General features: G+C 33.7%; 1 protein-coding gene across 4 annotated transcripts; it reads left to right on the top strand.

The window, feature by feature from the left end:
- Positions 1-249: 249 nt before the first annotated feature.
- Positions 250-44,996, top strand: C1H18orf63 (chromosome 1 C18orf63 homolog). 4 transcript variants are annotated; one of them, XM_023496285.2, is made up of 14 exons: positions 250-446; positions 3,446-3,607; positions 6,923-7,001; positions 9,086-9,142; positions 24,916-25,027; positions 26,334-26,375; positions 28,150-28,226; positions 30,605-30,714; positions 32,303-32,399; positions 32,492-32,577; positions 37,680-37,863; positions 41,960-42,952; positions 43,844-43,936; positions 44,221-44,993. In XM_023496285.2, exons 2-13 carry the CDS (start codon positions 3,480-3,482, stop codon positions 43,898-43,900), a joined length of 2,022 nt encoding a protein of 673 aa, XP_023352053.1. In that variant the 5' UTR covers positions 250-446; positions 3,446-3,479; the 3' UTR covers positions 43,901-43,936; positions 44,221-44,993. The 4 variants fall into 4 exon arrangements, with proteins under 4 accessions (XP_023352053.1, XP_031802568.1, XP_031802569.1 ...); XM_031946708.1 differs by lacking the exon at positions 250-446 and adding an exon at positions 717-788 and having other exon boundaries at positions 44,190-44,996; XM_031946709.1 differs by lacking the exon at positions 250-446 and adding an exon at positions 717-788 and having other exon boundaries at positions 30,641-30,714; positions 44,221-44,994.
- Positions 44,997-72,089: the final 27,093 nt, after the last annotated feature.

Consider the following 72,089-nt stretch of genomic DNA (forward strand, 5'->3'; position numbering starts at 1 on the left):
CGACCCCGGGGGACCAAGAAGAACCCCATTCCAACCCAGGGTTATCTCTAAGCGGAGAGATGCTTTCCTTTTCCCAGCCTGTCCACCTTCTCCCCTTCCCCTTGCCTCCCCTCCCCCACAAGCAGCTCCAACGCAAGACAGAGGAAAGAGCACCCCCCGCCCCGCAGCAGCGGGACCAGAGCACAGGGCCCGGTTTTAGAGGCCAGGTGGAATCGAGGCGCGAAGCTGGCACGTGACGGCCTAGTTTGCGGAGCGCGCGTGCGCATACCCTTGGGCGGGCTCTGTCCGCTGAGGGCGGTGGCAAGGCGCTGGTGAAGGCGGCTGCAGCGGCGGCGAGTGGGGGCGTTTTTCCCCCCTCTGCGTCCCAGCCTCCCTGACCCTGGTGGGGATCTAACACCACCAAGCTTCGGGAGAAGGGGTGGAGGAAGCGGTTTCACTATTTCGAGGTGTGATGGAACGGGAGGATCCTAGAACTGGAACCAGGGAACCATGATGAAATAGTGGCTCTATCCCGCCGTGCTGTGTGACGCGGGGCCCGGTCACCTCAGGCCGCTGGCCCCTGGTTTCCCTTCCCTGTGAAATGAAGGGGCTGCCAGCGCTGGATGACGCTCTGGGGTCTCCTTCTGGCTTTTAAATCTGTGCCCATATTAGGCCTAAAAACAGACGGGGGGGGGGGGGGGGGGGGGGGGTGACTTTTCTGGGCCACTAAGGGGCCGGGTCCTTGGAGGACTTAAGTATGCCCCTGACGGTGCTGGCAAGCTGAGCTCAATCCAGATGCATTTTACCTGGTAACAACTAGCTCCCACACGTCGTCGCAGTGAGGTTATTCATAGAAATAGAAACAAAAAACTGACATTTCTGAAATTAAATATTTGAAATGTAGAGCTTTTATATATACTAGAAATGATTTCTTTTGAGGCGAATGGCTGTGTAAGTAGTGAGGAAGATGTTTAAGGAGGTTAAATCAACAAGCGTTTATTAAATACCTCTTATGTGATAAATACTGCGCTGTATGGGAACAGAAAGTCAAAAACGGCCCAGCTCTAAAGAAACTCTACAGTCCAAAAGAAAAGGACAATATTTAAATACGAATGAGACATAAAGGATAAATTGGGAGTAATCTCAGAGGAAAGGCAATAACATTTTTAAAAGACTAGCAAATACTTCTTGTAGAAGATAGAAATTCAGCCCAGACTAGAAAGAAGCTGAGCTCTTGAGGCGTCTCAGGTTCCTATGAAAGTGTCTGAATGTTACCTTTCAAGAAAAACCTGAGATGACCCTGTGTAATGTCCTGTGTTGCTTGCTGTCTGTGGAATAATAATGACAATAATACTAGCTAGCATTTATATAATACCTTAATGTTTACAAATTGATTTATATATGTTAATTGAGATAGGCGCTATTAATATCCCTCCCCCTCTCCCCCCCCCTTTTTTTTTTTTTTACAGATGAGGAAACTGAGATTGAGTAAAATTTAATCTAAACTCTTTAATCTGATACATATAGTATCTGAGACAGGATTTGAAGTCAGGTTTTCCTGACTCCAGATTCAACAGCCTATCTAATGTGCCATCTAGCTGACCATGAATCTCTTGGAAATTCATTATCAATAAGAATTGGCCTATACTTTGAGCTTTGAATAATGGCATATCATGGACCTTAATTAACCTAATTAATCTTATTTGTTAACACCTAACGAATCAGTGATTTCCTCAGCTTACTATTAGAATCTAGTGACTTTTATATAATTAATGAATCTTAAGGCACTGAGTGGTTACACGGATTGCCCAGAGTTACAAAGCTAGAGTCAACAGGACAGTTCTTTCTGACTCTTAAGTCCAGCTATCCACTATAACAAGCCACCTTTTTTCATGTACTTTACTGAAAAGAAAACTTAAGAATGTGCCAATTTTGTCCGTTAAACGTTAACAAAATATTTTTGTAGTAATTGTTAATGATTAATAATAAATACATACATTCCTTTTTTCTAAGACAATTCAAATGTACGCTCACCAATCAATCTGGTAAGACCAGGTAGAAATAATATTCACAAAGGGAAAAGTTCAATTGGAACTCTCTGTTGCTTGAGGGGGTTTAAAATTTAAGATGCTGGATTTGCTGATAGGTATCTGATGAGCATAATGAATTATATTTTTATTAGTCATTTCTCTTGTAAGAGCTCATATTTAATATTAAAATTCAATGATGGTAAATTTTCAACCTTTGCCCCATGATATTACTCTAGAAAGTGTTTTGGATTTTTCCCCCCAGATAAAAACTATGAACTGCTCCAGAAAGAAACCAGGGGTTTTTAAATGTCCTATGACATAGCACATTGTTGATTCTCAGTAAATAGATTTAACAGTAGTAACCTGTAGGTGAGGTAAATTCTGGGCAAAACTGTGAAATATGCTGTCTCTAGTGCTTCTACTGTTTCTTTTTGCCCTTTTACTGACTTTCTACTTGCTTCTGCCTCTATTTATATAGATATCAGGGCATTTGGCCTTAAATGAGTAATTTTTTATTTTTGTGTAAAAACAAAATTCTTAAAATATTTATTTCTGTTAGCTACTAAGTATAAAATGTGCACTAAAATTAAATTTTACATATTTAAATTGTTGAGAACCCAATCTAATAAATAGAGGCAAACTCGGAGATTAGAATAACATTCCCTCTTGTATAAAATGAAAGGAGTATACTGCTTATCCTGAAAGAATCCACAGGAATGATAAAATATTTTGTAGTATTTAGTTTAGGCTTTTATAATAATTATGTGGTAAATTTTGTTTTTCTTAGGAGCTTTTGTAATTTAAGAATAAACTTGAAAGGAGTGAGACAGCTTGGTGGCAGCTAAATGGTACAATGGCTATAGTGCTGGGTCTGGAATCAGTAAGGCTCACCTTCTTGAGTTCAATGTGACCTCAGATACCTACTTGCTGTGTGACCTTGAGCAAGTCATCTAACCCTCTATTTGCCTCAGTTTTTTCATCTGTAAAATGTGCCGCAGAAGGAAATGGCAAACTATTCCAATATCTTTGCCAAGAAAATCCAAAATGGGGTTATGAAGAGTCAGACAGAATTGAAAATAATTATACAACAAACTTAAGAGGGAAATAAAAATTAGAGGAGTAGGAGGTATCATAAAGTTTATCCTGTGTTCAATAATAGTTATTTAGTGCATCTTAAATAGCTATGTTAGGTTCTTAATTTTTTTTTCACATAGATTAAATTTTCTTGTATTGATTCTGAATAACTTTCATAATATTCTGAACTTTTCAGCAAAAAAGCTTAAAGAAAAAAAATTCAGTATCGAACCCTGAATTTTATTAACTTAATAGTTGGCATTATAATAACATGATATTGTAAATAGAAGTAACTATATTTCTAGAATTTGGGTTCCTCCTGTTGCTGATAAGGCAGTTTGTTACTTTTCTCATTTTAAAAGGCCAGGTTGCTCTTTGATACAGTCGGCAGAAAACATGAGTTTTTCTGGGCAACAATCCCTGTTCTTCATCAGCCTTCCAGACCTCCAAAAGCTTTATGCTGTCAAGGTAATACTAAGTAATCAAGTGGCAGAAATTAGAAGTGTACAGATGAAGATGTGCAGGTAAAAAAAATAATAAACACATTTATGGTCTTTGGGGTTTGTGTTGCTTGAGGAGATGGTATCTTATAAATATGAAATTTAAAAAGGAAACATTTGTAACATTTCTATAACATTTCAGCACTTCAGTGGGCCTGTGATCTCACTGTTATAACCCAGAATTGGTGTCCTTTTTGTCTATGCCCTTCCATGATTCTGTCATAGGCTATATGGAAATCTCTAAAGACCTTCCTTTAGGTTCTTAAAGTGTGGTCCAAAGAGCCGTAGGGAACCATAAATACCTTTCAGTGAGTCCATAAGTTCAAAACTACTTTCATAATAGTATTAAAATGTTTTAATTTCTAATACATTAATAATAATAGTTAGCTTTATGTTGAATGCTTTTAAGTTTACAAAGCATTTTACAAATATGTCTCACGACAATTCTGAGAGGTAGATGCTATTATTATCCCTATTTTACAGATGAGGAAACTGAGTGAAACAATGGTAAAGTGACTTTCCCAGGTTTGGACAGTTAAGTGTCTGAGTTCAGATTTGAACTTAGGTTTCCCTAACTTGACTCTGCTGCCTAGTTTCCAGTAAATGTTAATAGATACAATCCATCCACATAAACAAAAGCTCTTTGGGAGTGTTGTGCAGGTCCTCAATAATTTTTAAAAATGTAAAGGTCCTAAGACCAAAATTTTTGAAAATAGCTCTTTTTAACATTTGTAAGTGATACAAGTTGCTGTGATCTCTCATACTCTGTTCTTAAGATATGTAATTCTCTTTTTTGGATATAGACATTTATTTTATGCTGTCTTTTATGCCACTTCTTTCTAGAGACTATTGATGTCCTATGGATGATATTAAAAAAATATTGATTCTTCAGAGATCATGCTATCCCATGATTTTCAGTTATATTATCACCAGGAGAATATTGGTATTTTAAAAAAATATTGTCTTTGCTTTAGGGAACAGTTTATGTTCATTGAAACATATTAGGATTATTTTGATCAGTTGGGTCTTTTCCTCCTGCTTATTTCTAGGCCAAGTTCTTTATCTGTACTGTCAAAGATATATGCACTGATGAATTAATTCAGTAAAGTGCTCATTTAGTCTGTATGTCCATCTAGGCAATCAGCATTCTTCATTTTTTGCATTTTCCTGTGTGGATTATTAGGTTGATATGAGTAACCCTGTAGCTTTTTGAAGTCACAAAAATTATATGTGTTTATTTTAACATGTTTAACATATTACCTGCTATTTAGGGGAGGGGGAAGGAGGGGAAAATTTGGAACACAAGATTTTGCTGCAAGGATCAGTGTTGAAAAAATTATCCATGCATATGTTTTGAAAATAAAAAGCTTTAATAAAAAATTGTATGTGTAATTATGTGATTATAATTTTCTTTTAAAAATTAAGCATTTTGCATATTTACTTAAAACAGGTAAATATCAGTTTTAGTTGCAACCAAGTAGAGCATGTTAAGTTTGGTAAGGAACTCAAAATTACTGAGGTGTAGGAATCCTCCAGAGATAAAAATTTCTATTAGTAAATTTTTTGGAATGTAAACATACTTTTAGGTTAATTAGTCATGTGAACTAAGACAAGTAATTTAGCCTTTTTGAACATCAATTTATGCATGTGTAATTAGAAAGTTTGAAGCTCTAAATTCTTTGATTCTGTACTTGAATGTTTCTCAAAAACAGAGTACTTGAGTAAATTACTGCTACAATTAAGAAACATTTATTATATATCTACCTTTAACAGTACTATTGCTAAGAGGTGCTATTTACTTTTTCTGTTTCTTTTTTTAGTTTAAACTTGTTATTTCATTAGTATAAGGAATTCTCAAAACAGTATAGATTGGTATCTGTTCTTCAAAACACATTCTTAAAGAGTTGCCTGATTAACCAAGTAGTGAATTGTCTAAGGTCCCAAAGAATGTTTTAGAGGCTCTACTTGACTCCAGACCACGTTTATATCCACAACACTGTGTTGCCTCATTTTAGTTTCTTAGGGTATCAGTTCTAAATCCATAATTCCTCTTGCACTCAAATTTCAGGCATTCAGGCTTCTTGAGGACTTCCTCCTGAGATGACTATCTGGCTGTTGGCTGGCTGGCTGGCTATAACACTCCATTTCAATATTACTTCAAATCTGTGGCTAGAATTGCTCATCTAATGGAGAACAAGGGTCTACACCTAAAACTAAGAAAGACACATAAAAGAGAAAACACATAAAAGACACAAACACTTCCCAGCCCATTTCTGGATGATACTGGGTAAAAGAGAGGGAGAGCAGGGAAAGGACGTGTTTCCCTTCTCCCCAGTTCAGTTCCATAAGCATCTACATTGTGAGAAAGAAAACAATACAGAAAAAGAGGAATTAATTCAGTCTGGTCAAATTTTAAATCCTTAATTGATACACAGTCAATCAAAGGAGGCTACATCCACCCACATGGGAGAGGACAAGGAGTTTCTCCAATTTAGATCTGGGAATGACAAGACAGGGCCTCAGGCACCTTCATGTCAATTATCTGGACATGCTCCAAAGGCCTCTGTACCCAAAAATGAGACAATTTTTGCCCTCAAAGATTTTATTTTCTCAAGCAGGAGATGTTCTGTGCCTAGTCTCTTAAAGCCAGCCCAGCAAAAAGTATTAGTGGAATAGAAATTAAAATAGGATTGAAGAGATCTGCATTTTAGGTTCTGCTTTTCATTACTTTGAACAAGTCTTGGAATGGAATGATACCTTGCTACTTGCTACCAGTATGACCCTGAGAACATTTTTTAACTTCCTTAAGAGTTAAAATTTCTTCCTCTATAAAATGAAAAAATTGTATTAAATCTTTAAAGTTCCTTCCAGCTTTAAATATATGACCTAACCTAATGTCCTATTGCTCTTGGACTCATCTCACTTCTTTTCATCCTCTTCATTCTCACATACTTGGAGTACAATTGGGAATCCAAAAAGTTTGGAAAATGTCTGAAATATGGAAGTAGACCCCTATAAATGAAAATTAGGAAGCATAAGGATATGAAGGGAAATTTTATGTGAAAAGGAATTGCATTATCAATAACTAGCCAAGTCAACTAATATTTCAATCATTTAATATAGCATTATATTATTATAAAATTATATTTAATATAGCAGAGGAAGCAAAGCATTGTGCTTGGTGTTGCAACTGATTAAAAAAAACTGTATGATGGTTGCCCTTAAGGAGCTATAAGTAATAATTGAGTAATAAGGGAATTCTATGGATTTTAAATTTGGAAAGTAAAAACAAGAATAAGAATAATTCCATTTTTAAATTAATATATTTCATCTCCACAGGCAATTGCTGCTTATGCATCAAGAGCTTCTTACATCACCTGTTCCTGGAATATTAAATCAGATCTGGGTAGTGATGGCGGTTAGTAACATTTTTTATTCCTTGTTAATCATATTGGATTATTTATTGCCCTTCTCCTCAAATGTATCTATTACAAATCAATTACAAAATGGATCTTAAATTAGAAGCTAGAAATTTCAAGGATTTAACTATTCCAAGAAAGTGAATTGAATCATCACTACTTTAATCTTGTCAAAGAAAAAAAAAATACAAAAATTAGGGATTTTAGCCAGAGTAGGCCAGATAATTTATTAAATATACAAACTTTTCTGCTTGTAAATTTTCCCATCAAAAAGGAATTTTCTTTGACTGAAGCAATTTCCATAATATTCCTAAAGACAAAATTCCACAACAAAGATTTAAACAATTTAAATTTGGGTTTGTTTTTTTTTCATTTACTTTAAAGGAATGCAAGCATACCTCAGAGAAAATAGTATCTTGAAATCAATCACTTCCTCTTTAACTACTACCCTTTTAATCTGGCCAAAGGTTAAAAAAGGAGAGATTTCTTTTAACTAAATTTAAACAAATATATTACCACTGGACAACATTAACATGACTAGGTCTCATTTCTGAGAATGAAGTAATTTCTATTCATGGAAAACTGATTTGTTTTGGACTACTGGGTTCAAAGACTTTACCCTAGGATACTTATGATTTCTTAATATGTTATAAACCATAGCGTTATGTGCTTCTACAAACCACAAAGTAATTCTAGAGAACCCAAACCTTCAGAGTTGTATAAATGATAAATCTTCAAATATATGTGAGCAGGTAAATCCCAATCACATGATTCTGAAAATGTGTCCCAAATGATTAACACATGGTATAGAATTGAGATTTAGGCATAATTCTTTACAGCAGGGACTTTATTGTTTTAGCTTTTTTTTCTGACATGTCTGGAGAAGCCCTATGGGCCCTTCTCAAAATAATATTTTTAAATGCATAAAATAAAATACATATCACAAAAGAAACCAATTATATGGAAATACAGTTGTTGCAAATGTCAAAACAACAAAAATAACAATCAAGTCTATAGCCCTGAGGTTAACAATCTCTTCTTTTACAATAAATCAGATCACACTGTTGAGTTTTTTTCTATATTATTTTTCTTCCAATATCCCAATATAAAAATACACAAAAAATTTTTTCCTGTAAAGTTTACAACTTGATCAGTCATGGAAGACACAAGAGTCATTTACTGCATTGCCAATCATTCTAACTTTTGTCTTGCCACTGGTCTTCAGTTATTCTGAAAGAAAGAGTGGGGCTGAAAACTGTTCAGTTCTGCCTTGTTTAAATTCAATCCACAGTAAGTCAAGACATCACCTTGTGATATCCTCTTTGAAAATGAAGGATGAACAACAATAATTCTAATCAAAAGTTGTATGTCATAAAATGCAGATAGCAGGCTAAGAGGAATAAATTATTATATAATGAAGAAAATTATAATTTATATTTATTAAACATTTTATAAATTCATCTTCGTATAGAAAGTATTTTATCTCTTTGGCATGAAGAAACAAAAATAAAAACTGCCAACTCTTATGCCTGCTTATGCTTTTCATCACATTCCTGAGAGGTATTAATTCTCCTATTTTTTATTTTTAAGATGATACAATAGATACTTAAGGATGAGGAGAATGTTATCAGCTTATTATTATAATAAAATAAACAGCTAAGACATTTAACAGAAAAGTGAAATATTTGTTTAATAAGAACTTCTATATATTTCTTTACTATTGTCTGTGTAATCCAAACAAAAGGATTACCTTTGCTCAAGGACATGTGAATCTGAGCTTTATAGGGGTGGGGGAGATTTGTCCCACTGGGTATATAAGGCCCTTAAAATCATTTGTTAAAGGTACTTGTAGCTGATGATGAGCTGAAAACTAAATACAGCAACCTCCCACTGCTTGAGTTCTAGAAGTTGTTAATTTTGTGTAGCCTGCAAAAGGTAGTATAAATATCCAATTGGTCTTTGACAGAAAAAGGATTCCCCACTCCTGATGTAATATGTTACTTTCAATTTTTATGTGTATTGCATTATTTAATATTATATTCTTCAAGTGCTTTTTTTTTTTTAATAAATTAATCCTTTTTAGATACCATTTTACAAATCAGGAAAACTTCAGGCTTACACAGAAAAACATGGAGCTAAGGTAGGTTTATAAAAACTTTTGCAACTCTCAATCCTTATGTATTAAATTTTGCTACTATTTATAGTAAACAAAAATGTGGGTATCTTTTTATAAGCTATTTCTACAGAACTGAATATAAAAAATCAATAATTTTGGGTCCCAGTAAATTACTTAGTGACCTTTCCATGTTGGTAGATAGTGGATCTACCCAAGCAAAGAAATGGCTACACGAGGCAACCTCCATATTCATAGGCTAACTAGTAAATTCCAGCATATAGTGATGTACAAAGCATTAACATTATGTTGGTAATTGATGTCTCTATGGTTTTTTTTTTTTAGTCAGAAGATTATCTGTTAATTTTTTCATTATTTTAAGATCTTTCAATCTTTGAGATAACTTGAAAATCAATTTCTGAGTATCTTACAAATTTTCATTTCTAGTAGGGATTCTTTTTTTCTTGTGTACATTTGTTTTTTTCACTTCATCTTCCCCACTTTTGCATCATCTTCTAGCACACTCTATATTGAAAACTAAGATGATGGCATCATTATCCTGAGTAATAAGGATAGGTTACTACAGAAACAGCAGCAAATCTGTTTCAGTTCTCATCTATTTGTTGTCCTCTTTTCAGTTCATTTTATATAAGTGCTCTTGGTTTCACTTAGTTTGATCCCATGCTCCTACCTTTATGATAAATAGGTTGAATTTGAGTTGTTAGAATTGCACACAATATTTCATCTTTATCCTTCTAATTTAGTGTTGATTTTTACTTTGGTTCTATTTAATAATCTGATTACTTATAAATAACTAATTCTGAAATAATTGCCATCTCACAAATCGATCATTTCCTGTTTGTAAAAGTATGTTTACACAAAAGTATTATGTTAATGCTTCATCATGGCATAGTGCTTATCTTAGATTTTTCAAGCCTATGCCAGTTATATACTGGCATATACTATACAAGTATACTGTATACTATACTAGTATACTATACAAGTATACTGTATACTATACTAGTATATTATACAAGTTATATTCTGGTATATACTATACAAGCTTTGATAAATTTGATCATGTTAAAAATTCTTCAAGTATTATCTTAGCAAATATTATGTCACCTATCTAAGCACAAAAAGTCAGTAAATTATCCACTAGATATTTTTTGCAAAAGTGAAACAAAGTAAAACATATGAGATCTCCTTTTGATTCTGTGGTTATGGTGGTAAAACAGGTTAAAAAAAAAACACACAGAATCACATAATTTTACATTATCTATGAATAAATGCAGCCAATGTAAAGTCTGAATTATTCTATCCTAACTTTCACCATCACAGTTAATTTGGATTCCCAGGGCTAGATTGGTTATATCTCTCCTTTAAGGTGTAGGAGTATTACAGAGGCTCAGGTATAATCTTGGTATACCTTGTGCTGGAGTTTACATTACTGTATTTCCATCAAGATTATCTGTTGAACTGAGTCTGGATCACAACATAATATTTTCACCTTTTTTGGTGTTGTTTGCTTGCTTTTTGTGCAAATATGTATGTAAGAATCGCTCACGTTTAACATATATTGGATTACTTGTTATCAAAGGGAGGGATAGGGGGAAGAGAGGGAGAAATAAATTGGAACACAAAATTATACAAGGGTGAATGTTGAAAACTATGCATATATTTTGAAAATAAAAAGCTTTTAAAAAGATTTTATGTTGAGAATAAGTTTAGTCAGTCAGATATAAGTTTTGAGAAAGAAGTATTTATTTGCTAAGGTGATATAATAAGAACAGTTGGTACAAAACATCTTCCCCAAATGTTTTCCATACATCCTTCCACAAGTATATAGAGTTGAGAGGAAAATGAGTTCAATCTAAGGAAGCAAAAGTTAACTCATAGGTTCTGGTAACTGAAAGTCCTTTTCTCCTATTCATTGGATGCTGAAAAAGTTTCCCATAAGTATTATATAATCTCTTTTATAGAACTATGATCCTTATTGTCCTTGGCTCCTGAAAATGCAGACACTACTTTTAGTTGCTTTGTAGACATAGTTTAGGACATGAATGGAAAGATAAGAAATCCAATATTTTCTAGACTCTTCAAATGTCCTCTTTTATCAAGGGCTAGGGGAGGAAAGAAACCTTGGTTAAGTGTTCTTTTTCTCCTTCCCCTAAAAAAATTCCTTTTTTAAGGAATGTTTAGTTAGTACACCATGCTTACTCTAATTTCTAGAATCGAAATCTTTCCTTAAAATGCTTTGATAAAGGAACTAGAGGGAATAATTGAATCCCCCAGCCGAGTAAAACAGACCTCTTGGCCTATATATCATTTGAATCCATTAAATGCTTTTCCTAATGCCTTTTTGTACTTAGAGGTTCAAGGCCTGGGATTAGAATTAAAATGTTTTCTCACCTAGTTAAAGCATCCCAGCTAAAAAGGACCCTTACAATATTATAAATGTTAAATACTTTTCCAGTGACCAATGAGTGGAACTATTACTGGAACTGAATCATATCAATCCCAATATTCTCACTATGAACGAAACTATTAGATAAAAGAAATGTAAAGCTAAATGGAAAAGGGTCTATCAGGATCTTTTTGAAGAGGATCTGACAGAAGTTAGTTTTGTATCATGTATCTAAAAGTAACAAGAAGCATCATTCCATGGAATATCTTGTAGTGTTCATGATTAGCATTTACAAAAACACAACTTTGAAGGTAATTGCATTTTTATGTATCCATTTCTGGATCTAGTGGATAAGATGGTAGAGAACTTCTATAAAGAGCTCAGTAAACCCTGCAAATTTGAATACTTTAATATTCAGTGACCTCAATGTAAAGGTGGGATTAGGAGAGGCAACAAAAATATGGTGGAAAAGATGTCTCAAGATTAAGAAATGAAGAGGCTAAGTGTTATACACAAAACACTTGTATACACAAGTGTTACATATCAAGAATAGTGAGTACTTTCTACAAAAGAGTCAAGGCTAGATATGATTAGTCTTAAGTAACATCACCAAAAAAAATGAAATGGCATTAAAGAAAATAGGAAGAATAATTGAACTAGACCACATATACTTAGAGAAAGCTTATGCTGGAAATGATAGAATTTTGAGGGCATTTATGAGTTAATTCTCAATATGTGTGAAAGAAGGAAAGATTTCAAACTCTTGGGGTGGAAATCATGTGAATTTTTACTTACAAGAAAAAAACAAAAATGAATAACTTTTGACCCATAAGGCTATTTTCCCAACTACATAAAATCTTATGGTACTAATCTGCATACATATCTAAGGTATCTTTGATAAAGCTTTGAGAAGGGAATAAGCAGATTTTTGCAAATGATATTCTATAGAAAAACTCATCTTTACAGATACAAAATTGACTGAAAGGTATTAAAAAAATACATGTTTCTACTATTTTTATTACTTTTGACTCCAAAAAGTGATTCAATAGTACAAAATGGAGCCTTAAAGATTTTCTTCCTAAAAGGTATGCATCTTTATATAAGTTAAATTCATACAAGATTCCTTGAAAGAAGTAAAATAAAAATAACATTATCTTGTTATGTGATGTGATGATTATCAAGCAGACATTAAATAGAGAGAATTGTGATTATTAAAAGTCTTTGTCAAGATTCATCTCAACATGGCAGTTAAAAATAGAATATTCCAGTTGTTCCATGAACCAATAAAGATGAAAAAGAGCAGCAAAGCAAATAATCAAGAAATCTAAGAAGAAACCATAACAGAAACATTTTGGTAACCATGTTCTGGACAAAGAGATAGAAAGAAGCCCAGAAACTAAAACGGGGTCTAGAAAGTAAAGAAGAATGCAGAAATACAACTTACAGAATTCTTCTAACTCAGGCGATAGGGATAATAATCCAGTAGCAGCCTGGATCCAGCAGCACTGTTCAGAGAGCAGAGACAAGAACTTAGATCAATATATGAATGTTATGGAATATTATTGTTCTGTAAGAAATGATCAGCAGGATGATGTCAGAGAAGCGAGATTTACATGAACTGATAGTAAGTGAAATGAACAGAATCAGGAGATAATTATATACGGCAACAGCAAGATTATACAATGATCAATTCTGATGGGCATGGCTTTCTTCAACAATAAGATGCTTCAGGCCAGTTCCAATGGTCTTGTGATGAAGAAAACCATCTACACACAGAGAAAGGACTATGAGAACTGAGTATAGATCACAATATGGCATTTTCATTCTTTTTGTTGTTGTTTGCTTGCATTTTGCTTTCTTTCTCATTTTTTTCCTTTTTGATCTGATTTTTGTTGAGCAACATATTTGTAGAAGTATATATATATATATATATATATATATATATATATATTGGATTACTTGCTATCTAGGGGAGTGGAGTGGGGGGAAAAGAGGGAAAAAATTTAGAATATAAGGTTTTGCAAGGGTGAATGTTGAAAATTATGCATATGTTTTCAAAATAAAAAACTTTAATTTAAAAAATAGAAATGTATAGTATCCACACAAAAAAAGAACCTAGATCAATGGCTGTACAAGGATTTCTAAAATTTCCATCTCTGTTGCACTTGTCTCCAAAAACTTGAGTGCCTGTGAGGCTTGCATCTGCAGAGTAAGAATCAGGGTGCTTCTTAGATCAAACTACTTTGGGATAAAGTACTCTGTTAATTGTCCAATGTAGTATATTAGTTGGAACTAGTCCTAAGGTTCTTATAAACAAAACACTCTTAAACCAGGCCAGGGAATTACAGATCAGGACAAAAGAAGACCGCACTATTCCTTCCAGAAGTGTATACAGTGTGATTCTACCACAAATTCCCAGGAAATAAGGTTAGATAAATAATTGAACAGAAGAAAATGTCCATAATATAACAAATTTATGAAGCTTAGAATCAAATAGAAAAGAAGAGAATAAGTCCACATTATCAAAAGCTAAGCCTCAAAGAGTCACAGATTTACTACTTTATGGAATCTGGAAGAAATTAAGCAAGGATTAAAAAATTGAAGTTATTTATAATTTTATATTTTATTTTCCCCAGTTACATGTAAAATAATTTTAAACATTTGTTTTTTAAAATTTTGAGTTTCAGATTTTTCCCTTGCTCTTTCTCCATCCTCCATTAAGAAGGCACATGTGAAGATTTGCAAAACATTTCCATAAAAGTCATGTTGTAGAAGAAAACATAGATTTCCACCCCCCAAAAAATAAAACCTCGAGAAAAATAAGGTTTAAAAAAATATATGCTTTAAACTGTATTCAGATACAATCAGTTGTTTCTCTGGGTATGTATAGCATTTTTCATCATAAGTCCTTCAGAGTAGTGTTGGATCATTGTATTTATGAGAATAGCAAAGTCATTCACAGCTCCATTTCACTTTGCATGAGCTCATGGAAGTTTTTCCAGGTTTTTCTGAGAACATTCTGTTCATCATTTCTCATAGCACAATAGAACTCCATCATCATAATTACATACCACAATTTGTTCAGCCATTTCACAATTGATGTGTATCCCCTCGATTTCCAATTCTTTGCCACCAGAAAAGAGCTGCTATAATTATTTTTTTTATGTAGGTCCTTTTCCTTTTTCTTTTTTAATCTCTTTTCAGATACATGCCTAGGAGTGGTATTGCTAGGTTAAAGGTTATGTATTGTTCTATGGCCCTTTGGTCATAGTTACAAATTGGATGAATTGGTTCACAATTCTACCAAAATTGTATCCAGTGTCTTATTTTCCCCACATTCCTGCCAATATTTGTCATTTTCCTTTTCTGGCCTATCAGACAATTTAATAGATATGAGGTAGCACCTCAGAATTGTTCTAATTTACCTCTCCTATCAGTATTAAATTAGAGGTTTTGTCCTATGGCTACGAATAGTTTTGATTATTTCATATGAAAATTGTTCATATCTTTTGTTTCTTTTTCCAAGCTATTGAATTTCTCATGCATACCTCTCATTTCCTTTCTCATTTTCTTCTGTGTCTCTTATTTGCCTTTAACGTCTTTTATCAGCACTTCTAAGAAGTCTCTTTGGACTTGAGACCAATTCATATCACTCTGAGATTTCTTATGTGGACCTTGTATCCTCATCTGAGTTTGTGTTTTGATCTACCCTGTCACCATAGTAGTTTTTTATGATCAGGGTTCTTTTCTGTTTCTTGCTTATTTTCTTTCCTTTTCTTTTTCTTTCCTCTTTTTTTGCTATTATGATTGAGCTCTACTGCTGAAGTAAAGAGGGCACTGTCCCAAGCTTTCTGTGTACAGCTCTGAGCCTAGGCTTTGAGCACAGGGGTTCCTTGTATTTGTAGGGGGTAGTTTTGCCTGCTTCTTTTTTGGCCTGGTTTCCCAGAGTTTGCCTTCTGAGCTGAGACTGAAAGCAGTCCCTCTGATTTGCTTCTTTACTGAACCAGAATCAAGGATCTTAGTTGCTCATTTGCTGTGATTAAGATCCTCTCACTGGCTTTCTCAGAGTCTTGCTGAGCAGGGTTGAACACCCTTTTCAAACCAGTGAGCTTGACGTTTCTTGAAGTTTTTCCAGTCTGCCTTGATCTGGAGAGTGGTTTTATTCTGTCAGACTCTGTTCCGAGGCTTGGTTTTATGTGCTTTTTGAGGGAAACTGGGAGAACTCAAGCATCTTTCTGACTTTAATTCACCATCTTGGCTCCACTCCTAGAAGTCCTCCTGTTCATATCTTTTGATCATTTATCACTCAGGATATGGCTCCTATTTTTAAAATGAAATAAGAATTCTACAGGGAAAACAAAAAGTAAATGAGAACTATGAAAAAAAGAAGTAGAAAATGGATAAATTCAACATATAAAATTCATAATCCCAAATCTTATTCAATAAAGTTGAGTAACAAAATTCAAAATTCTTTAAAATTGTGTTGGATTAGACAGAATCAAGTTACTCTGTGAAACAAAAAGAAACATTCAGACAAAATTGAAAGAGAAAAAACAACCAGAAAATGTAAGGCATCACCTATAAAAAAAAATTGACTTGGAAAACAGAGAGAATTTAAGAATTGTAGAAATATCTGAAAATCTAGATTATAAAAAAGCTATACTATTTCAAGAAATTATTGATGAAAATTGCATGGTCTTATAACTAGAGGGCAAAGTAAAAAAATTTTTTTTAATCTACTGGTCACATTCTGAAATACCAAAAGAAACTTCTTGGGAGCTTCATATCCAAAATCTAGTGCTTCCACATCAAAGAAAAAATACTTCAAACAGTCAGAATGAAAGAAACCAGAATCAGGATTATACAAGAACTATCAGCTACCACTTTTAAAGAAAAGGAGAGTTTATAATACATTTTTTTTTTCTGGAAGGCAAAAATAAACGCTTACAACTATGAATCATTTACTGATGAAATGTTACTGGGGGGAAATAGATCTTCAAATAGGGGACTTTTAATCATTCTTACTGAAGATATGAATAGATACTTTGAAATACAAACATAGGCATCAAGAAAAGCATTTCTAAGAAAGGATAAAGAAGTATTTCTTTATAACCCTAATGTCACAAGGGTCATAGAGTAAAAGGAAAACAAGCTCCGGAGCAAGTGAGATCAAAGGGATAGAACTTACTATATCATTTAATCCTGGTGCATGGGAACAAGACTCAGAGGGACACAAGAAGCTTGGGACAGTGCTCCCTATTCCCTAGGAACAGAACTGGACCTTAAAAGTCACAAAATGGGTGGGGGGGAAGAAGAAACAAAAAGAAAGTAAGCAAGAAACAAAAAAGAACCCATAACCACAGAAAGCTACTTTGGTGACAAGGAAGAGAAAACATACTCAGAAGACAACATAATGCCTACATGGGGTAAGTTGATCAACAAAATAGATTAAATATACAACATAAAGAAGTAAAAAAATAAATCACATTTGTAGAACCCAAAGACCTAAATGGCTGGGAAAATGAACAGCAATATCAAAGAGATCATTTATTAAATATCATTTAGAGAACATCTCATACCATATGACAAGTTCCTAAAAGATAACATAAAAGGTCATATCATAAACAAATTAGGGGGAAAAGAGATATTAATTTTCAGATCTATGAATAAAGTACATAACTAAACAGGGTGGTAAAGAAGAACACAAGATGAAATGAACATTTTTTTATTATATAAAGTAAAAGGTTTTTGCACAAACACAATGCAGGTAAGAATAGAAACAAAACAGTTAATTGAGAGGAATATCTTTGCAACAAGTTTCTCTGAAAAAGGCTTTCCAAGATATATTAAAGCATTGATTCAGACTTAGAAGAATAAGATCCATTAGCAAATAAATAAATGGTCAAAGTCTCTATGAATAGAACAGTATAAACTCAAGGGAAGAAATACAAGCTGTCTATAACTATATGAAAGTATGCTCCAAATCCAAATATCTGCATTCCTCTGGATTTCTCTCCATCATGCCCCAGGAATATCTTTATCCTGCAAGATCACTTTAGTCCTTCATAATCAGTACTCTCTGTTCATGAGGTCCCTCTCTTCCTCTGATGGGAAAGTGAAGAGCTCTCCTAGAACTTCCATCTAAGGAATGTCCAGATCAGCCATCTCTTTTTTCCCCTACCCAGCTATACTCTTCTGTACTTCTCCATTATGCCCATGTGATAAATATTTTCTTCCCTTTGCCCCCCCACCCCTACCCCCATCTTCCACTCCTGTTTTTCAGTTTCTTTTGTATATTGACTTCATTAAATTGCAAGCTCTTTGAGGACAAAGATAGACTTTTCCCTTCTTATTAAATTCCTACAATTGGCTTTCATTGTCTTCATTGTTGTTTTTTATTATCAAGTGCTTATTTACAAGATAGAAGCTAAGAAGAAGAAAAGGAGGAGGAGGAGGAGGAGGAGAAAAAGGAAGGGGGAAGAAGAAAGAAGAAGAGGGAAAAAGAAAGAAGGAAGAAGGAAGAAAGGAGAAGAAAGAAAAATTAAACAAAACCTTGTAATAAACAAGCATGGTCAAATAATACAAATTCCAAGAGCCTGACACATATTAGACACTTAATATATCTTATTGACTGAATGATTAAATTAAAGAAAGGCAAATTAAAACAACTCTTAGGTTCCATGCCCACCAGATTAAGTACACTGACAAAAAAAAGCAAAATGTCAATTGTAAGAAGAGCTGCTTTAAAACAGACATATTGATGCACTGATGGTGAAGCTGTGATTGGTCCAGCTATATTAAAAAGCAATTTGATACTAAGTATGCCCCAAATGTATCAAAGTTTTCTTATCCTTTTACCTAGTGATATCACTACTAGAAGATCAAAGAAAGAAGAAAAGGTCACATATGTACAAAAATATCTCTAGCAGTTCTTGTTCTAGCAAAAAAAAAGAAACTTAAAGAGTGTTCATCAATTGAGAAAGGACCAGAAAAATTATATGAATGTTATGAAGTATTATTGTGCTATAAGAAATTATTAAAATTTTCATAGAAACATAGACTTGTATGGACTGATACTAAATGAAGGGAGCAAAATTGAGAGAATAATTTATATCATAACATCAATATAGTAAAATGAACAGTTTTGAATGACTTCAGAACTCTGGTCAGTGCAATGACAAATTATGATTCCAGAAGCCTAGTGATGACCAGTGTTACCTACTTTTTGGTAGAAAGTGATGGACTAATATATAGAATGAGACACATTTTTGGACATGGTTAATATGGGAGTTTGTATTATTCGATTATACCAGTTTGTCTTTTCTTTCCTTTTTTTTCATTGAGAGGGAGTTAGTAGGGGAAAAATACTTTATAACTAAGAAAAATCAAAGAATTTAAAAGAACAACAAAAGCCAAACAGGAATTTGCATTTTATCCTGGAAGCAATAGAGAGCCAACAGAACTTTTTAAAGAGGGGACATAGTCAAATTTGTGCTTTAGGAACATTACTTTGGCAACCTTGTAGAGCAGGGGAGGAAACCTGTTAAGTGCCTTTTGGATATTTATAACGATATTTGCATGCCATACAAAATTATAGAACTCAAGCAATGAGAGATTGTTGTATCTACCTTTTAGCTTAGCTTCACCTACAATTGCTTTAGCAAATGATTTTGAGGCCCTTATATGGCCTGTGGGCCGGAAATTTTCCACCCCTGATGTAGAGGATGGATCAGAAAGGGAAAAGAATAGTATGGGGAGAAGGCAAACAATTAGTAGGCTAATGCAAGAATCTGGAAGGAAGGTAGCAAAGGCCTAAACTAGGTGGTGATCATGTGAACAAAGCAAAAGATGTAAGTCATTTACCCTCCAACTTCCTTACATACTTTCTGGTTTCATTTATAAAGGAAATGCTTAATATTTTAAAATTCAGTTTTATTGAACTAAGATCTTCTACTTAGCATATTAAGAAGTTACTAGTCATATAAATATTCTAAAGATTGATTTTTATTACTCTTTGTTCACCTTCTTTTGCTACTCTATCATTTAAGAAGTGCAACGGTACCACACAAGGACTGAGAATCATTTTATATTTTTCTTTATTTAATGAGACACCACAGCTAAAGAATTCATTATTTGATGGCTAACCTGATGTTGATAAGTTCCTCTATATTTATTTAGGCTTGTTCTTGAATAACAGCAGAATCCATTGCTGGGCCCAATAATTCATGGGATCACTGATTAAGAACTGGGACAATCATCTCCTCCAGTCCTCTCATTTCATATATAAGCAGATTGAGACCTAAAGAAATTAATTGATTTCCCTAAAGTCACATAGGGAATAAGTGAAAGAGCCAAGATTCAAACATATTGTTCTATCTCCAATTTTAGCTGCTTTTTCTACTATATTTGACCACCTCCAAAAAATAAAATGCTTAAATGTTTTCCCCATAAATTCAAAAGTAGAATGTATAGATATAGCCTTACTATGGATAAGAGTCAGAATCATACATATACACAACATTGGAACCAATATGTCACAGAGAAGCCAGGGAGTTGCCTGAACTCAGTTTCATTTAGAAACAACTTTAAATCATGCTTCTGAAAAGATCCTGGAGTGACAAAACCTACAAGGAGATGGAATAAAACAATTTGTCAGCTTAAAATATCTTGAAAGAACTTCAGAAAAGATCAGATTCACTTGGGTGAAAGGGGGGCACAGCCCAGCACAGATGGTGTCGACATGCCAAAATTAGGGCCTTAGCCACAATGCAGATACTCATTGGTCCTAGTTCAACAAGACAGTAGCATAGCAGACCAGTGGTGGAGCCTCCAGAGTGCAGAAGGCAAATTGCCAAACCTGGAAATGAGGCAATAACAGGTGACTAGCTATGGCTACCCAGGCCAGTCACCAAACATCAGAGGCTCCAGCACTCAAGACCAGTAACCGTGCACAAAGAACATGGGATAACACCCCTTAAACTCCAGAAGCAGAGCTCAACTTTAAAAGCCATGAAATAAGTGTGCACCTGTGTGTGCGCGCACACACACACACACACACAAAGAGCAAGAAACAGAAAAAAATATCTTGACCACAGAAAGCTATTATGATGACAGAGAAGATCAAAACACCAACTCAGAAGAGGACAAAATGCCTACATGTAAAAGCTCAAAATGGGATATAAATTGCTCTCAAGCCCCAAAAGCCTTCTTCGAAAACCTCAAAAAGAATTTTAAAAGTCAAATAAGAGAGGTAGAAGAAAAAGTGAAGAGAAAATGATAGGTATGAAAGACAGTCAACAGTTTAGAAAAGGAAGAACAAAAATTGAAGAAAATGATTCTTTTTAAATGAAATTGACCAAATGCAGAAAAAAAATCCACTGGAGAAAACAACACCCTTAAAAACAGAATTAAATGGAAAATGAAGTTAAGAAAAAAGGCTAACTGAAGAAAACCATACGTTAAAAACTAGAATTGAGTGAGTAGAAGCTAATGATTCTATAAGACATCAATAGGGAAGCAAGAGACAAAGGGAAAAGAAAAGGTTCTGGTTTGAACAGAAGGGAAGACAGAAGTAGTAGAAAAGGGTGAGACAGCAGCATTATGTGGAAGGTCATCTTTGATAGACTTATTCTTCTCAATAATACAATGGTCTAAAATAGTTCCAAAAGTCTCAAGATGAAAAATGCTATCCACATCTAGAAAAATAACTATGGAGTCTGAATGAAGATGGAAGCATATTATTTTCACTTTTTTGTAGTTTTTTTTCATTATCATGGCTTTTTTCCCTGCGGTTCTGAGTCTTCACAACAAGACTAATGTGGAAATACATTTAATATAATTGTTCATGTATTACCTAAAAAACAAAAAAGACCACCCCAAAAAAGGGAGTTTATATTCTAGTGAGAAAAAGACATGTGGTATATACTAAGTAGATACAAAGAAGACAAAATGTAATATTGGTTAATAACATTTCATAATCTCTCCCATCTATCTCTTTTATGTTGTAATTTCATTAAATGGACTTTTTTTTTCCATTTTCAAGGGTCTGTCTTTGATCACTGCCTCTATTTTTACTTCTACTACATTAGCAAAATTCAAACATTCTTTCTTCAGTTAGTCAATAAGCATTTATTAAGCTGCTACTATGGTACTGTGCTAAGTACTGGAAATTAAAAGAAAGGTAAAAAAGACAGTTTCTTCTTTCAAGAAGCTCACAGTATAATGGGGGAGAGAAAATTCAAAGATATATATATATATACAGGTAATAATGAACAAAAAGAAAACATTAGAATTAAGGTTCATTGGGAAAGACTTCCCTTGAAGGTCAGATTTTAGCTGGGACTTGAAAAAATTCAGGACAACCAGAAGGCAGAGAGGTGATGAAATCATTCCAGTCATGGGAAAAAGTTGATGAAAATGCTCAAAGTTGGGGGATAGAGTGTTTTGTGTATAGTACAGTAAGAGAATACTATTGGATCACAGAGTTCATGTAGAGAGAGAAAAAAGATGGAAAGGTGTGTGTGTGAGAGGAGTCAGAGTAGAGGTTATATAGAGTTCTGGCACTTTTTTGTCATCGAAGTTTTTATCTTTTATTACTCTTCTCCATATAATCTGACTCTAACCAACCTCAAATAGCTATGCTTTGTGCCTCACCATTCCCTCCCCTGTTACTTTTCTTATTCTGTTCTTCATGCCTAAAATACCTTCATGTCAGATTTTGAAGAGTCTAATACTCCTCTTTCAACATATCTGAAAAGGAGCCATCCAGCTCTTTGTTTACCTTTCAATAAAAACAATACTACTTTAAAAAAAAGAATGATATAACCTTTGACTTTTACATTCATAATTGTGCATACTGATCATAAGCTTTTCACAAATTCCACTACATATAATAAAGTATATCTCTGGTCACTTGCCTATTCAGCCACTTGTATAATGGAATAAAAAGAGTAAGATATAAGAAATTTTGGTATCCTATTTTTAAAAAACACACAAAAGAAACACAATAAGCTAGTAATTATTCTGGTGTATTGAAAGAATAAAGCAAGTCATTTGAAGATTTTTAAAATTAAATTTAAGGGACTTTACAGAGATAGTTCTCAATCATAATGAATATTGAAATATTTTATATTTTAATCAAATAGATGAATTTAGATACTTAAATTCATGATTGCGGCTCATGAAACTTCAGTGCTTCATGGAAATACCAAGAATGCCTTCTGCTTTAGAAAAGTATTCTACTCTCTTAGGTTGGAATGATCATAAGGAAAATAATAATCTCCCTGCTCCATCTTATTGCTGGTCATATTTCTCAATCATTGATTTTAGAAATTATTCAAATTAATGTTGTTTTATACTTGAAATATGCAAAAATAGTCAGTTGCTATGGGTTCAATCCAGACATCTCAGTCCTGACATTTGCTTACCCTCTAATCCTGAATAAGTCACTTAATCTCTTTTGACTTCAGTTTCCTCATATATAAAATGAGAATGTTGAATTGAATGGCTTCTAAGGTCTCACAAATCAATGCTCCTGTGATCTAACACAGAGCTTTGAATGACCCTAAACTCCTTAATTCTACTGCAGAAATCTGTCTTTTAAATGCTTGTGGCAGCCCTTTTTGTAGTGGCAAGAAACTGAAACTGAGTGATGCCCCTCATTTAAGCAATGGCTGAATAAGTTATGAATGTTATGGAATATTATTGTTCTGTAAGAAATGACCAGCAGGATGATATCAGAGACCTGCAGAGACATACATGAACTGATGCTAAATGAAATGAGCAGAACCAGGAGATCTTTGTACACAGCAATAACAAGATTATACAATTATTAATTCTGATGGACTTGGCTCTTTTCAACAATGAAATGATTCGGGCCAGTTCCAATGGTCTTGTGATGAAGAGATCAATCTGCACCCAGAGAGAGGAGTGTGAGAACTGAATGTGGATCACAACATGGTATTTTCACTCTGCTTGCATTTTTTTCTTTCTCATTTCTTTCCTTTTTGATTGGATTTTTTGTGCAGCATGATAATTGTGGAAATATGTATAGAAGAATTGCACATGTTAAAACATATATTGGATAACTTGCCATCTAGGGGAGGGAATGGAGGGAAGGAAGAGAAAAAATTTGGAACACAAGATATTGCAGGGGTGAATGTTAAATATTATCCATATATATGTTTTGAAAATAAAAAGCTTTAATAAAAAAGAAACCTGTCTTTTAAATACCAGTTTTGTTTCAGTGATTTCTGTGTGGCTACAAATTATGGAGTACTCCAATCTTTAAAAATAAAACAAAATTTTAGACTGCATTATGTTATTATCTATGATTTGTACATGTGATTGATAAGAGACATAAAAACATAAATAGAAAGGGAAGAAAGCTATTCATGTAGTACAAATTAAAAAGATGGGTATCCAGAATGGTCTAGTGAAATCATGAAGATAATAAAAAAAAAACAATAGGAAAGGATCCAACATTTTAAAAAACATGGGGAAAAATAAGAAGGCATGGAATAATTCTCATAATGATGGAATCATATATAGTACATGCACATATCTGGAAATATTTTAATTCAAAATGGTCTGCTTGCTGAATATAATGCTTTGATTCAAGGTCCTGACATATAAGTGACTGAGAAAGGAAATTTTAGTCAATTCAGTTCAATATTTACAAAGTACCCATAGTATTCATAGTGCTGTTCTAGTTGGAAGAGAAGGTGTGGGTACAAAATTAAGATATGATAGTAAGGTAAGAACTTTGCCATCATGAAGCTTATAGTGTAACCAGGATATGGCATATTATAAAATAAGACATATAAACAAAATGATGTAAAATAAAATGATAAAATTTATTAAAATGGTACAGAGTGCTTTGTGATATTGGTGACAAGAAGAGATCATTCAAGAGGTTTTACAAGACAGTAATGGGAGATTTTTTTTTTAACATAAGTGATGTTACTAGACTATTGCACAGATATTATTGAACAAATTTTAGGCAGAGGAATTAAGGACAGATTAATGCAGAGATCTGTTATGATACTGTTGCAATAATTACAAGAAATGAACAGGATCGTAAAGACTGAGATTGGAAGGAGAGTGAGGGATAATTGAGTGCAGCTCTCTCATTTTACTGATGAAGAAACTGAGGATGAGAAAAGTAAAGTGACTTCCCCATGATCAAACATTTATTGGCAAAGCTGAGATTTGAAACCAGTTTTTCTTATTCTAAATATATCTTTTTTTCACTTAAAACTATTTATATTATGCCAAGATAATAAAAGTTTTATAAGAGATAAGAAAAGTATTTTAGATGCAGAATTGGTGATTTCCTGAGAAAATGCTCACTGCTTTAAAATTTGCCTCCTTTTTGTTATTAAATATTTTTTAGGTGGTGACTCCTCAAAAAGTAGTTCCTGCCATTCTTCAAACCTGTCTTTCCTATTCAGTGACAGCCAGACTTTCTCCGTCATGGAATAAAGCTGGTCATTTACTAATTCAAGGTAACTAATTTACCTGATTATCTGTTAATTCAAGAACCTTTCTGAGTTCATGAACCCTTCTAGTTTGTTTTTATTTGCCATTTCATTTTTTGAAAGCATTTAATATAAGCACCTTTTATTTTCAAGGCACTAAGTATACAAAGATTTAAAAAGCACAATTCTTGAAAAGCTTAATTTTTAAAGAATATTGTGGTAGTGATAGAATACATAATGTATGCAGATAAAGAAATTGAGAGTGATTTTTGTGGTTTGTCCTCAATTTCTATTTATCTTGTTTATAAAAAATATTGCTTTGAATGCACTCAGTCCTACATAGGCTCTCAGAGCCAATAAAATATGAGTGTTATCATGCATTCCATCCAAAGTTCTAGTGAAGTTTCTAAGGTAATTTTGCCTTAGACTCCTTTGATATCAAATCTACCATGCCTTCCATAATAATAAAAGACCTAATCATCTATGGCACTATTTTCAGATTTTATTATTGTACAAAAGTATTACTACCTGCAAATCCTTTCAATAAACTTGTTCAGATAAAGCAGGCTATAAATGGAAAATCATATTAGTGATAATTCCTAGGAGATAATAACACCAAGAGTAACTAGAACATTTTTAGTCCTTTATAAGAATTGAAAAAGGACAATGAAGAGAACTCTCTTCTAATAGTCAAATAATAACAAAGAAAGCAAAACAACTGATTTTTATATTGTTTTCATTTGCTAGTCATATTTTCAGGTTTACTTTACACCATATTTTTTTACTTCTACTTTTTGAATACATTCTTTCCTTCACATTTGATCTAATTCTGACAGACAGCTTCCTATATATATCTATGGGGGCAGCAAAATTTGTTCTGATATCTATTCACAGGCGTATTAGCTTGTAGTTTGATTTCACATTTTTTTAAATCCAAAAGGAAATTAAAGCCATTGGAATTTTGCTTACAAAATACTGTTTACTCATAGTTAAAGACCTGACCCTAAGGAATGTATACACATTTATTTAGTAAATATATAATTTTGTCTAAATGTTCTCTTTCAGGAGGGAGATATTTTGTTGTAAAACAAGTCTTTATATGCTTATTTACATATTTAGCTAAATATTTCCATGTTACTTTTGATTTAAATCAAATATGTGGATGGTTTTATTTTTCTCTGAAATATCTTCAAAGATTTCTTTCAAAAACAATTTACTTTTATTGCCTTTTTCTTGGTTTCTATATATAAAAATTTTCAGAGATGATGACTTTTATGTAGCAATAAAATTATTGAATTATAGTAACACAGTATATCCTGTGGATTTCTTTAAGGGAGAGATTTTCTTTCTCAAACGGGAAAGCAAAGTGCTGTTGGTAAGTATGTATGTCAGTAGCTAAAATAATATAATTAGCAGTTATTAAAAGATATCTTTATAGAGAATGGCATTCATATGATTTTGGTATATATGTTTACAGTGGATTAGAATGATAGATTTCACTTTATGAGTTCCTTCTAGCATTTTGATCTGAAAAAGAGAAGAAAATTTATTTTTTCAAAGATTGGCAGTTTTAGATTAAGAACAGTTATCCTGTTCTTTTATATTCTATTTTTTAAAAATTATTAGAGATAGTGGATGTAAACAGCACTTAGATTTTTAATGATGTCCCAAGAAGAAACAGGCTAATAGCCTCTTTACATTAAGTGTCATAATAATGATATTTTTAAAAGAGAAAACTTGATACTTAATAAGAACCACATGCTTCCTTTTAAACTAAACCAAAAAAAAAAAAAACCCTCTGGAATATCAGACATGTTCTAAAACTTCAAATTCAAATATAAGCTAACTGTATTCTTCAGTGGACATGTATTATTAGGACAGGTATTTTTTCCTTCATTATCAGTCTAGCTTCACAAATGTCGTGTAGTAGCTGTATGACCTTGAGGGAGGTCATACCCTTAACTCTGTTTCCCTCAGTTCCTCATCTGTAAATGAGCTGGAGAAAGAAATAGCAACCCTAAATGGGATCACAAAGAGTTGGATATGACTGAATGACAGAATAACAATTATTGTGTCCTGTCTGAATCCAGAAATAGAAAATTCTAAACTTAGTTTAGTTTTCCACTGGGTTGGACCTGAAGTGACAGGTAAGGCTTCCTCATTTCAATTTTGAAATCAATTTTAATTGTGAATGAAAAAAAAAAAAAAAAGATGAGGACTCTCAAAGACTCTGGGAATTTTCCAATATCTAACCATAATCTTTAGGCTCATTTGCTATTTGAAAGGCAGCTCAGGTCAAAGAATAGAAAGCACACAGGAGGTCCTTCGGGTAAGTGCATCTTTAGCTTTAGATTGAGTTCTATCTGCATGCTATCAAGTCATTTAACATCTTTTAGGCTTCTGAAATTTTTGTACTAGTCCTTTTTTCTGCTGTGGGACTTTTCATATTCTTCCTCTAATTATAATTTGTCTGTAGTTTAACTTTACATCTTAAGCCCCAGTATTGTAAAATATCATATAGAATTTATTTGAATTCTGTGTTTACTTTGGTGGAATCACTATATTATCTGTTTGAGTGCCTTCTTCACCAAAGCATTTTTGCCCATAATTTTTCAGAAATTCACATAAAAATTGCCAAAAGTGCTGGAATCCTTTCATTGCCTCTTTTAAAATGTTGAGAGAAAAATTGTATCACACCATAGAGTGCCCATCTGCTGTGATTACACTATAGGAATGTAAGTTTCAACTAGAGGTAAAGTTAAGAACATCTATTGCACCCCCATTATTTTATATATGAAGAGATTGAAGCTCACGTAACATGCCTAAAGTTATAAAGGTCGTATGTGACTGAACCAGGATTTGAACCCAGATCTTAGGAACACAATTCCTACTCCAATGCTGTTTTTATTACATCATATACCCTATTTATATCAGCTCTCCCATTCATTACATGACTTTTTTTTTTTCCTGCCCTCAGTATGTATTTTGGAATGTTTGTTCAAAAATTTGTTTATAGCCTAGCTTCTGAGGGGAAGAGGAATATTCTTTTACTAATAGTTTGAAAATGCTTAACTTATTTTGATAGCATAGTAAAATTTAATATGATAAAAAAAATTTGAGATCAATGACAGTACACATTTTACTTTCAGTTCTGGACATCAATGTAACAGAATCGCAACTTTGCCTCAGTATAGAAGTTTGTACAATTAGACTACCGCCACCCCAGGTACCAAAGTATTCCAGTTTTTAGGCTTTACTTAGTAATTTTTACTGGGTTTTATTTTAGGGTAATGATTTTTTGTTTGTTTAACATTAAGAATGTTAAAAAGTTCATTTTATTTTGCCTTTAAAATTTATTTTTTGAATATTGTTTTTATTGCTCTAAGTTTGTTTAAACATCTCACCATCAAATTAGCTATCAAATTAAAATTGGGTTATTCAAGATAGGAGATTTGAGGAGGGACCAGTTGCAACAAATCATCAACAGACATGAAATTCTGATTCTTAAATAATCATTAAAAGTTTATTACATAAGATATTTTATCAGGCTTAATTTACATTCAAATATACATACATAGACACATTTATACACACATGTATATTCATATACTTGTCTTTTTAATACTTTCTACTTTTCACAGTGCCTGACACAGTAAATGCTAAATAAATGATTGTTGATTGATACATGCATGCATGCATATATTTATACACATAGAAACACACTACATAGCCCCTTTCCAACTCTAAGTACTATAGTTCTACAGTAGCCATGGAAAGAGAAAAAATTGTTCGATATGGCAGAGGGACTTCAATATTATAATGAAGGTATTATCAACAAATATTTGAGTGTCTTCTGTATATAGTATATATTCTTACATATTAGGGATATTCAACAGTTTTATGAGAAATGGTTTCTTTCTTTAAAGGATTTATAATTTAGTTATGTAAATAGGACATGTTGTTGAGTTGTTTCAGTCAAATCCAACTCTTTGTGACTCCAATTGGGCTTTTCTTGGCAAAAATACTGAATGATTTGCCATTTCCTTCTACAGCTTATCTTACAGTTGAGAAAACTGATCCAAACAAGGTTACATAATTTGCCTAGGATCACATAGCAAGTAAGTGTCTGAGGCCAGATTTGAACTCTGGAAAATGAGTCTTCCTTATTCCAGGCCTGGCACACTATCTACTGTGCCATGTAGCTGCTTTAGGACACACTATATTAAAAAATAAATAACAATCCAAGATAATCCATATTTAATACTAGGCTAATTGTGTAAACAGTCAGTGAATAGGTAAATAAGTATTTATTAAGCATCTGTTATGTGACAGGGGCAACTAGTGGTACAGTGGATAGAGACTCATCTTCCTGAGTTTAAATCTGGCCCCAGACACTTACTAGATGTATAACTTTGGGCAAGTCACTTAATCCTGTTTGCTTCAGTTTCCTCATCTATAAAATGAGCTGGAGAGAGAAATGGCAAAGAAAATCCCAATAGGGTCACAAAGAGTTAGGTACAACTGAAAATGGCTGAACAACAATAAATATCTATAAATTATATAATTTGTACTTTTGAGAAGTTTTATCTATCATTGAGAAAGAGGTGACCCCACCCCCCTCAATACTCTCAAATCACTGTAATCTGGAGGAAAACAAATCCCTGATCCTTTTTGTTTCTTTTATGTAAAGGATGGGGGAAAGGAATTATCAGGAGGTTGAAGAAGACAGGGAAAGTAGATCCCTAAAATAGACTATCTAGAGCCAAGAAATACATCAGTTAAGGGCTCTTTGACGCAACAGGAAGGAGACCTTAAGAGTTCTTATCATTCCATTATCCTGTCCTAGAAAAATGGGAAAAGGAGGACAGTAGGAATGTTACGAACTGATTTCTCTAGCCCCAGAATATGTCTTGTATCTTCTGCCTATAAAAAGATTCCAATTTCCCCTATCCTTTAGATGTATTACATGACCCTATTCATAAAGCTTCTTTCCCCATTTGTTTCTCCCTACTTCATTTCCTGCAAGAAACTAATTTTTGCTCAGGGACTGATCTGAAGTTACATATGCATAACAATCAGAGCTGGCCATTTATGAACAAAAATGCCTCCTGCTACCATTGTTGGCAAGTTGAGAAGGTAGAGAAAAGGAACATGACAGTATAGAAAGTAGATACACAGAGGAGATAGGAAGACTTCTAGAACCTGCCTGTCCTATCACAACCCTATGCTAGTCATCAGATATCAACTGTCCTTAAGTTCTACCAATTAAAAATTCTTTGACTACCAAGGCCCTATTTTAAAATATAAACGCTTTTTCCTTCTAAGATTATTCATATTAATCAATCATACTCTCTTGTGAATTGTCAAATTGTCTAAATTCTGACTGAAAGGCAAAAGCATATAAGTTCTGGCTGAAGGCAGAATTTTCTAAGTAAATATGAAGCCAGGTATCAGGTGACTTGGTCTCATTACAGAACAGAGGTATATGTGAATCAAAGTAACTTAAACTAGTGTACCTGGGTGGCGAGGGTGGATCTGATTACATATACATATATATTTCTTTTAATGTCTTGATTATTATTAAAATATCTTTTCTATTAAAAGCTTAATGACTTTGACATTTCTGAAAATATATTAAAGAATTTTGATGGCAACAAGCATGCCATTATCGAGGGGCACTCCATTTTAAGCAACTGGTGCTATGTCTTGCCAAGGTAAGAGTTCTATTTGTAAATTCTCTAATAGGTTAAAAATATTCATTTCACCTTCTTGATATGTGCCAAATTAGATTAAATAAGGTTAAAACTTGAGAACTGAGTTATTAATAAAATAGTATCAAAAACTGAAAACAAAACAGAATGATATAGAGAAAGGAGACCTAGATTCTGGTCTTACTTGTTCCACTAATCAGATATATGCCATAGACTATTTGTGCCTCAGTTTCCTCATCCAAAATGAGGAGCCCAAGTTAGTTAACATTCAATATTTTTAAGCATAGATCATAAATTCTAAGATTCCATGAGGTATTTTATGATTACATGTAGGTATATTTACTTATTAGCATCATTAATTTCATTAATTCCTTTTATCAAAAGAAGTTATTACAAAAATTGTCCATTAGTTTTAGTTTTTAAAAAGTTATTTTGCTTTTTTTCTAACCATAGGAAAATGTTCTCTATAAAAACAGATACACCCATTCCACTTTGTGTGATCCATGGTTTTTTACCATATAACAGAATTGTTTGTCTCAGATTACAAGCTGAAGCTTATAGACTTGAGTTGTTATTAACATAAAATTTTGAAATGACACTCAATCTTCCTGAGTTTATATTTGGCCTCAGATGTTCATTAGCTGTGTGACCTTGGGTAAATCACTTTGCTCTTTTTGCCTCAGTTTCCTCATCTATAAGATGAGCTGGAAAAGGAAATAGCTAACCATTCCAGTATCTCTGCCAAGAAAATCTCAAGTGAAATTGAAAGAGACTGAAAAACAACTGAATAACAATAACATGACATTATAACTGTTAAAGTTTTGATACAATAAATCTGGCTAATTTGGATCCTGCTAATTAACTATTAATATTTATTTGTATGGTCTAAGTTAAGGCTGAACCTATTATTTTTAAGTGATTTGTTGAAGAAATTAGAACAAATAAGATTATAAATTAACTAAGTTATAGGAAAAATACTTTTTGAGAAAATTTTTTAAGAAGTCTACTTGGCTTGGGGTCTAGAAGACCTGAGTTCAGATCCTGTCTTGGATACATACAAACTGTGTATTTATGTTCAAGTCACTTAATCTCTTACTGACTCAGGCAACAAGGCTTTACATTACAGAGGCTTTCCCTCCTCTGTGGAGGAATTTCTATCAACTGTGAAGTGTCTTAATTAAATCACAGGACTAGATCCTTCCTTCCTCAAAAATAAATTAAGTGTTGTTATTGATCTATAATTAGTGGATCATTTACAAATGATACTCTTCTGTGCATGAAAAGAGATTCTGGGAAAACTTGTATAAGTAACACTTTCTTAGACATTACTTTGTGTTAATCTTTGTTATAGACATTAGTTTTCTTTGTAAAATGTCCTCCTAGACAGATTTTTTTTCTGATTCAGATTTCTTTCCTACCAATTAATCTGAATTAGTGACGTTTTATAATGTCTGCTTTTTCTGAAGTCATTGGTAATATTTTTATAAATAATATTACTTTGCCTACTAGAATTAAGCTAGAAATCACTTTAATTGTGAAACTGTTTTCCATTTTTGATTAATGATGCTTATGATATATCATTTCTGCATAGCATGAAAATGGGACAGATAACAAATATTCTTCATACTGTTCCACCTGATTGTCCTTTTCGGTCACATGAAGATTTTCAGATGCACTGGGATAGTTTGGTAAGGCATATGTATGTTTTGATCCTGGTACCTAATTTGATGCATGTTTATTGTCTGTCAAAAACATGTAACTTTTTTTTTTAACGTTTTAGTATGGATACAACCTCCCAGAGGATTGTGGAAAGATGGAAATTTACTTCACTGTCTACTTCAAATTGATAGGAGAAAAGCTTTTCACATATCCTTTAAGAAATCACTTTCTCTAAAATTTTCTTTAATATCTTTTATCCATCCTAGTACCATTGTTTTATATGTTGCTCCTAGATATAATTTATTTAGAAATGCAGTCCTATATCTTGTTCCACTTCTTTTAATTTCATCAAAAACTCATTTTTAGTTATAGATTTTGTTTATCTAGATTTACCATTCTTGTTATAATGACAACGAACATTCAGATAGCACCTTAAATTTTGCAAAACACTTTATTAAAATGTTATTTTTTGAAGATCACAATAATTCTGCAAAGTAAATATTACAGGTATCATTTTTACTTTACAAATAAGGAAATTGAGTCTCAGAAAGGTTGACTATCCATGATCACATAGTTAATAACAAAAACAAGATTCAAACTCCATTCTTTCTTACTTTTTTTTTTTTTTCTACTGGAGATCAGATCATTTTATTTTAACTAGTCTAGAAGTACAGGGATTATTCATAGGCTGGCCCCATTTCTGTTGCCATTTTTCATTAAAAGCCTTTTTCAACCCCTCTTAATTCTAGTGCTTCCCTATGTATATGTATATGTGTATATATTTGCATGTTACTTCCCCCATTAGATTATAAATTCTTGGAGGGCAGAGACTAGTTCTTTGCTTCTTCTTTTTTTTTTATCCCCAGCATTTAACACAGTGCCTGTAATATAGTAGATAAATAATGAATATTTATTGATTGATTAACATGGAAACTTTAATCTGCCAATTCATATCTACTTACGAGCCTGAGAATCCCCCACTTTTATGGTTTCACCATCTTTGTACCAGACTTGTTACAGACAACCACTCAGTTTAGTATGTTGAGCTCAGAACTCCTATGCACTACATTCAGTCTAGGCCTTTCTTATTTGAAGGCCAACATTTTATCAACTATACTACTCTGATGGCACAACCAGTCTGCTTTTTTTGACCATCTTGCCAATAACAAATGACTCCACTTTATGTACTGTAGCATAATTTATAGTGATTTTTTAAAGATGTTAGAATGATTAAATTCTATATCTTCATGCATTGTGTCACACTTATTTGTCCTGAAAAATAGAGTGTGACCCTTTGTCTTAGGAAAGAAGCAAATTACAACTTCACTACTGTTCATTTCCTCCTCTATTTTGTGTTCTTCCCTTTTTCCCTACTCACTTCAATCCCAATTAAGCTAGATGAATATACAAAGAAGTGAAAGCCAGTTATAAACCTACAAACTTTATTTTTTATCTGCTCATTTCACATCATCCTTCTACCATTATCTCCTCCTTCACCTCTTACAATAAGAGGTGGCTCTTTTTTATTGCCAAGGAGAACCACTCTCCACTTAGAAAAAAATCCCATTCTATCCCATCTTCTCCAAAAGATTGTCCTCCCTATCATTCCCACTTTCTCACTAATCTTCAGTCTCTCCCTGTCTACTGGCTCCTTCCCTTTTGCTTTCAAACATGCCCATGTTTCTTTCATCCTCAAAAAAAACCTTATTTGCTCCATCCATCCACACTATTTATATATGTGGCAACTAGTATATGAAATGAATGCATACAATCCTTTTGTTAAATAAAACTCAAAGATGTTTAGTAGGTTTCTTTTGACTTCCAAAAAATTAACATCAGTGTTAAAAATTTTATATCAAGTCAACAATAAACATTTAAGAACCTTTTATGTGCAATCTGTGTCTAGGATCAAAGAAATCCAGAAAGAAAGGACAAAACAATACCTGCCCTCAAGGAACTCATGGTCTAATGAGGGAGAAAACATGTAAACAATCATGGACAAACAAGTTATATTCAGAGTAAACTGGAAATTTTTAGCTAAAAGTTATCCAACAAATTGGTCTTATAGCTAATTATAAATGAAATATTTTTTTAAATTCTGCATAATCTACGATATTTAAAACATTTAGAAAATTTTCTAGAAGAAAGATTTTAAAATTAAGGAGGACTGGGAAAAGCTTCTTGTAGAAGCTGGAACTTTAGCTAAGGCTTGAAGGAAGTCAGAAAAGCCAGGAAATGGAGATGAGAAAATTCAAAATATGAAGACTAGACATTGAAAATATCCAGAGACAAAAAGACAGAACAGACCACTATACTAAGAACTGGGGATATAAAAAAAGGCACAAGAAAGTACCCACCCTCGAGGTGTTCACAATTTAATTTCTCTGACTGTATCTGTCTTTGTCTCATTATTTATAAATATGTTCTTCAATCTCAATGTGACCTTGAGTTCCACTATTACCTGCTTCTCCCAATCCATCATTTCTTAGCCATATCTTTCTTCCCTCGATCCTGTAATTAAAACAGTTCAATAATTCTCTGTCCAATGCCCTTTAATCTCTTGTTTAATCTCTTGTTCCTTAGTCCTTCTACCACTTATGCTCCAGAATATTCCTCTACCAGGCCAGACAACTTCAATTTGTGAGTTCAGTGTGTTAGCCCTCCATTGTAGGGATAGTCCCAGACTTATCCATTATTCATTCCCTTTTAGTCTGTGCTTTTTTCTCGAAAAACTTAGCTACCATTCTTCCTTGTGAGTGTCTCTTATTTTCCTCTCCCCTCTTCCTACACTCTTTTATGTGTTGCTTGCACCATTGGAATATAAGTTCCTTGAGGAGTTCTAGGATGTCAGGCAAGGTAGTACCTCTGAGGTAAGGACTGCTGAGCCTTTTTCAGGGTTCTTTTGGTATTCCCCTGATTCATCCAACTCTCACCTGTGCTTCTAAGAAGCTATAGCATATGCAGCAGCCGCAGTAAATCATTTTGGCAGATGGACCAAGACAGGTCAAGGATTACTGAGGAGTCTTAGACCCATCAGTGATTTAGGGGGTGTCTTTCCCAAGTATTTAAAGACTTATCCCAGCAGAATAGGCAGGTCAAAACAGTTTCTTCCATTGTCTATAAAGACAGCTGAAGCAGACTCTCTGGAGTATGTAGAGTTTGATTCGATATTGAGGATACCAAGGACACCCAATGCATCCCAACCTATCCCCAGTCTTCTTGACTTTTGTCTAGCCATTGAACTCTGATGGATCTAGAAAAGAGAGTAGGACAATGATTTTGTGCAACACTCCTTCACTTAAATCCAATTAATACTCTAGTCACTCATTTTTACCTACTTCAAAGTCTTGTGGTGACAGGCAGGTGATTAAGCAGCAGGTATGATATGGATACACTAAGAGCTGTAGTCACAACCATGCACATTTTTAGCCCAGGCCCCAGGATTGTCTTCTCACTAGACTGAAAAAGCAATAGTATTTGGCAACTCTGAGTATCTAAGCAGCTTTTTTTAAAGAACCACACTGCTCATCTCCTGGCATGAAGGGCTAAAAAAAAAGTGTCCTAAAAATTGTCAGCTTTACTCAACTCTGGCTTGCTTGTTGTAGAAGCACCACTGTAGTATAGCACAGACCCTATACTACAGTGCTACAGGTACAATAGCCTTGGCATATAGCAAACACTTAATAAATGTGTGTTCCTCCCATGAATTTATAGTATACACAGTCAGCTCAATTATGAGATTCCAGCATCTTTCAGCTGCCAAAGAAGAATAGAAATCGATGGAGTAATCCAAGACTATACTATATCTATAAAATAGATAACAGTAGATTTTTGTAGGCAGGAGGAAATAAGGGAGGAACACACATTTATTAAGTGTTTGCTATATACCAAGGCTATTGTACCTGTAGCACTGTAGTATAGGCTCTGTGCTAAGTACTAGGATGCAAATACAAGGAAAAAAGAAAAATAGTCCCTTAAGAAACTTGCACTAATGGGGGAAGACAATATGCAAAAGGCAGCTAAAAAAACCCCAAGGTGGTGAAGGGACGAAGGGACCCAGCATAAGGATATGGTTTCAAAGTCTAAAGAAAACTAAGGAATGGTTAAAATTAATGAGACTTAGTAAGTGGATATGCTTAATAAGAGAAGGGGAAAGGTTAATGTTGAGGTTCTGAGGTTCTCAATTAGGCAAATTGGAGGGAAATAAAACAAAAATAAGAAATGAGGAAGTACAAGCCAGTGCCAGGAAGTACAAGCCAGGAATAATACGTTTAATTTTGAATGTGTTGAGTTTCAGTGCTAAAGGGAGAAAGTCATACTTTGGTTGCTTGTTAAATATTAAGTAAAAGGAGTACCTATGAAAAGGTCAATCTTAAAATATATAATAAGCATATATAGAATAAATGGAATTTAATAATTTTTTCTTTTTTTTAAAGGTTCTTCATTTTATCAAATACCAAGCATTTGTCATTTACAATGTACTGGAGATACAAAGGAAAAACAAACAAACAAACAATTCTTGACCTTAAGGAGCTTATTTTTTTGAAATCTCACACACACACACACACACACACACGTAAACTTAACAATTATTAAATGACATGAATATTTCTATAAAAAAGAAGAAAAAAATATTTTTTATGAAACTGTGAATTCACCATTCACAACTTTTAAAAAAAAGATTATATATAACATTAATATAGTAATATCACCTCTTTCCCTTCTTGTCTACATCTCATTTTAAAATTCTTTTCTTTCCTGTGTATTTTTTCTTATGTTTCCATGTTTTTTTTCCTTTCTTTTTTTTTTTTTTTTTGATTTCCTACTTCACTCTGCATGCTTCCTCTTCCTTCAATAAAAGTTCTCCCTTTTAACAAATAAGTATAATCAAGCAAAATAAATTTGTGTTGTCCTGTCTAAAAAAAAATCTATGTCTAAGTCTATACTATTGTGCATTACCTTTTCACCAAGAGGTAGAAAGCCTATTTTATCATCAGGCTTCTGAGATCATGACTGGTCATTATCAGAATTGATCAGAATTCTTAAATTTTTCAAATTTGTTTTCCTCTACAATGTTATAATCTATTTATAAATTATTTGGTTCTATAAATATCTTACATCCTAATTGGATAAATAATGTATGTTATGTGTATGTGCATGTGTTTATATTATGCATATAAAGTAGATATTAGATATAAGATAACAGAAAAAGGAACTAGAAGTTTACAAAATGATGATATCAAAGAATTTTATCTTCATATGTATTAAATATAACAAAAAATTGATGTTTAATCTTTAACATTGTTCAAGTACCCTATTAATTGCATCAGAAGCCAACCTGTACAGTTTTTTCCAAGGGTTGATATGGAAAATGTGTTGAAAAGCTTTCTTCTTGATCTGAAATCCAAATTCCCTCATATATGTGGCTTTCCAATAAAGATGACAAGTAAGCCATACTACTATACTCAAGACCTCATCAAGCCTTCTTTACGGGTAAGAAGATAGTTTTCCTGTCCAGTGACCAATAATATATACCTTCCCTAGGTCTGAATAGTCAAATAATACAGGATGAAAAATACTTTATTATGTTTTAATTTGAAAATATTTGCCTAGAACATACCTAGCATTCTTTTGATGATTCTGAGATAAAATTTGGTTGAATTTGTTTTGTTTGCAAAACCTATTGACACATCATTTTATAACACCTGAGTTCTTTAGATAGTTGTTTGATTTTTTAAGGCTATTGGTAGATGGAAATTATAATTACTTTTTAAAATAGCAGAAAAGGAATAACTAGAAAGACTTGTTGATGGTGCAGATAAAATCATAGCCTGTTTTTCTCCTTCCTATCCCCAATATGAAAATATTATAATTGAATCAGATTTTGTCTTCTGAATCAAGAATGATTACTTGGAAAAAATATGAGTAAGAAATATAAAAAGTCTTCAATGACTCATAATTAGTATACCAAAGCAAACAAAAGATATATTTCATTTCTGATTTTAATTTCTTTCTAGTAATGACTCTGCTAATTTATGATTTACTTTAGATTAGTGAAATGGTATAAGCCCATAAAGTATCAAAGCCCTAAAATTATAATTTCACAAAAAATCTATCACCCCACCCCCCAAAAAAAATAGAGAAAAAAGAGTAAGCATAAATGTACATAATTAAAAGGTCAATGACAAGATGCATGTGAGTAGATGGGATGTAATATACTAAAAACAATGAATTTCATGTAAGATTGTTGTCATTTGTCCTTCATTCTCGAAGAGAATCATGACATCAGGGAGATGATGCCATGACTGCAAGTGAATTGGATTTAAGTGAGGGAGGACTGTGCAAGGTCACCTGCCTCACTTTCCCCCCCAGAACCATCTGGGTCCAGTGGCCAGATAATGATCAAGATGACTGGAGATGACTGGATGAAATGGGAAACCTTGGCCTTTTTAAATTAAGGTCTTCAACAGGTCTCAGGCTGACTGAAGCCACACCTATTCAGTGATTAAAGTAAGGTAGCAATTGAAACAAAGAATATCCTCTTTCACTTAACCCAAAACAACCTCTGTGAATAAAGCTGGCCTGGATTTCAGTAAGAAGACTCCTTAACTTCCTTCCTTCCTCTGTTCCTCTCTCCTCCCTTCATTCTTTCTTCCTTTTTCCTTTCCCTTTTCTTTTTCCCTTTCCTTTCCTATCTTGTTATATATATATAAATATATGACCATAACTAGTCATAGTTATATGACTATATTAATATTCTAAGATTCTTTATCTGTAAAACAGAAATAATATCAATATTAATTTATGTATATTAATTACATTATGTTATATACTATATGTATAAAGTGCTTTGAAAACTTCAAATTGCAATATAAATATCAGTTATTGTTATTATCTTTGCCATGACTTTCAGAAAGATTCCCACTTTTATTTTAATCTTCTATAACTTTCTATTCAGAGTTCAATTTGAGGTTTTGATTCATATATATGATTTGATATCACTTTTTGAGGTCACCTAAAGTACATGTATAATCTTGAAAATAAGGTCAGTTGTGTATTTTTGGCAATGATTCTTTGACCATAATTAGAAGACTAGAATAATGCCTTTTCATAATAATCGGTCAACAAGTATTTATTAAGTATCAGTAGCAGACCTTGTGCAGAACAATACAGACATATTCTTTGTCAAGTCATAACTTCAAAATCTTTGGTTTATTTACTGTGAAGTTATAAGGAAAGGCTTGTCTAAAAGGAGTCCTGGAGCTGATTGCCCCTTTTATTGAATTATTTAGAACCTCATCTATTGTTTTCATAGGTCCTTTTTGTAGGCTTGTATAAATTTTGTATATGGGCCTAGAGGTCTTAGGAGTGTTGGGTGTGTTTTACAAAGTGGAATGATAATTAAATAATAACGTGGAGACCAGAAGTCACAAGCTCTTGAAAATTTTTTTCATGATATATGTGTTTTGGATACCTTTTTAGGATAAAAGTACAGTATAAGTACGGAATGGACATAGTTTACTCAGGAAAACATGATATAAATTATTGTGTCTTCCTATGTTAAGATTATCTTTCTATACCATATCACTATTTAATGCATGTTAATGATACTGTTTAAACACTTGTCCATTGTAGTAGGTACTAACAAGTACAAGATCATACATAGTGCAATTGTCAGTATGGCTAAACATATTAGATCACTACAAACATAATACTGATATAGTAAGATTGTTAAATTGTATTCTACCACTTACCAATAAATTTTATCATTTTAAATCAATCTGCTGGCACCTTCGAAATAGCTAATACTTTTTTTCCCCTGCTATTGTTTCAACTACTACATTATCAAATCTGGAACCACAAGTATAAATTTAATTCATATTTTTAGTAGTAGTTTATCTATCTAGATATATCTTTAGGTTTCTTTTTCTAATGCATTTAATAAATTCCTGCTCTCTGTATTATTCAAAACAATAAGAAATCATATATGGTCTAGATTTGCTAAGAAATTTGATATTTGTGCCTTGTTGACAACAGAGAAGTTCATACAACAGTTTATACTGAATCTCTACAATCACTCAAGATTAAAAGGCAAAATAAGGAGATTCAAACTAGGGGGGAAAAAATCAAGTAAATTTTATAGTGATTGTTATCATGTCTTTTTATTTGAAAAGTATGAGTAAATCTGCTTGCTAATTAAGAACTGTGAGTCTTTGCTTTGCCATATCATTTGCTAGGTATATAAGCTTAGATAAATCACCTAACTAAAATTTCTTTAACTATAAAATTGCTATAATCATATCATGGGGTTATTATGAGGAAATGTGTTTTATTCATCTTTAAATATTTTATAGTTGTGATTTATTATTTTCTATCTGCTAAATAAAATACTAACAGAAATTTTTAGATAGTATAAACTGGTGTAAAGAAAAAAATTCAATAACTGTGGAGAAAATCTGTTTTATGAAATTACATGAAAAAATACAGACTTAATCAAAAGATAAATTAGGAGGCAATTACTCATGTTCCAATAAAATTACAACTGGATTAAATGAGTTGAGCAATTTTAAAGTTACATTTCATTTACATTTTTAAGCATATCTCTATTGCATAAAATAAGAAACAAGTATTTATTAAGTACCTACTAGACCCTGTGCAGAATAATACAGACATATCCTTTGCAAAAATGTCTTAATGAAAACCTCTTTTTCCCAATGTTTTTATCATCACCAACAACTAGGGAAACAAAGATATGGTTATTGTACCTAAAGAAATTACATGCTATTTAGAAAGATGAGATATGTAACTAAAACATAAATAACTATGCATAGTAGCATGTACTAAATGCCAAATGAATGATACAGACACTTCTATAGGATTTTGAGAGAGATTGTCATGGTATGGAGTAATGGAGGAGACTTAACTTAGCACTTAAAGACTAGATGTTTTATATTTTTGCCACATTTAACATATATTGGACTACTTGCCATCTAGGGAAGGAGAGTTGGAGAAGGGAGGGTAACTAGAACACAAGGTTTTTCAAGGACTAATGTTGCAGAATTATCCATGCATATATTTTGAAAAATAAAAAGCTTTAATAAAAAAAAAGACTAGATGTTTGATAAATGAAAAGGAAGAAGGAGGCTATGTTAATAGACCAATGAGTAGTTTAGCTTATGATAGTAATTTTTATAGATGATTAATGCAACCTGGAATTTTATTTTATATATGAGAACACTGAAATCTAAAAAAGTTAAGTGACTTGTCTAGATTCTTGTCTAGAATGAGTTAGTGTCAGAGAATGGATTAAAATCTGGTTTTCCTGACTCTCAGCCCAATCCTACTACAACCACTGACTTAGCTACTCTGACAGCATATTATTTATATAGTAAAATGTTCTCTAAGAGAAGATTATATATTATATAGACAGAAAATAATAATCTGCTCGTTTTTTAAAAGGTCATCTGTTATTTTCTGTTGGATTATTTTTCTTTTACATTACTTTGGATTCTTGCTTAATACCTCTTGTTTCTACTCTGTTAAATATTTGATTTGATTTGATATTTTTTTTAATAATATCTGCTTTCAGGGAAACAAAGTCAAGACTCCTAATCTGACTACCAAAAAAATATTTAGTCCTCTGACTCAGATCCCTTCCATAAAACCTACCTTGGTTCAGAGTCCATTTTCAGCTACTATGGAATTTGACCACAAGATGGAGCTTTTAGCCAACCAGCCAAAGCCAAGTATTTTTTCAAGTCTTAATCTGCAGCCAGACTATGAGAATAAAGGCACATGTGATGAGGAGTCACAGCTATCTTTTGAAGCATCCAGATACAAAAGCAGGAACATTCAAGTTCAAGATGTAATTCCTGATAACCAAAATAAAAGTACCACTAAAATAATACCAATTTTTAAAAGTAGACTGATTCAAATGAATGAAAATATCTCAAAGCCTGTTAATCAGAAGAAAAAGCAGCATATTGGTACAGAATCAAAGATATTTGCACATAAATCTTGTGTGACCCAAGTTAACAAATTGAATTTGGGACAGTCTGAGAAAAAAAGAACTAAAAATAATACATCTGCAACACAAATTCTAAATGCAAATCCTAAGAGTTTTATACCTCCACAAGACCTATATACAAAGTCAAATTTTTATCTGCCTAAGTGTACATCATCACATGTAAGTTTGAGTGGACACAAGCTCCAGTTTCCTGGTGATTCAGTATTTCACTTGTCAGATAACAACTCAAATTCAATTAGAAATGTTATGAAAATCCAAAAGAAAGAAAATTTAGCAAGTCAGCATCCCATACAAGTTTTGGGGAATAGCCATGAGTTACTACAAAAGAAAAGACAATTATACATTTTTGAATCAGACACAGAAACAGAAGAATCCCTGCTACCACAACAACAATCAGTGAATCCAACTAAAGAAGTGGATTTAAATATTTGCCGATTAGTATCAACTAGGCAAGCCACTAAATCAAAAAGGAAATCCCACCAAAAATCTCCCGAAAATTTAAAAAACAGCAATATTGCCATTCATCATGGACCATTCAACTCCTCGGCTCATCAGGTAAAAAAAAAGTATATATTCAAATAATTAATTTTCAGTAATTCCAATTGAAAAAGTGACTTTGTAAAAAAAACAAGTAGTATATGTAGATATATAGATATTCAGCATTTATTTGTATATGGTATTGTTGTGAGTTCATTTAGCAAATGTAAGTAAACATCTATAACCCAAAACATGTATAAGACATAGATATTTTAAAATTTACATATGATGGGATAATTGTGGAGTAATAATTAAGTTGGTTTATATGTTATTTCATATCGCCAATTGAAGTTTTTAAAAATTACTTAAAATTGTTCCATTGATAATTCTATCTCGTAGATCCAGAGGAGGGAAAGAAAAAGTAAAGTAATGTAATTGTTCCATTTTCTATCACCTATATTTTTATTTATTTTATGACTTAAGAGAAGTTTGGATATACTCATACTACTTTTATGGCTTCATTATTTCATTGGTATGAGTATTCACTTCCATAAATGCAAAACACAATTTCCTCACATCTTAGCCTATTTGACTCATCCATATTTTCTTTCATAGAATATCCACACTATGAATCCAAGGCTTTTTTCCCCCAGTATCTGGAAGTACTACCATACCATAGGCCTCTCCCCCTCTATTGTATCTTCTTTTCACTATGTGATAATAGACCATTTAAGATCCTATGTATTCTTGATAAATTTTGTTAATGTTTTTATGCACAAGCTAACAAACACACACCTTACACATATAAATACTGATGAGGGCTAAAAAAAATTTCTGAAAGACCAGTGAACACAGTGTTGTGAGTAATTGAGGTATATCACATCAATCCATTAACTTCGCTGCCTTCTATGCAATTTCAAGTATATATGATTTATTTGTAAAAAGATTAAATTGTTGTTCTATTTATAGGGAAAAGGATTAAGTAAATCAAAACCTAAGAAATCCCAGATTATTCCAAATATTTAGAATATGGAGCTGGAAGAGCATCAAAATATCCACCAGGTAATTTAATGAAAGAAATGCAAAAGACCTTCTCCTTACAAAAAAAAATGCCTAAGACTTAATATCTCAGTCTCAGTACAAAAAGAGACCAAAATGTATATTAGTAACTTTGGTTTTTCTTTCTAATCACCTCCATATAATTATAAATGACAGTTATGTAATACCTTAAAGTTTGTCAAGCACATTATATGCATTATTTCATTTGAGCCTTACAAAAAAAAAAAACTGTGATTTATATTTCTTTTTATTTTAGGTAATCTGTATGCATATTTTCTTATTTTTAGCCTTATTTCACACTGCCTATCATTGCTGCTGTTCTGCCAGACTGAATATTCATTACCTGCCAGATATTCAACATCTGAATTTGAAGACTGGTTCTGCCATTCACTACCTGTGTCAGTGTGGACAAATCACTTTTCTCTCTAGGAATCCATTTCCTCATCTATAAAATAAAATAAAATAATTTAGATTAAATAGCTCAAAAGCCCATTATTTTTACTGGATTTGTAATTTCATTGGTGTAAGGAAATTCCTAGTGAGTAAGCACTCAATCTGAATGTCCATGGGGAAAAATAATCCTGCCTGTCCTCAAAATATATGGCATTTCATCCATGATGCCTTCACAGTAATCTTCTGAGTTATAATTCTCTCCTTCTTGAATTTTGAATGGCACTTAATTTTCTTTATACTTATAGATCATAACATCTTAGGATTAGAAAGGATCCTTGAGATCATATAGTTCAACCCCTTTATTTTCCAGAAGAAAATGGTTAAGTGAATTGCTTAGACCTACATAGCTAAGTATCAGAATCTGAATTTGAACCCATGTTGTTTGTCTTCATAGCCAATTTTCTGCACTAATTGTGCGTGGTTTTTATTTGTAAGGTTTTGTGCATGTTTGTATTATATTTTCCACTAGATTGTAAACTTTATGAGATTTGTGATCTGTTTTATTTAATCTCTCCCTCTCTTTCAGCATATAGTTAACTTAGTCCTCTTTACATATACAATGTTTAATAAAAATTTTTTTGAAATTGTGTTATCTAATTTGCTGTCCGTCTTTACTTAAAACTGTTGCTATACAGAATTCTCATACCTTTTTTTTTAGCTTTAGTAGATAGACATACCATTGTTAATGGGGAATTATATTTCATTTAAATCCAATTTTTAGAATATCTCTTCAAAAAATTGAAGATGTTATAATCACTCAGGTTGCACATATTGTGAAACATAAAATAAGTATTGCATATACCAGTTTATTAAAGGTATGCTTAATCAGTCTGTAAGTTGATATGTGCCTGGCACTGTACCAAGCAGTAGAGAAAACAAAGATAAAAATATAAACCAATCCTTGGCCTCAGGCAGCTCATAATCTATTGGAAGAAAACAAAAAATGTCTGAAGTTTATATATATATATATATGAAAATATATATATATACACACGTATATATTATACATAAGGTTGTGGTAGATCAGAGAATGCTTTGTATAGACTATAACTGGAACCAAATTTTGAAGAAAGTAAGGATACTAAGAAGCAGAGGTGAAATGAAGGGCATTTCACTGTTCATTATCCAGGGGAATAGTGTGCAAAGGTGCAGAGAAAGGAGATGGAAAGCCTTATATGAAGTTGAATCAACTTTAAAATCAGCAGTAGAATCAACTTTAGATTCATAGTCTAAATTTATTTATTTAGGCTATTTAAAGTGTAGAACAGTTTTCTCCACCTAGTGTATTTGCAAATTGTCTCCATTCTGATGCCATATCAACGAACCTTAGGGAATGGAATCTAATTTTATTATTGCTTTGCTAATAACCAAGAATTCTTGGTTTCTTCACACAGAAATCTCTATCTACAGAAATCAAAATCATGATAAAAGATCTTTGATAGTTCTTGGATCAGAAAAAATCTTTACACTTTGGCCAAACTTGTGATTGGTCTCTGAACTTAATGTATGTAGTTAAGTCTTTAATATTAGTAGGCTAGTCTTCATATGATAAGCATACAGTCATTTATTAGACCTACACTCAAAACCTTCCCTGCCTGGAAGAACTGCAAGAATCTTTGTTCTGTTGGCAAAGAACTAAGGGTTACCTTCATTCTAAACTTAGGCATTATAAAGTAGGACATTAATCGAGGAATTTTTAAAATTAGCTTCTTTTGTATCCTGTCATACTATAAGACTTTCAGGACCAGAAAAATTCCTTGCTAAGATGCAGAAACAAAAGAATCCCATCTCAGAAATTTCCAAAATAAGAAAAATGGCTCTTAAGATCAAATATAATTAAAAGAAGAAATTCTGAAGAAACAAACACATCTTACAAAAAAAAAAAAAGCTAGTGATATCATATGCATATTTATCCCATACCAAGTACAAAGTCTTTATCATACCATCCTGATAAGAATTTTACTAAATTAAGTAAAATAATTTGGTAAATAATAACACATCTATGCATGTCTTGAAGTTTTATAAAACATTTTCCTCTGAACCTTGTGAACCACATAGTCAAATATAATTATCTTTATTTTATATATATTGTCACTCACTTTCAGGTCTTCAGACTCTAAAATGCTTCTTGAAAAGCTGCTGTGGTTTGATGGAAAGATGATACTGGGTTGGGAATCAAAGGCCAAATTTCAGAATTCTAGTTTTGCCATTTGTCATGTGACTTCTAAAATGAGTTTCTCTAAAATGATTTCTCTCTAAAGCATCTAAATCCCATGATTTCATAAATCAGCTTCAAATAGGACATATTACAAAGAGTGACACAAATGACTTTGGCAGTCTGCTTCTCTTTATTAGTTAATAATTAATCAACAAGTATTAAGAGCCTACCATATCCTATATTATGCTAGGAAACATAAATACAATGAATGAAATAATCTCTACCCACAAAAACTTTACATGTCAATGGGGGAAATAGCAATATTGAAGAAAACAAAAAATAAAGAAAATAAAAACCAAGTAGCTAAATACAACATAGTTTGGACATAAACAGTTGAAGAATTCAGGAAAAGCTTAATGTAAAATTTGATCCATTAAGTGATTCTTGAAAGAAGAGAAAGAATTATTTGAGGCAGAGTTAAGAAAGAAGTTCATTCCAGATATGCAGGAAGGCCAGTTCAAAAACACAGAGATGGAAGATGAAGTGTTCTGTGTGGGAATTAGAGAGAGAAATTTGGCTGGATTGTAGAGTGAGGGAATGAGAAAAATATCCAGTGAGATTATAAAGATAGGTTGGTACCTAAAAGTTAGACAGAAGAGTTTACATTCTATCCAAGAGTTCATAAGGAACCACAAGAATTTATTGATTAGGATAAGAACATTGTCAGATTTTCACTGAAGGAAAATCACTTTAGCAATAGCGTGGAGAGTGGACTGAAGTGAGGAGACATATAAACAATAAGACCAGTTTCAATCAAGGGGTGAAATCATAAGCCAGAATGAGGGATTAGAGGAAAGAAATAGAAATAGCGATTTTAGGCAGTTTTTTCAAGGAATTTGGCTCCAAAGGAAGGGGAGATGTAGGATGAGAGTTTGAAGGGATGGTAGGGTCCAGTGAAAGATTTTAAGGATGGGGATAGTGGTCATGTTTGAAGACAATAGAGAAGGAATCAGTATAGAGAGAGGTTAAAGTTATGGAAGTGATTGAGATGATTTTCTGCCAGAAAAGAGAAAGATATAGAATAAGGACATCTTCAAACAGTCAACACATTAATTCTGCTATGTACAATGTCCTTTTTATGTTCCTAGGAGAATACAAAAATGAATAAAACATGTTCTTTGTGTTCAAACTGCTTATAATCTGATATGGTCAATATGATATATAGATAAATTAGAATAATAAGTTAAGTTAATAAATTATTACAAGGGAGAGCATTTGTATGTTATTCTCAGTTCCTTTTTCTGTAAAAGAGGTTTTCTTATTTTCCTTTTCTAATATGCATAAATATGTACAATTTGATTACTTTGGTTATTTAGTATTCTAATTCTAATGGAGAGTGTGTAGTCACAGACCATGTCATAATAAATATTCACTGAGAGGCACAAAAATTTTTTGTTTGAAATAGGGAACAAATATGTTTACATTGTGGAATCATTCAGTTTCCAATTTTGAAGCCTGATTAAAATGCTAAATGAGTATGAATCTGTGTATATGTGTGTATTTATTTATTTTAGATAATCCATATGCAATATGGAAAAAAAGGCATATCTAGTTTGTCATATGCATACACTGCAGTCTTTCCCAGGAGCCAAAAACTGGTTTGCTCATCAGCTGAACATTGTTTTCAGAAACTTGAAAATTGTAAAGTCATGGATAATTGATTCCATGGTTGCTTATATCCTAAAGCTATGTGGGTGCCATAAAAACTTATAGTAATTGCTTTCTTAAACTTACAGCAACATGCCTCAGTTAATGTTAAGATTTAAGGAATGCAAAGTTTTTCAGATATTATCCATGCAATCTTTTAGTGTTTTATGCTCAATAGTATTTGTTTTATTTCATAACTGCCACAGTAAATAAATCTGAAATATGGACAGCTCAATGAACAACATGTCTTCTATTGTAATATTGCTCTTCAGGCAAGTTTTGGCTCTTTTGCTACAAAATGACTCATGAATTACTTTGTCAATACTAGCTTTTAATTTATTGTTCATTTATGGAATCATTAGTGCATCTTAAACTATTCATATTGTTATGTCTTCTACATTGTCTTAGTCTGAAAAGCGAACAACTTTAAAACTACTTTAAGATAATGTCTTTTTCTAATGTCAGATTCTAGCCTGGCACAATATAAAGAAGACCCTAATACCACTCCTTTAATAGATTTTAGGGGCCCTATCAAAATACTCTTAAATTAATTTTTGATCTACTAATATGAGTGGACTGGTGAATAAATATTTTCTTCATGGAATTTCTATGAATCTCTTTCCTTTCATTGCCAATTAATAGTAAGATATCTTTATTTGTTCACTGTATTTCCTTTACTTCTAGCATCTTTTAGTCTGGTATATGTTATTATATTACTTATTGAAACTTCATTCTCCATTGTCACTTGTGACTCTCTAAACATTAAATCCAAATATACTTTGTTATCAGTTCTTATTTTCCTCAACCTTTTATAACGTTTAACTATCAATGATCTCCTCTTGCTTCCTAACTCTGAACATTCCCCAAAGTTTAGCCCTCAGTTGTCTACTCTTCTCTCTTTATACTCTTTTACTCAGAGAATTAATTCATCCTCTAAGTTTCACTTATTAATTCTGTGCAGATGACTCTCACATCTTTATCTCCATATCTTACTCTCTCCCAAGGTTTAACTATGTATCTCAGTGTCCTTTCATTGTCCTACTGTCAACCCAAATTTATTTATTTTGTAAAAAAATATTTTATTTTTTACAATTACATGTAAAAATAGTTTTCAACATTCTTTTTTTCTTCCTTTCTCTTTCTACACCCTCCCCAAGATGACAAACAAATCTTTTTATGTGTCAACCCAAATTTAAATAAAATTAAAATCATCTTATCATCTCATATTGGTTTTGTTATTTCTGTCAGTGTTGTTATCATTCTTCCAGTTATCCAGGCATCTGATTTTTGCATTTTTACTAATTCCCTCCATCTCTTATTATCACTATCTAGTCAGCAAGAATTGCAGATTCTTCATAGTACTACTTATATTTATTATTTTCTATTTCATTGTATTCTCATTGCTACCCCCTTACTCAAAACTTTAATGCAGATTTTTTTTAAGTTTTTTTCATAACCTAGAAAATTATCAATAACACAAACATTTCCTAATACAAAGAAGGCCAGAAAAGGGGGGTTATAAATAAAACTGAATCTGTAAGCTATAGATTGTTTTTTAATTTTAAAAAATTTAGTATGATAATGCCAATATTGCTCTACTTCCTGCGTCCCCTTCTTAACTTCTTCTAACTCTTTTACATCTATTTGCTATGTTTCATTTTTACTTTTTTTTCTTGGACAAGACATTTCATGATAAATCCCTTACACTGAATTCCATTATACAATAGCAAAATTCACAGTCTTTGAAAATTGATAAAAGATAGGGGAAAAAATCATACCCTTCAGTTAAAATAAATTTTAAGCATATTTAAGGATTAACACATTTTCCTAAGAATCTGTTTCCTAAGTATGCCCCAGCAAGAAAGACTGTTTATGGAATGACCAACAAAATTTTAACTTCTGTAAAAGTTTTTTTTAGTCTATTTTATATTAAGTTTTAACTATATTTTCAAAATAGCCAGTCTCTGTAACTCTAATAAAGGAGATTAGAGTTACAGAGACTGGCTATTTTGAAAGTATAGTTAAAATTTAACATAACCTTACCCAAATTAAAATCAGAAACTCTCAAGATGAAAAAGTAAAAAGGATTTATTACCAGAAAGGGCAGTCCCAACTACAGCAGCGTTGGTATAGGAGTGCAAAGCATAAGCTAAGAAACTCAGGATTATGTAGACTCTAATGCAGAAGCCCCCATTCTCTTCCGACCTTTTCTCTTATTGGCTAGAAGTCCATGCTTACATTCTAAAACTGGGAAATCTACCCAGAGAATAAAAATCTACCCAGAGACAAGAATACTAGCCAATGACACACTCTTTACTATATTAGGACCTTAATGCTAATTGTGTGGAAAGGGCAGGGGGAGCAGGAGGGAAATATATGTTTATCTAAGATAAGCAAACATCTGAGGTGTGTGGGTATAGCACAAGTTGCTATTTTAGATTTTCAAGTTATAATTAGGGTATAGGTTGAGGCCACGAAAGGTATTCACTCAGTTTATTCCATTCATTTGTATATATTAGATAGATTGATATGAGTTTTCAACTTAGAATTTTGTAATTACAAAAAAAAAAAAAACAACAAAAAAAGAATTTTGTAATTACAAGTGATGAATCAATATTGCTTGCTATAGAACATGATCATAAATGTGAACATTTTGATAAAAATATATTAATAAGTAAGCCCTTGTCAGAATATTTGTGAATGAGAAGTTTATCCTCCTTCTATATCTCCCTCTATTCTTCACTTATCTGTCTGAGCCCTATGGCAGCACAGAGTGCTGTTCACACTGATTTCCCAACCAGGACAGGCTTCTGCCCTTTGGTTATCTGTGCCTCTAGAGCAGGGAATAGGGAGTGGGGAGGGGTGAGGAGGATATGGAGTTAAACCCATAGTCATGGGCTAGCTTGTGTAACCCTGATGGTGGGTATAGCAGGGATAATAAAGAGAATGCTGATTAAATTGAATTACAGTGATTTAGCCTTTTCTGCTATCAATATATCTTTGTGGTTCTTGAGGTTTTACACTGTGGAGTGAGCTGAATTTCCTTCTCTCTTGTCCATACTTCCTAATTTGGAGAAGACTGAGAGAGGTTGTAAAGTTTAGAGAAAATGTCTAGTATGCTAATTTGTTAGTCATATAACCTGCAAGTTCTCTCTACTTACTTGTATGCTTATTTCATTGCTCTGGCTGATGTGTAATCTTCCTGAGACCCTTCAGAGACAAGTTTTATTCATCATTGTATCCCTGGCAGTACCTTACTCAATATTTATGCATTGGGTTGATTTGGATAATGTCAGTGAAGAGTATTTTTCCCCACCACCAATTCAAGACATCACACACCTGCAATATTTTCATTCTGTTTTTGTCCTGTTTTCTTATTTTAACTAGACTACTGATAGGCTGGCCAAAACCTATGCTTGTCAGGGGTCCAAGCTGAGATTAATTCAGCTCAAAGGCTATGGGAACTTTTATATGCTGCCCATTCTCATCAAAAAGAAGAAAAAGGGCATGACGGGAAGCTTACCCAGAATGCAGGAGAAATCAGAGTCAATAGTCTTATATTACTTTGCTGTTTCCCAGGATAGAGGACTGGTTCTTATTTTGTTTGGCTCAGGGCAGGCTAGCCTTTTTCAAAAATATATCACCCCTTTGAGCCATCAGTGCTGACAAGCTTTTGTAGCATCTGGAAATCAAATCTCTCTGTATTTCTTGTATCTAATCATATACCAAGTAAACCTTAGCTCATCTGAGAGAGATAGGGTGAAAGAGTAGACAGACCACTAGACTTGGGGTGTTCAAGTTCTGTCTCAGAACTCAAAAACTTCATAGCTGTGTGATCCTAAGTAAATCATTTAATTTATCTCAGCTTCCATTTCTTCTATTTGTAAAAAAAACAAAACAAAAACTTCACAGTGTTTATAAGGATCAAATGAAGTAACATATGTGATGTGTTTTGCAAACATTAAAGGGTGATATAAATGCCAGCTATTACTATTATAAGCAGATAGAGTGCTGGGCCTTGGCCTGGGCCTTTCTTCTAGGAAATTAGGGTCTTTCAAGACTGTATCAAGTCCAATCAAATCTGAATGCAAACCATTGTGATACCTTCCCTCTAAAATTACCTCTAGTTTTGTTGTTGCTTTTGTTTGTTTGTTTTTGAAAAAATGGGAAATGACATCCTTAACACTTAGGATAGAGCCTGAAACATAGTAAGTAATGTATAAATGTTTATTAGCTGACTATTAAAAGATCCAGAGTAAAGGAGTCTTTTACTTGAGAAATAGCATTAGCCCCACCAAGTCCAGAAATTATTATTGTTGAGTATAAAGTTTTAAAGCACTTTGGCATGTGGTTGAAGTTCTATTAAAGCCCATTGTAGGAAATATACCAATTTGCCATTATAATTCAATGATGATTCAAATTTTTAAAAGTAATATCTTTGGCATTTTTTAATCATCTAAACTAGAAACATGTTGTAGTACAAACACTATATTTAAATTATAGAATCTGTATTTAGAATTGCAAATTTGCTATTTAATATCTGTACAACTTTAGGCATAGTCACTTCATCTCTCTGTCCTTCAGTTTTCCTTAAAATTAAGTGGTTGGACTGGATGATCTCTTCCAGTCTTAAATCTTATGATCCTATAAATGAAGGCAAGTGGAGTTCTTTTTAGCTTCACATCCTCCATTACCTATTGGTCATTTCAAATTGGATGGCCCTGAGACATCTCCAACTCATGTATGAAACTGAAATCTGTTCCCCCTATGTCTACATCTCTTCTGAACTTTATTATTACTGTTATGGCCTCTACTGAGAGCTCAGTCACCTAGGTCTATAAATTCACTATCATATTCAATTCACTCATATATCTAACCGATCATTAAATCTTGTTTTTTCTACTTTTACAACACCTATTGTATATGTTTCCTTCTCTCTACTCTCATGGTTACCACTTGGATCTTTGTTAACTCTTGCTTAAATGATTTTAATAGTTTTCTATTTGGACTCCACATTTCAAGTCTCTTCCCACTCTGAACCATCTTCATGTAGCTGACAAAGTGTTTTTCTTTTTCTTTTTCCCATTAACAAGTACTTATTTTCTCTTCCTCTCTTAGCTTCCTCAATTAAAAAAAAAGAAAGAAATATTTATAACAAATATACTCAGAAAAGCAAAGTAAATCCCTATATAACCAAAGAGATTTTCCTAATACTGCCTTGCTATTCAGTAAAATCAAGCACCTCTATTATCTCCAGAATATAAAGAATGTTGGCACTTAAAGCTTTTCATAACTGGGTTCCTTTCTGTTTTTCTGGTTTTCTTACAGCTTTCTCCCTTTCTGCACTGAGCAGTACAAGCATACTGGTCTTACTTTTCTCATACATATCACTCCCTTTCCCATTTCCATGCTTTTGTACAGTTTGTTCCCTATGTCTAGAAGACTTTTCTTCCTCACTTCTGCTTGGAATCCTTGGCTTCTTTCAAGAGTCAGCTGTAAAACCATCTGCTACAGTAAGCCTTTCCTAGTCAAAAGTTACCTTCTTTCTACTCCAGCACAGAGCAGAGAAACCAAAAGGGACTCGACAAGTGTCCTGGGGCAAAGCCAGTTGGCACGCAGCTCAGCCATACTACCCCTGGCCCCAGCCAGAGAACTTTCCCCAGAAGGGAATAAAGGCAGGGCTGAAGTATGGGGGATGTTCAGGGGAAGACTAGCACCTCAGGTGCTAGCCCTTTTCAAGGCTGCTCATCCACCTTTGGGGTCCACATCTCACCCAACTCTCGCTGGTGGCTCCAAGAATGAGGGTAACTGACAGGAATCAAAACCCTTTGATAAGTTGGGAAATGTGTATCCCAGATGTGTGAAGACCTCTCCCTATGGAAGGGGCAGATGAGATTCATTTATTCCAATGGCTAGGAAGATGGACCAGCAGGCATTGTGGTGTACTTGGAGTTTGGTAAGACACTGGAGATGACAGGGTCATTTTCTGCATCCTGGGTCACTACCAGTCATTTGGACTTTTTGTCTTGTCCCTGGACTTTAATGATTCTGAAAGACAGAGACTGATAACTTTGTACAACTGCCTCATTTAAACCCAGTAATCAAGACATCAACTCCCATGATATGATTGATCTTTGAAAATGAAAGATGAATCTTTCTAATTAGAATGCAAGTTCCTTAAAGGAAGGGTCTGTTTTTGCCTCTTTTGTATATCTTATTAGTTAGTATTAGTTACTAACATTAATAAATGTTTATCAATTGATTGATGTGAAGCTCTCTTTAAACCAATAGGAGGATTACTTAAAGAAAGAATAGCTCTCAACCTCCCTCTATACTACTTCACTTGGTGATACCATCAGTTGGATTTAATTACCATGAATTTAATTATCATATCTATACTGAAGACTTTCAGATCTACTCATCTTCCCCCAACCTTTCTTTGAATTCCTATCTTGCATCTCCAACTGCCTTTAAGACATCTCTAACTGAAAGTCCAGTAGACATCTTAAACTCAACATGCCCAAAACAGTCTTTCTCCTCTTACTTCTGATATTACTTGTAGAAGACTATACTATCCTCCCAGTTCCTTAGTCTCTCAAGCTAGAAGTCACACTTTACTCTTCACTATATCTCATCCTCCATATCTAATTTGTTGTTCTGCAATTTCACTTTTGCAACATCTCTCAAATTTGCTCCCTTCTCCTCTGTGACAATGCCATCTCTCATGCTTGGATTATTACAATAACCTGCTGGTAGTTGCTCTGCTTCAATTCTCCCTGATCTAATCTATCCTTCACTGAGCTATTAAAGAGATTTTCATTAAACATAGAGTCAACAACCCCCATCCCCACTCAATGAATTCCAGTGGCTTCCTAGTACCTCCAGAATAAAAGTCTGGCATTTATAACCTAACTTCATTCTATCTCATTCAAGTTTTCTCACACCTTACTTCTTAACTGGTTCTCTTTGATCCAGTAATACTGGCCTCCTAGTTATTCCTTAAATAAGATAGCTTAGCTCCCAATTTCACTGGCTGTCCTTTCTCCCTGAAATCCTCTTCTTCCTCAACTCTGCCTCCTGACTTCCCTGGCTTCATTTTCACTGGCTGTCCTTTCTCCCTGAAATGCTCTTCTTCCTCAACTCTGCCTCCTGACTTCCCTGGCTTCGTTTACATGTGAATAAAATTCAGTTTTTTACAAAGCCTTTTCTAATGCTTCTTAAGTCTAATGCTAACTTACTTCTGCAAATTATTTCCTATTTATTTATCTTGTATATATATTATTACACATATTTGTTTGCATGTTGTCTCCCCCATTAGATTGTAAGCTCTCTGAGGGCAACGACTTTCTTTTTGCCTCTTTTCTATTCCCAATGCAGTACATAGTAGGTACTTAATAAATGTTCATTTTATTAATTAGTGTTGTTATATAGCCATATCCAAAGCTTCATGATCCTATTTGAGGTTTTCTTGGCAAAGATACTAGAGTGGTTTGCCTTTTCCTTGTGGGGCTTATTTTACATATGAGGAAACAAGGTTAAGTGACTTGTTCAAGTTCGAACAGCTAGTAAGTGTTTACAGGAGAATTTGAAATCAGAGCCTTTGGACTCCAGGCTCAGCACACTATTTATTATGCTTCTTAGCTTCCCCATTAATTGAAATGTAAAATTAAAGTGGCCCATTCCCTAAAGCCTCAATTAATGGCCTGATGTCAATATAAATCAGATCTGCCAGAACAAAGTTCTAACACATCACTTAAGCCATAGATAACATAAAAACTATTTTTAAGATAATTCCACCAGTTAAAAAGATCTTAAGTCAAGATGAACAACTAATGAGTTGTACTGATGCCAACAAATTGACATTTGTATTCTCAGCTCAGATTTCTTACCAGATACATAATCATATATAAGATCTAATTATTATAAAATTTTTTACTTAATGGTATGATCAGTGGTTCCCTTAAATACAAATGTAACTTACAATTCTTGCATTCCAGACAAGTAACACTTTCTAATACCATGTGACTGAGTGTAAGCTAATATAATATCTTGCATCCTAAATTTTACCACCTCTACCAAAAGAAAGGAAATGCATTTCAGCATCAGTTATTTGAAAACAAATTAATCATTATTCTTGATATGCTTTCTGTTGACTTTTAGTAATCTCTTTTCTGTTATGTGTATAGTTCTGCTGGTATTACTTTCTTAGCTCTTTATCAGTTCACACATCTTTGCATGTTTCTTTGAATTACTCATATTCATCATTCTTGATGGTATAATAATGTTGCATTTCATAAATGTACCCCAATTTGTTTGACCATTTCACGATTCAAGAATGTGACTTTTGTTTACAATTCTTTAAAAAAATGTGGCCAGACATAGCAGTATTTTTAGATGGCCAGAGGTTTAAAATGAGTAGGAGTTCATATAGAGGCCATATGCTTTGCATTCTGAAAATATCCTTGTGAAATTAAATGTGCGCTTTTTTGTATCAGCAAAACATCATATTAAGTAACAGGATAAAGAATACATATGGCAGTGGTTGGTGACAGTTCCCATTCTGACATATAGTCCTACTTATGACAACATAAGAATTCTCAAATGTTATAAAATTAAGGCAGTTCTGTTTATTCCAAAATAATCAGACCAACTAAATAGGGATTGCAGTTATTTGCAAACTGATGGAAACCATAGTGTATATATGAGTCTGCTGAGAGGAGAGAAAAGCATTTATAGTCATATTTCTCCTTAACCAGATTTACCACATTTCATTACTTCGCTGCCTACTTGTGCTCTGTGGTCTCTGAGGAAATAACTGGATGCAACTGAGAACAAAAACAATATGAAGTAGGAAATTCAATACCCCAGGTTGCATATACCCAATCAGGTCACACAGAGACCAAATTTAGTTCTAGTTAACCTGATTTCGAGTGCATTTGGATCTCTAGGCTATGAGAAACAGAGAGCTTGCTATATATGATCAGTAAATAAATGTATTACGACACATCTATTACCTCTCCCTGGTGTTCAGAAGCATTCATATGCCATGTGCAGTGACTATTTCCAAAACTCATTGCTATCATAAGTGTATTGGGAAATAAATTTGACAAACAAAGGATTTAATTCATCTAAGATGAACAGTAACTGACTTGTCCCCCAATCCCCACTTCCCCTAGGCCTATCAAATATGATGCTCACCACTGAGCATCCTTTCCAGGTGAGAGGGAATTGCAATAAGTTCAGATCATACAATTCAAATAGCTCAAATCTGACTTCAGTCACAGCTTTCATCATCACCTACTCCTTTATAACTAGTGCCTGCCATGGGAGGGCTCTAAAGGTAGGAGTTACAAACCAGCACCAACATGGATGTGTAGGTAGGGTTTTGCCTGGCTAGACACTGTGCAGAATTCAGGGATTTGGTGGATTCATATAGAAAAGAGAGGAATATGGATAGATCAGGAGGATATAAGACAATGGCCTTATCCCTTTTGGGGTATGCCCTTTCACTTAGCCTTTGTTCTTGCCCAACTTTATTTGTAGCTAGTTAGGGGGAATACTGGGGGAAAAAATGGGCTTTATACTACGTCTCCAAGAAGAGTGCCATGATGGAAGGAGAGGGGGTGATGCTACTGTAATATAAATATAAAGGACATGATTTTTTTAAAAAAGTATTTTTAAAGAGAAAAAACATAATTATTCTTAAGCGAGTGAGACTTTCTGACAACTATATCTCATTAGATAAATAAGCAAAGAGCCAAAATATGGCCCTTAAGAACAGAAGCTCAAGTGATGATACCAGAGAGCAGTGATTATAAAGTTCAGTGGAGACTCCATATTCAGAATAGTGGGATGATATCACAAGAAACAATAGGGAGAAAGTCAGAGCTAGATGGATACTCCACATATGTCAAGGTTGAGGAGAGAAGAAGTTTTGGAGGGCCACAATTCTGGCTTCATATTAAGCTTTTAAGGGTATGATTCAGTCAGATGAAACTTTTCTTTGCTTATCTACTTGCGGTTATCTACTTGGCAGATTAAACCAACCATTACCACCACCTATCATAGACAAATTCAGCCCAAACTCTAAATCATACAACTACCAAAATAAAATTTTCTAATTTTTTTAGTCTATGAAGGGAAGATTCATCTTTGCTATCTAGTCTAGTAATCCATCATTTCAGGCATTTGCTTCAATCATTCCTCTCCCCTTTTGCATTATGCATACATCCTAAGAATCTTTCCTTCTCTTCAGATCAAAATTATCATGTCCACCTTCCACCAAAAATTGTAAAAGAAAGTTGGAATAAATTAAATATATCTTCCTGTTATTCCAAAACTTCCCAATACTAATTAGGAAATTAGAGTATGTGTTTAATTATAGGAACCTACTACCCTTTTATTGTTGTAATTTAATTTCCTATCCATGAAAAATCTATGACAAAACAGGAAATAAGACATTTTAAAATTTTTAGATTGAAACTGAATTTGACTTTCTTCTATTTTTTTTTTTGCAAAAGATAGGAATGGCATTATTTGAATCTCAAATACAGATTTAATTCTGTCTTTAGTTTTCTTTTCTATGGTATAACTTCTTTATATTGAGCTTTGGTTTGTTTCATTCAGGCATGTTGTCAGATTATTACTCATGATATTTTCAGGGGTAAATCACCTATTTGCCTTTGGCCATTGGAGGCTAAAAATTAAGGAATTCCTGTTATACAAGTAGAACTGGAATTCAGCCCAAACTCCTTTTTATCTCAGTACTTTCATAGTAATAATGATGACTGAATCAACAGGCCCATGAAATCTTGAAAGAGAATGCCAACTTTTCACTTAGAATCACAAAAAGTTAGAGCTAGATGAGATAATTTCATATACCTTGAATAGTGATGACAGATGATTTTTTTTCAATAATGGATGTTTAAATAACTACAAGAAGTTCTGTCTTCATAGACTCTGAACTTCAGAGCTGCAAAACACTTCAGATACCAAAGCCAACTTGAACTTGAAAAGGGATTGACATCATAATTTAAAAGTGATCTTCCAGCCTATGCTAATGAATCTCAATTGAGGGTGTCCTCTGCCTTACAATAGCACTACCTCCTAAAACAGCCCATTTTGCTTTGGATAGAGTTTATTATTAAGAATTTTTTCTTTATAGCCTGTCCCATTTTGCAACAATAACCATTGCAAAGTCAACCCAATACTAGTTCCACCCTCTGGAGAATAGCAAAATCAATCTAATCCCTCATCTACTTTACAGCCTTTCAAATATCTGACAACAACTAGCACGTCTCCCCCAAGTCTAGTCTTAAATATAGGCTAAGAATCACTAGTTCTTTTGGGGGATCTTTATATGGCAAGACCTCAAGTTTCTTCACTATTTTCATTGTCTTTCTCTAGAGACTCTCAAGATTATCAGTGTCCTTCCTGAAATAAAACACCATCAATTAAATATAATGATCTAGAAATTGTCTAATAAAGCAGAGAACAGGAGTATTATCATTCCCTAATTCCTGGTTACTCTGATTTATTGGCAGCTGTTTGCTCTTGAATTCATAGATCTTGTAAAATCTCTACATCTTTTTCAGAAAAACTGCAAGCTTTCATACTTCTCTCATCATGTATTTATGAAGTTGATTTTTTTTAACCCAAGAAAAAGAGTTTACATTTGTCTCTATAAAATTATTTGGGAAAAGATCTTAAAGAAGGGAAAGGGAGCTGAATGTGCAAAAATGTTTGTGGCAGCCCTTTTTGTAGTGGCTAAAAATTGGAAATTGAATGGTTGCCCATCAATTGGAGAATGGCTGAGTAAATTATGGTAAATGAATGTTATAGGATATTATTTTTCTGTAAGAAATGACCAGCAGGATGAATACAGAGAGGTTTTAAGAGACTTACATGAACTGATGCTAAGTGAAATGAACAGAATCAAGAGATCATTATACACTTCAACAACAACACTACATGAGGATCAATTCTGATGGAAGTGGCTGTCTTTGGCAATGAGAGGATCCAATTCAGTTCCAATTGATCAGTGATGAACAGAACCAGCTACACGCAGCGAAAGAACACTGGGAAATGAATGTGGACTGCTTGTATTTTTGTTTTTCTTCCCAGATTATTTTTACCTTTCTAAATCTGATTTTTCTTGTGCAATAAGAGAACTGTATAAATATGTATACATATATTGGATTGAACATATATTTTAACATATTTAACATGTATCGGTCTACCTGCCATCTAGGGGAGAGAGTGGAGGGAAGGAAGGGAAAAGTTGGAACAGAAGTGATTGCAAGGGTCAATGTTGAAAAATTACCCGTGCATGTGTTCTGTCAATAAAAAGCTATAATAATAAAAAATTATTTGGGGAATGGGGTGGGAAGGATAGATCTTTTAGTGTTCTTATTCAGTTATCCAATATGTTCCCATCTTTTCATCATCTACAAGTTTAACAATCATGCTTTTATCCAAGAAATGGACAAAAATGAAAGAGAATCCCCAGGATACTTCACTAGTATCTCCTTACAAATTGTTCTTAAACATTAATAACTATGTTTTGGATTTCAGCCAATTAGTTCTGAATCTTCTTAACTCTATTACTACCTAACCCATATGTCTCTTTGTTTTCCACAAGAATATCAGGAAAAATTAGAAAATAGTTTTTGCTAAAATTCACTTCCTTGTAAAAGATATACCATATGAATTATTTGTTTTTGTCATCTCTCTTAGGCTATAAGTATAGTGGTCATTTATTGCCCAACCCTGTTGCTGATAGACATAGAAGCTCTGACCTGTTTCATTTCTCATCTGGTACTGCTTACCTCCCTCCCCCCCCGCTCCTTAGATAGTTGTCTCAAGAGCTTGTCATATTGGTGCTATATTTAATGAAGATATACATACATACATATATATGTACATATTGGACTTTAACTCTATTATAACTCAGTACTCCCAACTCAATGGGTAGACCAGAGTCAACTTCCCTATTAGCAGGGATGACAGGGGTATGCCATGAACCATATCTTTATTTCTTCTTTGGGTGTGAGAAACACATGTTTCTCTGTCTTGAAAGGGGGAAAAAAAGCAGTTCAGAAATCCTTTCTTCAACTTAGTCTAAGGTTACACCTTGCAATCCAGAAAAAAAAAAGCAATCTTGTAAATCATCCTGAAGAAGTGACAGTGAATTCAAAATTAATATTACATGCCCATGATGTGCAAGGTAGTTCAGGTAAGCATGTGAAAAGGTCCTTAATTTAGTCTTTGTAAATAATTTACTTGTAGCTGTGGCTCATCACTTCTGGATTCTTAGGGATCAAGAGATAGAAACATTTAGTTGTAATTAACATATTTTGGCTCATTGCCCCTACCTTGTTCAAAAATAGGAAACTTCTGAAATTAATTCCAGCCTTGCTATTCACTTGTACCCTATCCTAAGAAATGTAGTCAAGATATATTCTTAAAAAAAAAAGTCTGATTCAGGACATAAATGGATAATAAGTCAAAAGAAAATAATATCAGTCACATTCTTAAATGAATCAATTGTCCTACATCCATCTTTAGAGCAACATAAGGAATGAACTTCTATGAGAATCATGCCTTCACTAAACCCAGGTGTAAGCAAGATCTCTGTATTTGTAGAAAATATCAACGTAAATAGCCTTGGTGTAGTTGCTTAAACACTGGTATTTGTTATCTACTCTCTGTGGTTTGTTCAACTCATTCCAAGTTCCAGTGTAGCTTCTACTTTGGTTTAGCTCAGGCAAGAATTGCTACTCCCAGTCACAGCTGTCTCCATGCTGCCAAATCAATTCATCTTTCTTCTTTCTGGTCATAAAACATTGTAAAGATTGCCATTTATTGCAAATTAAAACAACTCACATCTCTCAGATTGGCTAACCTGACAAGAAATGTTGGAGGGGATGTGGGGAAACTGGGACACTAATACATTGTTGGTGGAATTGTGAAATGATCCAACCATTCTGGAGAGCAGTTTAGAACCATGCCCAAAGGGCTATAAAACTGTGCATATCTTTGGACCCAGCAGTGCCATTACTGGTCTGTATTCCAAGGAAATCCTAAAGGAAGAAAAAGGACCCACATCTGCAAAAATGTTTGTAGCAGCTCTTTTTGAGGTAGCAAAGAATTGGAAAATGAGTAGATGCCCATCAGCTCAGGAATGACTGAACAAGTACATGAAGGTAATGGAATATTATTGCTCTATTAAAAATGATGAATAAACTGATTATAGAAAAGCCTAGAAAAATTTACATGAACTAATGTTGAGTGAAATAAGCAGAACCAGGAATACTTTATACACAATAACAGCAAGAATGTGCGATGACCAACTGTGAAAGGCTTGGTTCTTCTCAGTAGTTCAGTGAGCCAAAGCAAACCCAAAAGACTTTGGACAGAAAATGACAGCTACATCCAGAAAAAGAACTAAGGAAACTGAATGTAAATCAACACATGCTATGTTCATTTCTTTTTTCAGTTTTTTATCTCTCCTATGGTTTTTCTCCTTTGCTCTGATTTTTCTCTCCCAACATGATTCATAAGGCAATATGTGTTAAAAAATAAATAAATTTACTACAATAATAAAAGACTGCTATTTCTTCTCCATACTCTTGATGGTTGTGGTGGTGAGGAATGCAATCTTTTTTCTTGGTCTTTTCACTATGAGAGACCCCATTATTTTAGGTCTAAAGCAAACTTCCTTAAGCCATTAGTAGGGAAAAACTTCTTTTCCCACATACTGTAACCCAAGTCCCCAACACCCACATATATAGTGATCCTTCCTTCCTCTCAGGCTAGGGAGAATATGAGAGGTATACATAGGCTGACCCTATGCTCTGGGAATTTATAGAACGTCCCCTGCCCCCTCCCACCCCCCAAGTTTCAAACTTTTAAAAAAAGGAGTAGTATCGGCTTGTTCTTTCATGCCCTACAATGTAAGAATCAGCTCAATACAACCTTAAATACCCAACTAGTCGTTCTTTCTGATATTTTCAAATCCCAAAAAACATATTTTGTAAAGGAAAGAATCTGTTTTATACTTTTTATAATCCTTTTTATACTGAAAAAAAATCTTATTGACTCAATAGCACAGAGCTCCTGTACAGTCATTCTGCATAACTATCTAGACAAGTAGCATAAACTCAAGTAGATATGGGGGCCACTAAAACTATATTAGACTCTCCAGAGATGCAAAAATTGACTTAGAAAACCATATATTAACATTATGTTTTCCTATTGAATTTTTATTTATTTTGTCAAACATTTCCCAATTACATTTTAATCTGATTCTGCTCCACTTAAGAGTGTTGAAGGCTATGTATTGATATCTAAGATCAGAACAATATGACAATTTGCTGAAAATGAGAAAATACAATTCACTTCATAAGGAAGATTAATAGCTTACACAGAGTAGCTCAGCCGACCAATAGCAAGACTAGCAAAGAACCAGGTCTTTGGACTTTTAGTCCAATAGTTTCCCCATGATTCAATTTTATTTTAGCATTTATTAAGCACATGTAGAGTAAGGATTGGCCTGGAGTGCAACTCAGAAAACATATATAGAGATGCCTTGGTACCTTTGGCTGACTACTTAGGTACTCTGAGAGGATGAAGCAATCCCATTATGGGTCCCTTGGTTCTGAGATGGCTGCAATGGATATATCCATTTACTAAGTCAAGGAGATTCACCTACCATATATACTTTAAAGGGAGTGGCTCCATCCTTTGGCTCTTTCTCTCTTCTCATCTCTCCGTTATGTCAGAACACTTTTCAACCTCTTCCTATTAGACAGTTAGAGAAGAGGCTTCCTTTTCCCTACTCAGCAGTATAGCATCTTGTACAGACATGGTAGAGGGCACATGCCTTAACTAGAGGGGCCTGAGTCCAGGTCTTAAATGGTTTTTTCTGTTTTGTTTCTGTCTTGAGCATAGGAGACTTGACAATGATCCTGAGATGAAACAAAAGAATAAATAAACTTCTCATTTGAGAGCAAGATGAACTCTCCTCTCAAACCAAGAGAAGAAGAATTTAATTCTTGGAAGGTTCATACTCAGAATCTCAAGCATGTCCAGAGATATGATGAAGCTGGCTTCCCATTCTGAAGTCTTTCTCCTCTCTAGAGTGTCCACTGTCTACCTCCCTCTCTGAAGAAGCCCTGGCACTCAAGAAGTCCTTTACACAAGCATGTAACATCCTGCTCTGCTATTTTCTGTATTAATCAGAGTCATTTGTCTTTTTACAACACCTTAAACTCTCCAAGCTTGAATAGAAGCTGGATTATACTAACACAACACACACAAAAATGAAGATTCCTACCCACCAAAGCTTCTTCTCACCATGCTGAGTTACATCAATTCAGTGTGGTGCAAGTCAATAAACATTTGTTGAGCACTTAACACCTTTTACTGATACAGATCTTAATAACTCAGGAGGTGAGTTGCTGGTGTCCAAATATTCATTATCCAAAATGTGTAAAGCATGCAAGGTACTGAAGTGCAAATAAAAAAAAACAAAACAATCCCTTGCTCGCAGGGAGTTTACATTCAGCTGAGCAGAGAAGGAGCACATGGAAAAAATTAAATATCATATATGAAAAATTGTAAGAGACAGAAAGCACTAGAAGCTTAGGGAAAGAGGAAAGGCTTTTGAGAGAAAATAGCCCCCAATAGAACCTTTGTGATAACAGAGAAACTGAGGCAAGTTGAGTTTGAGTTTTTTAAAAAATCTTTAATGTGGAGAGTTTAAGATAGCTGACCATATGGGATCTTGCCCAAAGCATTTGGTGCAGATAAATCGAGGCAGGGAACTTATATAGAGTTTTAGCTAACTAGGGTTTGCAAACAGAATATATAAGCTGAGTATACAATCTTATAAGGGAAACCAAACCAGATAAGTGGGGAGTGAGGACACTGGGAGGATGGACAAGCCATAATTCCAGAAAAGGATCATAACTTAATTCTGCTATGGTAGGGGTCAAGATAAGAAGGTCGAGGCTGGAGACAGCGAGGAGAGGGGCAATATCAAAAAGAAGGGGAATTATCCAGCAAGAATAGAGATAATGCACTTGGAGTTTTGACACAATGGTATGTAAAGGTTGTCAAAGCTTCAAGGTTTTTCTTGGGCTCTTTTTTTAAACTCAATTTCCAGCCCTAATAGCAAGAAAGAGGGGTGGGGTGGCTATGGGTTATTATCCAAGGCTCAACATATCAAAGGTAGACAAATTCTGAGAAGCAGAGATGAAGGACGGCATCAGAGGTGTGGGGAACTGGTTAAAGCCAATAACCAGAAGCAAGAGATAGAATATCATGTTTTTGGAAGTGTTGGTACTCCAGCCATGTTAGACCTGCTTCCCTCTTCTTTCTGCCCTTGGTGGATTCATCTTATAACAGTTATAATGGGCTATTCTTAGGGCAACAACATTTATGCTTTTATGTGCTGGTTGGACATTTAAAGGAGCCTGGTTCATTCACTATTACCAGCTTTTATCAGCAAATTGCCTGATTCTGCTGCTACAACTTAGTTGTACCATCGTCTCCCTATGCTAGAATAACACTGTCTAACTCTTGCATATGTTCAATACATTTTTATCAACTTGGTGGCCTCCCTATATAAAAAAAGTGTGGTAAAAAACCCACATTATAAAACTTAGGCCTTCAAAGAATATTATAGTTTGTCTTGATTAATATAGTATGCTAAGTAAGAAAAATATTGAAACAGCTTTTCTATTTTCAGAGGAAACAAAAGGAATTTTTGAGGGTAGGGAAATACTATTACATCCTATAGGAGAGGGCCAGAGCATCTTTTTTTGGTTGGTGGTGGGGATTTTTTCCTAACCTATTGTTAAAGTGTCTGTGGTTCAAGATGTATAAAGCATCCTTGGCATTTGAAATTCTAATGTATTCTCCTTAAATCGTTGGGATTTATAAATAACCCAGAAATCCCCAAACGTGCCTGCTGATTTCTTTCCAGATGCTCTGACCCCTTTGCCTTCTGCCTTCTTGCTAATTATAGCCATGTTGGAAAATGTCTGTCCAGCACAATTCTTCTGAATTGCAAATTTAGCCAGTTTCAAACATAACATTTCTTGCTCTTGCTGCAGAAGGGCTTGGAAGATGTTTTGGTCTCATCTATATTCTATGGACAGCCACTATGGAAAAATGAACTAGATCTAACTCCTGCCCTACCAGCTGTCAATCTGTAGGAATCAGAAAGGTAAGAACACAGTGGCCTATAACAACAATTTCATCCAGATTCTGTAATTTACTTTAATTATCCCAGTCTGGCCTTTAAGTCCATCACAATCTGGCTTCCATCTATTTTTTCCAGTGCCATTTCATATTATTTTTCTTCTATGTTCTCCTTTCCAGACAAATTGGCCTGTGACATATCCCTGTACAGGACTAGCATGCTATTTTCTGTCTTTTCATTCCTTTGAACAGATAACTCCCCTTATTCCCACTCCCTACTCACTTCTGCCCCTTGGAACCCCAGCATCTTTTAACATACAGCTCAGGTGCCACATCCTTAAAACCTTTCCAGATTCCAATTCTCTAGTTAATACTCTCTTCCTTTTGAAATTATTTTGAAGAACTTTTATATACTTTATATTTACTCACCTGGGTGTATATTGCATCTTTCTAATAGAGTTCAAGCTTCCTGAGGAACTGGTTAATATTGTTTTCGTCTTTATGTTTCTTTATAATGTAAAGTGCCCATTAGGTACTTAATAAATATTTGTTGAATTGAATTGAATTGGTGGAAGTATCTCAACAATTTTTTAGTTGTCTTTGGGTGTTGGAGATGAAAATTTTCATTACTTCACCAACCTAGATCTAGGCTTCTTTAAACTGTGATCTTGACTCCATATGGACCCCAGTAACTGAATGTAAGGGTCTCAAAAAAATTGGCTGTAGTTAAAGGTATCAAACATTTCACCAAAATTTAATTCCTTATAAAAATAAACAAGCAATCCATCTCATTAGTATACAAATTTGCTTTCATCTTTAATAAATGGTAAAATTACATATGTACCAAAGAATTTCTTTATGATTTATTATAAGTAAATGATTGACTTGTATACCTATTGGGGTCATATAAAAATTTCTCAGGTGAAAAGGAGTCATGAGCAGAAGAAGTTTAAGAAGCCCTGCTCTAGGGCTTAGAAGACCTACTCCAAGCTTAGTTAGGCAGGGCACACAGTCATTGCTATGCTGGAGCCAGCTCTGAGTGTTCAGTGTGAGCATTTACAGCTCAGAAATAATAAATTAGCTACAATTTAACATTATTTATTGTTTTGTTGATGGTCTGGACTTAAGAAAGTATTCATAATGCAGATTAAACTTCAAAGGACATATGCATACTTTTTTCCTTAGAAAATTCAGTCGTTAAACATTTATCTGCACACTCCTAAATTACCACTAAACATTACTTGGGTTCAACAAAGTGCAGTAATTCTGAGATAACTACAAGTTAACAACAACATTATAAATAATGACTAGAACTAGCATTTCCAGAGCATTTTGATTTGCAACATGCTTTATACATGCAGTTGGCAGGGAGGTGTCACAGTAGATAAAGAACTGAGTCTGAAATCTGAAAAACTCATTTTCCTGAGTTCAAATCTGGCCTCAGACATTTATTAATAATTGTGTGATCTTGGACAAGTTGTTTCATCCTATTTACCTCAGTTTCTTCATCTGTTAAATGAGCCATAGAAAGACATGGCAAATTATTACAGAGTCCCCAAGAGTTTTTGGCTACAGTCAAAGGTATCAAACTTTCTACCAAGATTTTATTCCTTATTTAAAAATAAACAAGCACATTCATCTCATTAATATGCAAATTTGCTTTCCTCTTTAATAAATGGTAAAGTTATATGTATACCAAAGAATTTCTTTACAATTTAGTATCGATAAATCAAGAGTTGACCACGACTGAAAAATGACTGATTATATCCATTATCTTGCTTGAGCCTCACTATACCCTCCCCCAAGAGCTGGATGGCTCAATGGAAAGAGCACTAGACCTGGAGTCAAGAAGACCTGAGTTCGAATGTGACCTCAGACATTGCTATGAGATCTTGGGCACTTATACTATTTGCTTTAAATCAGTGGAGAAAATAAATGGCAAACCACTCTAGTATCTTTGCCAAGAAAATCCCATGAACAGCATTGATGTGCTTTGGGCCACGGGTCATGAAGAGTCAGATACTACTGAGCAACAACATACCTGAAGTCTTTTCCACTTGATAGGACCAACCAGATCTTTGGTTATACTTTAAAGAACTTAAGAGTCTTTTGGTAGAGTCCTAAAACAAAAATAATATTCACATTTTAATAGAGCTCTAAGTTTTATGAAGCATTTTCTTCAGAATAACCTCAGAAGAAGATAAAACAATAAAGCCAGTTTCTAGGATTGAAGATGTTTAGAATAATAGAAATCTAGCTACTCCTTAGAGAGTATCAGTGCAGGCAAGTCACCCTTTCCATCTCCTCCTTAGAATTAGCCCCAGGGGCCATCACTTTCCCTTTCCCCTTTCCTATCCTTGGAGCATATTAGGCTGTTGGAACTGTTTGGGGAGAGGAGGTGGACTTGTCTGTATTTACCAAATCTTTTTTTTTTCCTCCTAAGGCTGCTTTTAATTTATTTGTGCCCAGGGAAAAAATGATACTGGTCTAGATTCCCATGATTTGCTGCCCTACTTGGAGAGTTTATGAAATTATTAAGATTTCCTTTTATTTGGACCAAGCCATAAGATAAGATAAAGTTCTAGTGACTTAGAAGGTCTGAACATCTGTTCTTTTATTTCTATATACACCAGCCATTCACTGACCCCCTTTCTCTGTCTTCTCCTTCATAAATAATAAAGTACATGTTGATCCTTTATTCAGTCATAATTGGCATGAATGAAAACATAAAGGGTAAATATTACTTTAAATAACAAAAACTTGGAAAAAATTCATTCTCTCTGGAAGGGAGAGGAAGGAGAGAGAGAAGGATTTTGGGAGGAGAAAGAGAGAAGCACAGGAGAGGAGACAAATTGAGAGAAAAGAAAATTAGAAGCAGGGAGCATTAGCATCTACTGTCTCAGAATTAAAAATCCACAGTGTTTATTGTATTTAAAATTGTGTCATTGCTAAAACACCCCCATCCCCAACAATTATGATGGGGCTCTGCAGCTAGTGGTTTCTATGTTTCCTCCCAAACTGAAAGAAAAAAACTGGAGTTCCTTGTGTCACCCCTTTAGCTGACTTGAGATGAGTATCCTCCTTTCAGATTCCCTTGTCTTCATGCCCATCTATACTTACCAGCAGATGAAGAGTTTCCTTCTGACCAACTCCTAACATGCAGTGACTGAGTCAGAGAAGTTATAAATGCGCGTTGGTTATACAAATAATTCATTTTGCAAATAGGGAAACTTAAGCTAAGAGAGATGAAGTGACCACATAATTAAGTAAAAAATATCAGAGCCAGGATTTGGACTGGTCTCTAAGACCAGTGCTCTTTCCCTCATACCATACAGGGGAAATGAGATTAGTGGTTCGGGGCTATTATAAATTGGACAGACGTTGAAGTCTCAAATTAAAATGTATGTTTTCATTTCTGCCATTTGAGAGCAAACAATGAAGCGGACAGAATTTAAAAGGCACACAGAAGAAGTATTCAGTCCAAAATAGAATTGTTTTGCCATTGAGAATAGGAAGTGGGTATGGAAAAGGACTAGCAAAGTGGTTAAGAAATCCTGTGGGTAAGGAAAGCTTCTTTACAACAACTTTAATAAAAAGCAGCCTGAGGATTCTTTTCAATGCCTTTTGAAGGTGGTTGACTTTCTGGGCCTACAATTCGAACCCATATTCCTTTACTGAAAAGATTTAACCACATCTGTATAGCATTTGAGAAAATGATATTTGTACATCTGTTGCTTTTCTGAGCATTTTCATTCTCATAATCATTCTTGAATTTTTCTTTTTCATCCATCAGGTTCCAGATCTGAATTCCATCAGCTCTGACTTAACCAAGACCTCATGGGATCCCAAATCAGTATGTATTTCTTTGGTTTCTTTAATGAGTATTAGAAATGTCTCTATCCTAGACAGATAGACAACTGCTGGACCCTAGAAAAGAGTAACTATGATACTCTATGGAACTTTAACCCAGGTTTATATAAGAAAATGTGAGAGCCAGAAGTTACCACATGCTAAAATAGCCATAACCACAAAGAGGAGGTCTTGTGATTTTGAGAAAAAAAATTATAATAAATGTTTATAATTACAGTCTGTAAATGTTACAGTCTGCCAATTTTCCAAATTCAGTCCCTAACTGCATTTTTATCTACATAGTTGCTCCTGATTTTATATTGAACATTATATAACTGTTCTACATAATACTTTGTTAGAATAATACTGTCCTGCGATAATGAAAAGAAAGTTGAATTTTAAGTCAAAGAATGTGAGTTTAAAATTTGGCTCCCTGTGTGATGTTGGGGAAATCATGTTGCTTTCTTGGGCTTCATTTTCCACAGTTGTAAAATGAGAAGTTTTGACAAGATAGTTTTTTAGATTCTTTCTAGCCTTAAATCTTTGTATCTATAAAATTAGGTTTAAACATTCATTAGCTGAATGACCATTGGTAAATTGCTTAATCATACAATTGTATTTTATAAGATAAAAGATTCATACAAGAGGTAGGTCTTCATCTAGGTCTTGAAGTAAGGCAAGATTAAGGTAAAGAAGCAGAATGCATATTTGAGGTACAATTAGTAGCCCAAAATGGCTGAAATACAGAATGGAAATGATGAGAGAATATTAGAAATGTTGGGTCAGATTATGGAAGGTCTTGAATGGTAGGCTAAGCTTATATATTATTTTTTGAAGTCCTTAAATGTCTTGATGCTTAATCTCTCAATATATTGCTCATACTTCCTCCCCTTTAGCTGAAGCAAAAGTACAAAAATTAACATGTTGCAAAAAAGAGATGGTCTACAGGTAAAAGGCTTCCTTAACATGATTTCTAGTAGTAGGGGTCTGATCTGACCTATTCAATAACCGACCTTTTTTGCAAACTTGAACAAAGGTCTAGAAATCAATCCTGTAAGTTACTTATAGTCTGAATAAGATGCCACAAATGTAGAAAGCTAGGAAAATACCATCACATTTGGTGGTGGCTATTGCTGGAAACTGTCTCAGTGCATGAAACCAGTTGGATGCCTCATGTCAGAAAGCCAATGGATAGAATGTGAGGCAGATGTTTTAAGGCGTCATGTCCCTTTTAGACTAGGCCATTGATTTTCTAAGACAGCAAAGATGCTGTTAAGATCCATTAGACTGATTGTCCTCCATAAAGCTTCAAACCATCCAACAGGCCATCAGCCAGTAGCATTACTGCATTTTCAGTTCTCAGACACCCATCTACCTAGTTGTTTACAATTAGGACAGACTATCCAAGTAATTTCAGAGATTTAAAAACCAAAAATGTCTTCCTATAATCAACTTTAAAGTCACTATAAATAGCAACTCCTGAACCCTTTGTGGTCTTACTTCTGACTCCAACATTCTACTGTAATAGTTTCTTCTAAAGTCACTAATGATCTTGCTAAATCCAATAGCTTGTTTCTGTCCATGTCCTCCTTGACATTGATTAAAACATTGGATTCTTGATATTAAATGCTTTCCTAGCTTTGGTGAAAATGCACACTTAGCATTTTCCTAGCATTGAGAACTTTTATTTTCTTTGCTCCTCCATTTTCCCTTACTTCCTATATGTGGGTGGCCCCCTCAAAGTTCAGTTTTTAACTTGCTTTCTTCTCTCTCCACACATCC

This window comes from Sarcophilus harrisii, chromosome 1, assembly GCF_902635505.1.
Source record: "Sarcophilus harrisii chromosome 1, mSarHar1.11, whole genome shotgun sequence".
Lineage (NCBI taxonomy): Eukaryota > Metazoa > Chordata > Mammalia > Dasyuromorphia > Dasyuridae > Sarcophilus > Sarcophilus harrisii.

Excerpts from the sequence above, each read along its gene's own strand:
- C1H18orf63 (XM_031946708.1), top strand. Across the intron at positions 25,028-26,333 it reads TGGTCATTTACTAATTCAAG|GGAGAGATTTTCTTTCTCAA; the intron begins GTAACTAATTTA and ends GATTTCTTTAAG. Across the intron at positions 28,227-30,604 it reads TTAGACTACCGCCACCCCAG|CTTAATGACTTTGACATTTC; the intron begins GTACCAAAGTAT and ends TTCTATTAAAAG.